The 72089-nt window shown below is 45.8% G+C and overlaps 1 protein-coding gene across 1 annotated transcript; it reads left to right on the top strand.

Moving 5' to 3' along the window:
- Positions 1 to 23202: 23202 nt before the first annotated feature.
- Positions 23203 to 56327, top strand: map3k8 (mitogen-activated protein kinase kinase kinase 8). Its single transcript, XM_033045152.1, has 7 exons — positions 23203 to 23721; positions 27310 to 27480; positions 35152 to 35413; positions 35522 to 35628; positions 41955 to 42107; positions 47910 to 48156; positions 55837 to 56327. The coding sequence occupies exons 1-7, from the start codon at positions 23323 to 23325 to the stop codon at positions 55962 to 55964; spliced, it is 1467 nt and encodes a 488-aa protein (XP_032901043.1). The 5' UTR covers positions 23203 to 23322; the 3' UTR covers positions 55965 to 56327.
- The last annotated feature ends 15762 nt before the right edge of the window (positions 56328 to 72089 follow it).

Below are 72089 nucleotides of genomic sequence, written 5' to 3'. Positions count from 1 at the left end.
GACTGCAAGTTGGGGGCTATGAGTCAGTAGATAGGGTGGTTATGGGGTAAAAGGAGCAAATTAATAATATTAATATAATATCAAGTGGGGTAATTAGCGTGAGTGCGGGGGGGGGTGGGGGGGGCGGGGGATAGTTAGTGTGTGACGCTGCATGCCGCCTCCCCCCCCCCCCCCCCCCCGCACGTTGGGGGAACAGACCCAACTTGGACTGCACTTGGACTAGTGCACACTTTTTCACACAGAGAGTTGTGAGCATGGAATTCTCTGCCTCAGTGGGTGGTGGAGGCCAGTTCTCTGGATACATTCAAAAGAGAGCTAGATAGAGCTCTGAGGGCGAGCGGAATCAAGGGATATGGGGAGATGGCAGGAACGGGGTACTGATTGTGGATGATCAGCCATGATCACATTGAATGGCAGTGCTGATTCGAAGGGTCGAATGGCCTACTCCTGCACCTATTATCTATGTATCTATGACAGATGCACCTCCTTTACCTACTTACCTACCACAAATATTAGACTCGCAGGTCAATTGTTCTCAGGCTTTTATGACAGCCCTTTAGTTTAGTTTTAAGTTTAGAGATACAGCACATAAACAGGCCCCATCGGCCCACAACGTCCATGCTGACCAGAGATCCCTGCACACTAACACTATCCTACACACACTAGGGACAATTTAAAATTTCATGAAGCCATTTAACCTGCAAACCTGTACGTCTTTGAAGTGTGGGAGGGAGCCGGAGCACCTGGAGAAAACCCATATGGTCATAGGAGGTACAAAGTCCGTACAGACAAGCATCCTTAGTCAGGATCGAACTGGGGTCCCTGGCGCTGAGAGACACACATTAGCCACACTCCAGTCACCTTGCACTTTGTTACTGTCTGACAATGATTACCTTCCCACAGTGTCCTTGGATATATCAGATTAGGCCCAGGAGAATTATTTACCTTCATTCATCCTGTAATTAATTTATTAGCCAAGTATGTAAACATACAAGGAATTTGATTTACCAACAGTCATACAAAAAGGCAAGAAGATACATAACCACATAAAAATTTAAAAATCAAAAAGAAGAGACAGGCTGTTTGCGGGGCAGCCATGTATGACACCACCTGAGCCTAGCACCTCGTCGACCACAATACAGACAGACCTGAAGACATCTCCATTAACTATCCCAAGTTCCCTCGCCTTCATGCTTTTCTCCAGAAAAACAGAAATACTCTTTCCAGAACTTGCTCAGCTCCTGACTTGGTTTCTGAGGGGGGCTTATTCTCTCTCTCGCTACCTTAATGTACAGAGATTCTCTTTGGATTATCCTTAATATTTTTATGCCAGGGCAAAACCTGCACATTGGACCTCGTCGTTGGACCTTGGCCTCTTATCTGACTGATAGTTGTGCAATAGTCATTCCATCTTAAAACAATTCACGCACAGGCAACATTTGTTCCTTGGATAGACACAAAATGCTGGAGTAACTAAGCGGGGACAGGCAGCATCTCCGGAGAGAAGGAATGGGTGACGTTTCGGGTCACCCGAAACGTCACTGTGATGGATGTTCATGTTAAAATGTGTTTTTGAGTGATCTGTTGCTTTTAATTGTATGACTGACCTGGCCAATGAAATTCCTCGTATGTTGCAAAACATACTTGGTGAATAAAGTGCGATTCTGACTATGATTCTGATTCTGAAGCTCAGAATGATCTCTGCCTAACGCCTCCATGTCTGAAGTTGCGATAAGTATCTTTCTAGAGGTGGTAGGTGGTTGGTGGTAGGTGGCCAAAGCAGATTGCAGCAACATCAAAGAGACATTTAGGTAGGCACTTGAACAGGTAGGGAATAAGGGATACAGACCACGTGCAGGCAGATGGGATGAGGTTCATTGGGCATCATGAAGTGCAGTGAGATAGCTGGCCAAAGGGCCTATTGCTGCGCTACATCTTGATTCGCTTTCTGAGCAAAACAGGAGGAAAGAAGATCATCAGCTCAAATTAGATTTCTTCAACTCCTGTGCATGAAAAGTTGGAGTAAGGACCAGTTACATTGGGATGTTGTGGTGTAACCAGATGGAAAGGCTGGTTACCCACATAACCTGATCCAACAATAAGTATTCAGTTTGATGATATTACATGCTCCAGTATAATCATTGTACTATCTTTGATCGGACTTCACTAGCTTTAGCTTGTACCAAACGTTATTCCCTTATCGTGCATCTGTACACTGTGAATTGTCTTTCCGCTGACTGGTTAGCACGCGACAAAAGCTTTTCACTGTACCTCGCTACACGTTACAATAAACTACAACTGAACAATTTAAGAACCCTCTTTTGGATTCTGCTTTCTGAATGCACCCAGTATCTGATGAGCAAGAATCGACAACAAAAGTGCATTTGTAGATTCAACAGAATGGCTAAGATCAGGAGAGGAATTGATAGAATAAAAGCGGAACCGAGAACCAGTGGACATAGGGTTTAGATAAGGGAGGGAGGACGTAATAGGAACCCGAGGGGAAGCCTTTTTACACAGGTACTGTCACAACATTTAAAAAATATTTGGACACTTACATTGATAGGGCAGGTTTGGAGGGATATGGGCCAAACACAGGCAGGTTGGACTAGTGTAGATGAGGCATGTTGGTCGCGTGGGCAAGTTTCCACACTCTATGACTCCATGACTCTAACAGAATGGCTAATGTCAGAAATTCTATTCCTATGTAGTTAAGTTTAGTTTTTTTTTAGTTTAGAGTCCGAGGCCGCACTGACCAGCGATCCTCGCGCATTAACGCCATCCTAAACACTCTAGGGACAATTTACACATACACCAAGCCAATTAACCTACATACCTGAACGTCTTTGGAGTGTGGGAGGAAACCGAAGATCTCGGAGAAAGCCCATGGGGTCATGGGGAGGATGTACAAACGCCATACAGACAGCACCCGTAGTCAGGATCGAACCCGGGTCTCTGGCGCTGTAAGGCAGCAACTCTACCGCTGCGCCATCGTGGCCAAGTAACTGGACATGAATCTGCATTTAGTCTTGATATTTCCGACTAGGAGTGAAATGTACCATGGCTTAGATTTTCCACTCCTGAGGTTTCATTTTGACCGTGTACTCGAACGTGAAACATACGATCGTGAAGCCACAGCCTTTCCTATGTCACTTCTGTTTTATTTTTCCATTGACCAAGCAAAAAGCTGCGTGCTTGAATCTATATAATACCACGTATTACAGAAGATCACAGTTGGAATTTCTCATGTTATTTTTCGTGACAGCGAGGGCACCATAAAGGTCATCGAGTCTACTTGGAAAACGTCACGGCAGTACCACACTGCCTTGCACACTGACAGAGGGAGGGGGAGGATATACCAATGGCTAAACAGTTTGTCTTTACAATATAGAGTGACACATAGAGAATGCTAATTTGAGGAGTGAGTAAGTGTTGAGTTTTTGTTTTGTTTAGTTTAGAGATACAGCGCGGAAACAGGCCCTTCAGCCCACCGAGTTCTTGCCGACCAGCGATCCCCGCTCACTAAAGGGCCTGTCCCACTGTACGAACTAATTCAAGAGCTCTCCCGAGTTTAAAAAAAATCAAACTCGTGGTGAGCACGTAGAATGTACGTTGCAGTACATCGGAGCTCGGGACGACTCTTAGCGGCTCGTAACGCTAACAGCAGGTACTCGGGAAACGCGGTGATCTCGTGAAGGCTCGTGAAGATTTTTCAACATGTTGAAAAATGTCCACGAGAGCCCCGAGTACCTACGAGCGGCCATTACCAAAGCCAATTAACCTATCAATTTGTATGTCTCTGGAGTGTGGGAGGAAACCGGAGATCCCAGAGAAAACCCACGCAAGTCATGTGGAGAACGTACAAACTCCGTACTTATACCGCCCATAGCCAGGATCGAACCCGGGACTCCGGCGCTGATAGATCGAATAGAACAGTCAGCAAGAATCAAATAAACAGACAAGGAAAAAAATGAAGGATAAAATTATGTTTATTTAAATGTTTAAGAAAGAACTGCAGATGCTGGAAAAATCGAAGGTAGACAAGGTAGACCTTCAGGCTCTGGGACATCAAGGTAGTCAAGGTAGATCGAAGGTAGACCTTCAGGGTCTGAAGAAGGGTCTCGACCCGAAACGTCGCCTTCTCTCCTTCTCTCCATAGATGCTGCCTCACCTGCTGAGTTACTCCAGCTTTTTTGTCTACCTTTTATTTAAATGTGAAAGTTTGGTATTATTTTAGAGGTTACTTCTGTTGTGCTTTTACGCATTTAAAAAATCTACACTATCGTGAGGTTTATATTAGATGAAATTATGGTACGACAATGAGTGTTTGTAATTGCTAAATTAGTATAAAAATCATAAATAAAGTCCCAGTTTGTGTTGCGATACCAGCAAGTCTAGGACTACTGTGTATTTGTCATCAAACGCCAAATCTTAGATTTACTAACAAATAGTGCTTGAGAATATCCCACTGCTGCACTCCTGATGGAAACTAACAGCAAACAACCACCCTACCGAGAGTCCCCGTGGTTACACGTGGGGCTGGGTCATTTTCCGGAGACATTAGGACTTGAAGGAGAACTGGGAAGGGGGAGGGGAAGGAGGGAGAAAGCAAAGGGCGATCTGAAATTAATAGAAGTCAATGTTCATACCGCTGGGGTGTAAACTACCCCTATGAACATTGACCTCTAATTTCAGGTAGCCCTTATCCACCCCCTCCCCCCCCCCCCCTCTCCCCCCCCCCCCCCCCCCCCCCCCCCCCCCCGATCTCAACCCGAAACGTGACCCATTCCTTCTCTCCATAGATGCTGCCTCACACACTGAGTTTCTCCAGCATTTTGTGTCTACCTTAGGTTTAAGGTGAGATGGGCAAGACTATAATAGTCACCAGCAGAGGGCACCTCTTCACCCAGAAGAACTGCCTGAGGAAGTAACTGAGGCAGGTACTATAACAACATTAAAGACACTTGGACAAGTACATAGACTGGAAAGGATTAGAGAGATATAGGCCGAACACAGACAAATAGTACAAGCTGAGATGGGACATCTTATTTGGCATGAATGAACTGGGTTGAAGTGCCTGTTTCCCTGCTACAGGCCTATATGACTCCATATGTGAACACATACACCCACATACATAGTGCACATGGAGGTATGGCAACAGCTCTGACCACGTTGCAAGAGATTATAGAAAGTCATGACTGCAGCCCAGTCCATCACACAAATCATGCCTCCCCTCCCCTCCCCAAACCCCATTGACTCCATTCACATTTAATGCTGCGTCAGCAAATTAGCTGACATTATCAAGCGCCTGTTGCACTTAGAATATTGGGCAGTCCAGCACAGGAACAGGCCCATGGGCCCGCAAAGTCCATGCCAAACACGATGCCATCTCACACTAATCTCCTGTGTCTGCAAGTGATCCATATCCCTCCATTCTCTGAATTATTAAAGCTTTATTACAGACACAGGTCCATATAACACATCAAACAGAAAAAAAAAAAAAAAAGATACAAAAATACATTTAAAAAATTGCATATTAGCCTATAAAATATACAAGCTATTGCACCAATGCAGTTTTTTTTTAGTTTAGAGTCCGAGGCCGCACTGACCAGCGATCCTCGCGCATTAACGCCATCCTAAACACTCTAGGGACAATTCACACGCCTAGAAGTGAATCTATAGCAGCTTTTCAGAGGGCTGACTAGGGCTTCAATTATATGGTTCCCTGACTTGTCCAGTCGACACATAAAACTAAACATCAGCTGTCTTAAGAGTGCCTCACAGGTTGGCACTCTAGTGGACACGAACAATTGACTGGCACTATGCCACCTAGGGACACAAAGCAGCATCCTCATTGCATCATTGTATGCTACCTTGAGTCTTTGCATACTCTTTTTCTTATACTTCGACCACAATTGGGCTGTATACAACGGTGTGATGTAGGTTCTGAACAGGGAACACTTCACAGAGTCAGAGCACATATAAAACTTCCTTATAAGCATGTTCGCTTGAAGATAAATTTTACAGCGCTGTCGGTAGAGGTCTTTGTCATCCGTCCAGTCATCGGATATGACATGACCTAAGTATTTAATTTCCTCACACACAGCAAGAGGACCATCTGACAACTAAAAGGTCGGAAAAGTTGATTCCCTGTCCTCAGCGCTCCTAACTACCATTATGCGGCTTTTCTTAGCGTTGTACTTAATGTCATAATCAAGGCCACACTGAGAGCACACCTTCAGCATCTGCTGCATCCCAGCACTATATGGACAGAGCAGGACCAGGTCGTCTGCATACATAAGATGGTTAACAATAGTGTTGCCCACAAGACAGCCAGTTTTTAACCTATTTATCTGATTTGACAGTTCGTCCATATAAACATTAAATAAAATAGGAGACAAAATTCCTCCTTGCCGCACTCCGTTACTAACACAGAATGGAGTAGATACAACATTGTCCCATTTAACCTGAAACGTTTGATGGGCATACCATTTTTTGTCTATTTGTAGTCTTGTAGGTCTGTGTCCAAGATGGCTGCCGTGAAGAGAGAGTGGACGCTGGCACGATTTGGTTGCCGCTGCTCCCTCTTCACACTGTGTTTTTGATTTTCTGTTTTTGGATTGAATCCTGTTTTTAATTTGTGTCTCTGTGATGTCTTTATTGTTATATTCCGATTATATGTTATTCCGATATACTATGTAAGGTGTCCTTGAGATGTTTGAAAGGCGCCCATTAAATAAAATTTATTATTATTATTATTATACCAGAATACTAAAATTCTCACTAATAATTTAGGGGCACCTCTATCTAGCAATTTTACAAACAAGTGTTCATGATTAATTCTATCAAATGCCTTGGACGCATCAATAAAACATAGAAATACAGATGAATTCAGGCTTGTGTACCTGAACACAATCTCTTTAAGAGCATAGATACACAGGTCAGTTCCATGTTTCCTTTCGACAAGCCTCTTAAGTGCCCCTATTGTTTCTGCCTTCACCGCCACTCCTGGAAGTGCATACCAGGCATCCAGCACTCTCTCTGCAAAAAATCTTGCTCGCCACATTTCCTTTCAACTATGGCCCTCTCAGCCTGAAGCCATGCCCTGTCTGTCGTCTTTCTCATTTCCACCCTTGGAAAAAAATTCTAACGGTCTGCGCCATCCATGTTTCTCACACTTGTGTACACATCTATCAGGGCTCCCCTCAGCCTCTAGAGGTTTGTAGAGAAAACAGTCCCTGTAGGGCAACACAGTGGTGCAGCAGTAGACCTGCTGCCTTACAGCGCTTTCAGCACCGGGTTCAATCCCGACTATGGCTGCTGTCTGTACGGAGTTTGTACGTTCTCCCCGAGACCACGTGGCTTTTCTCCGAGATCTTCGGTTTCCTCCCACACTCCTAAGATGTACAGGTTTGTAGGCTAATTGGCTTGGTATAAATGAAAATTGTCCCTAGAATGTGTAGGATAGTGTACGTGTGCAGGGATCGCTGGTCGGTGCGGACTCAGTGGGCCGATGGGCCTGTTTCCGTGTTGTATCTCTAAACTAAACTAAAACTAAACTAGAGTCCAACCCCTTATTGAAAAACCCTCTAAGCAAGTCAGTTATGCAGATAAATTCAAACCATCACTTTTTTGAAAGTGGTCATTACAATTCAAGAAATAGTTAGGAGGTTAATTGCAATAATTAATCGGCATTCCCTTTACTAAATGTGACGCTAAAGATTGCGGCAAATAAGGATAAAACTGGAATTAACAAATGGAAACAAATGACATTTATAGAGTGCTATTGTGCAAATCGCAAACACTAAAATCATTCATTTTGGGTAAACCTTTTCTGCAAACCATTCCAAAGTCTACACATCCTTCCTCTAATGGGGAAACCAGAACTGTTCATTATACCACAAATGCGGCCTAACCAATGTCTTATGAAGCTGTCCTAACATGACTTCCTGATTCTTACATTCATTGCCCCACTGATGATGCCCTCCATATGCCCTCTTTACCATGGTGTCTATTTGTGTTGCCACTTTCAGAGAGCGATGGTCTTGGACTCTAAGATCTCTGTCGATCAATGGTGTTAAGCAACTTGCCATTGCCTCTATACTTGCCTCTTACATTCAACCTCCCAAAGGAGGATTGTTCCCACTTGCATGGATTAAACTCCATTTGCCATTTCTCTGGCCACTTCTGCAGATGATTTATATCCCTCTGTATACATTGACAGTCTTCTCACAGTCTTCATCACTTCCAATTCTGGTGTCAACTGCAAACTTACTAACCGTCCATCTGAAGTAGACACAAAATGTCGAGACCCTTCTTCACACCATCTACATTTACATCCAAGTGATCTATATAAGTTGGCACTCCACTGGGTCATGGACCTCCATGCAGAATAACATCCTTTCAACACAACCCTCCATCTCCTATGAGAAAGCCCAATCTGATTCCAAACCACCAAGTTCCAGTGGATCCTATGCATCTTACTCCTCTGCATCAGCCTACAATGAAGCACTTCATCAAACCCCTTACTATAATCAATGATTTGGATGAGAACGTTCAGGGCAAGATTAGCAAGATTGCAGATGATACAAAATTGGGTGGTATTCATGCAAATAGTGAAGATGGTTGTCAAAAATTGCAGCAGGATCTTGATCGGTTGGCCAGGTGGGCTGATGGAATTTAATAGAGATATGTGAGGTGTTGCATTTTGAGAAGTCTAGCATGGGCAGGTCCTACACAATGAATGGTAGGGCTCTGGGGAGTGTTGTAGAGCAGAGGGATCTAGGAGTGCAGGCACATAGTTCCTTGAAGGTGGCACCTCAGATAGATGGTGTGGTCAAAAAGTCTTTTGGCACATTGGCGTTCTTCAGTCAGAGTATTGAGTATGGAAGTTGGGAGGTCATGTTGCAATTATATAATACATTGGTGAGCCTGCATTTAGAGTATTGTGTTCAGTTCTAGGCACCGTGTTATAGAAAATATGTTGTCAAGTAGAAAGGGTGCAGAGAACATTGACAAGGATGTAGCCAGGACTAGAGGGTCTGAGCTACAGGGAGAGATTGATTTGGCTGGGCCTCTATTCCTTGGAGCTCAGGAGGATGAGGGGTGATCTTATAGAGGTGTATAAAATCATGAGAGAAATACATCGGGTAGATGCACAGAGACTCTTGCTAAGAGTCGGGGAATCAAGAACCAGAGGGCATCGGTTTAAGGTGAAAGTGGACAGAGTTTTGGGGAATCTGAGGGGTAACTTTTTCACACAAGGGGTGGTGGGTGTATGGAACGAGCTTCCAGAGGAGGTAGTTGAGGCAGGGACTATCCCAATGTTTAAGAAGCAATTAGACAAGTACATGGATAGGACAGGTTTAGGGCAATGGGCAATGAAGGCAAGTGGGACGAGTGTAGATCGGACAGAAAATAGGTGTAGGAGTAGGCCATTCGGCCCTTTGAGCCAGCACCACCATTCAACATGATCATGGATAATCATCCAAAATCAGTTCCCCATTCCTGCTTTTCCCCATATCCCTTGATTCCTTTAGCCCCAAGAGCTAAATCTAACTCTCTCTTGAACACATCCAGTGAATTGGCCTCCACTGCCTTCTGTGGCAGAGAATTCCACAGATTCACAACTCTTTGCGTGAAAAAGTCTTTCTTCATCTCAGTCCTAAATTGCCTACCCCTTATTCTTAAACTGTGACCCCTGGTTCTCGACTCCCCCAACATTTGGAACATTTTTCCTGCATCTTCCCTGTCCAATCCTCAAAGAATTTTATGTTTCTATAAGATCTCCTCTCATCCTTCTAAATTACAGTGAATACAAGCCCAGTCGACCCATTCTTTCATCATACGTCAGGCCGGCCATCCCGGGAATTAACCGGGTGAATCTACGACATTAGCAATAATGTCCTTCCTCAAATTAGGAGACCAAAACTACACACAATACTCCAGGTGTGGTCTCACCAGGGCCCTCTAAAACTGCAGTAGGACCCCCTTGCTCCAAAACTCAAATCCTCTCACAATGAAGCTTTCTTCACTGCCTGCTGTACCTACATGCTTACTTTCAGTGACTGATGTACAAGGACACCTATATCTCATTGTACCTTCCTTCTCCTAATCTGACACCATTCAGATAATCATCTGCCTTCCTGTTCTAGCCACCAAAGTGGATAACCTCACATTCATCCACATTATACTGACCTGGGGATTTATCTGCCTTCAATCCCAACAGTTTACCTAGCACCAATTTTTAACTAATGTGGATTCCCTTCAGTTCCTCCCTCCCACTAGATCTTCGGTCCCCTAGTATTTCCGGGAGATAGTTTGTGTTTTCCTTAGTGAAGACAGAACCAAAGTACTCGTTGAACTGTTCTGCCATTTCCTTATTTCCCAATATAAATTCACCTGTCTCTGGCTGTAAGGAACCTACATTCGTCTTCACTAATCCATTCCTTTTTACATACCTTAAAGAAGCTTTTAAAGTCAGTTTTTATATTCCCCGCAAGCTTTCTTTCGTGCTCTTTTCCCCCCCACTTAGTTAACCCCTTTGTCCTCTGTTCTGTTCTAAATTTCTCCCAGTCCTCTAGTGTGCTGTTTCGTCTGGCCAATTTATATGCCTCTTCCTTGACTTTAACATTATAATTGACATCCCTCGTCAGCCACGGTTGAGCCGCCTTCCCAGTTTTATTTTTTCGCCAGACAGGGAAGAACAATTTCTGGAGTTCATCCATGCGGTCTTTAAATCTTCGCTGTTGGTCGGTGTGGGCAGGTTGGGCCGGATGGCCTGTGTTCACACTGTATGACTCTATTTCTCTATAACACAATAACCCTATCCTCATCGATCATCTTTGTCACCTCCTCAAAAACTGGGTTAAGTTCAAAAGACAAAGCCATGCTGACTGTCCTTAATAATCCTATTCTCTTCCAAATGCAAGTAAATCCTATCCTGAAGAATCCTCTCGTGCAGCTTGGTAAGGCTCACCGGCCTATAATTTCCTGGATTGTCTCTATGTCGCTTCTTAGAAAAAAGGAACAACATTGGCTACTTTCCAGTCGTCCAAGACAACGCCCGTGGCTAGTAAAGATGTAGAGATCTTCATCAATACCCCTGCGATCTCCTCTCTTGCCATTCTTAGGATCGAATAACTTTGAATAACTTCGGATCGATCCCATCAGGACTTGGGGATTTCTGCACAAGAGCCCAAACTCCACAACTTTCTTCTTCTCAAATTGCTTTAGCATATTAGTATCCCCCACACTGATCTCACGCTCCCCCGTGACCTTCTCCTTGGTGAATAAGGATGTAAAGTAGATCGACACAAAACTCTGGAGTAACTCAGCGGGACAGGCAGAAACGCTGGAGAGAAGGAGTGGGTGACGTTTCGGGCCGAGACCCTTCTTCAGTCCGTCTCGACCCGAAATGTCACCCACTGAGTTTCTCCAGCATTTTGTGTCTATCTTCAGTGTAAAGCAGCAACTACAGTTTCTTCCTACACATGATGTAAAGGACTTGGTCAGTTCTTGAGGCATATTCTCTGGCTCCAAGCACAAATTCCCTCCTTTGTCCTTCAGCAGTGCTTCCTTCTTTTCATTTACAAATAACAAAGGTTTGTGATTTCCTTTAAACCTACTCACCATCAGGCTATTAAACACTACAACTTCCGTTAAGCTCTGAATTACAGGGACCATTATTGTTATTATTGCACTATTATTGTTTGTTTTTGTGCATATGTGTGCATATGTGTGTGAGTGTGTGTGTATGTGTGAGTATGTGCATATAAACACACAAAGAACTTTTATCTCTCGTTTATTATACTGTTTACAATGTACTATGTTTACATATTCTGTTGTGCTGTTGCAAGTAAGAATTTAATTCTTCTCTCTGGGACATAGTCATAGTGTCCTAGAGTGAAAGAGCGTGGAAACAGGCCCTTCAGTACAACTTCCCCACATATATATCCCAGCTACACCAGTCCCACCTGCCCACGTTTTATCCATATCCCTCCAAACCTGTCCCATCCATGTACCTGTCAAACTGTTTCTTAAATGTTGGGAGAGTCCCTGCCTCAACTACCTCTTCTGGCAGCTTGTTCCATACACCCACCACCCTTTGTGTGAAAAAGTTACCCCTCAGATTCCTAATAAATAATTTCCCACTTCACCTTAAACCTATGCCCTCTTGCCCTCGATTCACCTACTCTGGGCAAGAGACTCTGTGCATCTAATATGACAGATGACAATAAAACACTCTTGACCATAGCCTGGTCATTCTCTATTCTCTCCTCCTTTTGAACAGAAGACACAAAATCTAGAAACAACATAGCACCTGATTCTTCCCTGCCAACACTGTATTGCAATCTACCTTGTTGCATCCCTGCACTTTTTTTTTAACCATAGCTATATTCTGCATTATATTTATTTTCTCTTTTGCGTGCTCATGTATAGTATGATCTGTCCGGGTCAGACGCAAAATAAAGTTTATCTCTGTACCTTTGCACACATGACAATAGTAAATCAGTACCAATACCAATGTAACCACACCATCTTGACCTTCGCCACCTCTCCCTCACAACTAGTTGCCAACTTTCTCACGCCCAAATAAGGGACAAAAGGTCAAAATACGGGACAAATTCCCGACAGCAATTCGTTGACCGACTCGGCCGTGGCTGGGTGAATGATGAGTTGGCCCGGGTGCTGGACTGCACACAAAGCCCAGCCAGGCAGGCCAGCTGAGGAGTTTTGGCCCGGGTCGCGCGCAAAGTCCGGCACCCGATCCAACTCATGAACCGATGATCGGCCATGAGAAGGGGTGGTGGTGTCGGCGGTAAGCGAAGGACGGGACCACGGGCGAGGTGCTGCTGCTGCTGCACTCCATGGGTTGCACTACGTCGGGACGGGTGAGGCGGGGCCAGACGCTGCGCTCCGACCGGACAGTCCCCTCGACCCGAGTAGTAGCAGTCAAATACGGGACAAGGGCGGTCCCGTATTGGACAAACCAATTTGGCACAATATACGGGATGTCCCGGCTAATACGGGACAGTTGGCAACCCTACTCACAACTCCTCTGTCCTGGGCCTCCTGCACTGTTAGAGTGAAGCTAATCGCAAATTGGAGGAACAGCATCTCTTATTTCGCTAGGGCAGCTTACAACCCAGTGGTATGAATATTGATTTCTCTAACCCTGCATTCCCTCTCTCTCCATCCCTCCCCCGCCCAAGTCGCAGCAGGTTCCCATTCCCATCTAGCAAACAGCTAACAATGGCCTGTTTCCTTTAACATCATTACTTCTTTGCAAATCTTTAATTCATTTGTTCTGTAGCTCTCTATATCGCCGTCTATATCTCTCGTTTATCTTACCCTGACTCTCAGTCTGAAGAAGGGTCTCGACCCGAAACGTCACCCACTCTTCCTATCCACAGATGCTGCCTGTCCCACTGAGTTACGACAGCATTTTGTGTCTGTCTTCCGTCCTGATTCTCCTCCCTGCTTCATTATGATCTCCCTGCCTCTGGCCACCGTTTAGGACTGAACCGTGGGGTGGAATCGCTTATGAAGGTGGCGATGAATGATTGGAATTCCCTCTGCCAAGCCTCCGAATACAGATGCAATCTTTATTGATGCTTGAAAAACATTCACAACAGAAGCAATGATTCATTTTCGAATGTCTCATTGAAAACCCGCAAGGGATTAGGTTAAAGAGCATCAACTTCAGCAGAAGTGAAACTGGGACTTCCCCTTTTTATGCTGAACGGAGTAATTACACAGGAAGGATCTGAACCGTTCAGCCTCACCAGACGCCCTACATTTAGCTGGGACAATTGGTTTAATGCATGCCCTGTACTTTGAAGCTAAGAACCAGCTAGTAATTCCCTGTTATACTAATGCTCCCTGCATAGATTCCTTCAGAATTATAAAATGGCCATGCGTATACATCCTGCCAAAAAAAGACACAAAATGTTAGAGTAACTCAGTGGTCTGAAGAAGAGTCCCGATACAAAACGTCGCCAATCCATGTTCTACATAGATGCTGTCTGTCCCACTGAGTTACTCCAGCATTTTGTGTCTATCTCCGTAGATGCTGCCTGTCTCGCTGAGTTACTCCAGCATTCTGTGTCAATCTACATAGATGCTGCCTGTCCCGCTGAGTTACTCCAACACCTTGTCTTTCCTATTTGTAAACCAGCATCTGTGGTTCTTTGTTTCCACATGACTTTCTCCAACCCGCTTTACATGGCGACGCCAGCAACAAAAAAAATAAAAATTCTGAGTACAGTAGACACAAAAAGCTGAAGTAACTCAGCGGGACAGGCAGCATCTCTGGAGAGAAGGAATGGGTGACGTTTCGGGTCGAGACCCTTCTTCAGACTGGTCTGCGATGCGCCGGCACCAGCAGGCCCTCGCTGTGACGCTCCAGCAGCTCCGAGCCTCACTCACTCATACGACGATCCAGTTGGAGGTGGCCAAAATGTCGGAGGATTATGTGCTGTGTGCGACGGCTGATGCGGTGAAAGGTGAGGATTAGGGGGACTCTGCCCCTGTTGTGACTCGGAGGAGGGGGAGCCTCGAGGGCCTCGTCTGTGATGGAAGAGGGGAACCCCTGTTCCAAGATGTCCTCGTTCTTTAGAGGGCGGGAGAGAGAGGGGTGAGCCCATGCAGGAATTTAAACAGCATCCATGGTGAGATAAATTTAGTTTAGTGTAGTTTAGTTTAGAGATACAATACGGCCCTTCAGCCCACCGAGTCCACACCAACCAGCGATCCCCGCTGACAATATCCAACACACACTAGGGACAATTTACAATTATACCAAGCCAATTAACCTACACAATGGCGCTGCGGTAGAGTTGCTGCTTTACAGCACCAGGGACTCGCGTTCGATCCTGACTACGGGTGCTGTCTGTACGGAGTTTGCACGTTCTCCCTGTGACCCGGGGTTTTCTCCGGGATCTCCGGTTTCCTCCCACACTCCGAAGACATACAGGTTTGTATGCTAATTGGTTTAATATAATTGTAACATTTTCTCTAGTGTGTGTAGGATTGTGTTAATCTGCGGGGATCGCTGGTCGGTGTGGACTTGGTGGGCCAAAGGGCCTGTTTCCACGCTGTATCTAAAACTAAAAAATTATGTGAGTATGGGCCAATCCAACTTAGGCAATTTTTTTGGGCGTCTACAGGCGACTGCCACAAAATTTTCAACATGTTGAAAATTTTTTCGGCGACAGTGGCGACAATTTTTGCTGTCGTAGGTTGACGTAGGTGTGGTCGTAGGTTGTCGCCAGGTGTCGTAGGTGAATTCCATTAAAATTAATCCCTGGCAGTCACTTAAAGAGTCACCTAAGTGGGACAGGCCCATTAGGATCTTGAAAGCAGGGTTTCAAATGACTTCATTACGATTGAAGGAGGGGAACCAGGAGAACATAATAACCCTCAAGTAGCACAATAAAGATGAATGGATGAATTTTCAGCTGCAGATGAAATGAAGCTAGTCCAGAATCTCGCTGCTTTATGGAGATGGAAACACACAGCCTCAGTGTTAAGTTGAATCTGAAGTCCAAAGCTCAAGGGCCAATCTGTTACTGAAATTTATTTTCAGTAAGTTGATAGGGAACGGAATGCAATCAATGCAGTAAATCGAGTTTGTGAAAGGGATTAAAATTGTTGGCTGCAGTCTTCCTTTCTAATATGGATCCAAGGCTGGCTTAGTAGCAGATGGCAATGGTAGAGGGTTGCTTTCTCAATTGGAAGCCTATGAATGGTGTTATACAATAGGGGTCAATACCCTTTCTGTTTCTTATATATGTTAAAGATGCAGTTGTATGGTTAGATAGACACAAAATGCTGGAGTAACTCAGCGGGCCAGGCAGCATCTCTGGAGAGAATGAATAGGTGACGTTTCGGGTCGAGACCCTTCTTCAGACTTGAATGGTTGTATAGTGAGTTGTTTGCAGATGACATGAAAATGGTGAAGTTGTTGGCAGCGAGAAGTTTAAGCTACAGATCACTTAGATAGAGCAAATGTAGATGGGATTTGATTTCAATAAATGTGATGTGGTTTATTTTTGGAGATCTAATAACAAGATGGCATCCACTAGGACTCTAGGGAATGTTTGGGAAAAGATGAGCCTTGATGCTCAAGTCCTTAGATAGTCTAACAGGACAGCATAGGGAGATAAGTTGGTGAAGAAGACATACTGGATGCTGGCCTTCATTTAGCTACGGCTAGAATATAATAACAGGGAAGTTAATTGTATAATGTTTTGAAACTTTAATATGGAAACAACTGTAATACTGTGTATTGTTCTGGTCACTTCTCTATATGAGGATGTGATTGTACTATTAAGTTTGCAGAAGAGATTTACCAGAAGATAGACACAAAGTGCTGGAGTAATTCAGCGGGACAGGCAGCGTCTCTGGAGAGGAATGGGTGACGTTTCGGGTCAAGCATCAGAAAGTTGCCTGAGATTAAACCTTTCAGCAATAATGAGAGGTTATATCGGCTGGGCTTGTTTTCTTTGAGGAGTTGATGAAACTGAGGGAGGATTTGATGGAGGTAACCAAAACAGTGAAGGACATAGATAGGTCGGACTCATTTCCCCACAGCAATCGTGTGTATCACCAGAGAACTTGGCTTTTAGAGTATGGGGTAAAGGATTTAAAGGGGATTTGAAGAATAATTTCATCCAGTTAGCCATCTGGAACACACACAGTGAACAGATGCTGAAGGCATGTACACTCACAGCATTTAAGAAATACCCAGATGAGGACTTCAATTGTCACGATACAAAAGATTAAAGATTAATGATCAGTCTGAAGAAGGGTCTCGACCCGAAACGTCGCCTAGTCCTTCACTCCATAGATGCTGCCTCACCCGCTGAGTTTCTCCAGCATTTGTTTGTCTACCTTTGATTTTTCCAGTATCTGCAGTTCTTTCTTAAAGATTAAGGACCAAGTGCACAGTTTGTTCCTTTCACTGCCTTGTACAATTTACATGCAATTTATGCATAATTTATGCCTGATGTCTGCATCTATGTGCCGCCGCAGCAAGCGAGATTTTCATTGAAGGTAGATACAAAAAAAGCTGGAGTAACTCAGCGGGTCAGACAGCATCTCAGGAGAAAAGTAATAGGTGATGTTTCGGGTCGAGACCCTTCTTCAGAGTACCGAAACGTCACCTATTCCTTTTCTCCGGAGATGCTGTCTGACCCGCTGAGTTACTCCAGCTTTTTGTGTCTGCTTGACATTAAGGGAATTAGTATATATGGGTATTTCATGGCATGGATATGGTAGACTGAAGGGCCTGTTTCTATGCTGGATGTCTCTCTATTATGTATTGAAGAAAATCTCTTCTCAGCTGGTCCTGGGTATTAAGGGCACAACCCACGTCCAACACCCCAGATTTCTACCCACAGAAACTATTCCTTATCATCTAAACGCAATCTATTTATTCCCTTGCCCACCTCAGTCCACCAACCTTTGTTTACAGTGTATCAATACTACAGCATGTTTACATATTCTGTTGTACTGCAGCATGTAAGAATTTCAAGTAATTCAAGGAAGAACATCGGCGAGATCACACATAAACTGGGCGATCGTTTCACTGAACACCTTCGCTCAGTCCGCCCGGACCTACCTGATCTCCCGGTTGCCAAACACTTTAATTCCCCTTCCCATTCCCACACTGACCATTCTATCCTGGGCCTCCTCCATTGTCAGAGTGAGGCCCAGCGCAAATTGTAGGAACAGCACCTCATATTTTGCTTGGGCAGCTTACACCCCAGCGGTATGAATATTGACTTCTCCCACTTCAAGTAGCCCTTGCTTTCCCCTCTCTCTCTCCATCTCTCCCCCACCCAAGTCGTACCAGCTTCAAAGTTGTCTTGTTGAGTCTCATTGTCTGTAACTCATTTTCACCCAGCGCACAGCTAACAATGGCCTGTCTCCTTTATCATTGTTACTTTTTTGCATATCTTTCATTCATTTGTTCTATATCTTTGCATTGTCTACAGTATATCTCTCGTTTTCCTTTCCCCTGACTCTCGGTCTGAAGAAGGGTCTCGACCTGAAACGTCACCTATTCCTTCTCTCCAGAGATGCTGCCTGTCCCACTGAGTTACTCCAGCTTTTTATGATTATCTCCGGTTTAAACCACCATCTGCCCTCCCTTCCTACGCATGCTACGCTAACATATTCTGTTGTGCTGCTGCAAGTAAGAAATCTATTGTTCTATCTGGGACATGTGACAATATAACACTCTGGACTCTCGTGACATTTTGCGTTCAGCATCTCCATCATTATATTGCTGCCAAACACAGTTGGCTTCAACGTTATCCAATCCGCAGATATCATTGCCTCCACGCAAATGCTCCATTCTCCCGTCACCCCCATTCTCCTTCCATTCCAGGCAGATCAAAGCCAATCCTGTAGCCCCCGCTGGACCCAGAGCACGAATACTCATCCCAGATTGCAGCAGTTAGTTTTCTCGGTTCTCTTCTTCATCGGTGGTGCACAGTTTAGGGGCAAACAAACGCAGGGCTGGTTATTTTTTTTAACTCATTCAATCTCCAGACGTGGCAATGAGGTTCCACTCACAACGTCATAAGGTCATAAGTGATAGGAGCAGAATTAGGCCATTTGGCCCATCAAGTCTGCTCCGCCATTCAAACATGGCTAATCTACCTCTCCCTCCTAACCCCATTCTCCTGCCCTCTCCCCATAACCTCTGACACCCATATTAATCAACGATCTATCTATCTCTGCCTTAAAAATATCTACTGACTTGGCCTCCACAGCCTTCTGTGCCAAATAATTCCACAGATTCACCACCCTCTGACTAAAGAAATTCCTCCTCATCTCCTTCCTGAAGGAACGTCCTTTAATTCTGAGGCCATGGCCTCTAGTCCTAGACTCTCCCACTAGTGGAAACATCCTCTCCACATCCACTCGATCCAAGCCTTTCACTTCCACCAGTTACTTCCACCAGTTGAACATTAGCTTCAGACCAAGCGTGACACTGAACTGCCAAAGACGCTGCTTTAGACAGCGATTAGTTAGTGAGAGGGTAGAACTTCCATGGAGCTACTGTATAGAAAGAATGGTGAGGGGGGTGGGTGGTGGGAGAGGTTTACCACTCTCTCTCTCAAACTTTTTCTCAACAACAATACAAACAACAACCAATGGATCGAAGATAGAAACAAAATGCTGGAGTAACTCAGTGGGTCAGACAGCATCTCTGGAGAGAAGGGATGGGTGACGTTTCGGGTCGAGACCCCGCTTCAGACCTTCGTCGATGAATGGATCGATGTCTCTTTACAATTCGTGAGATCTTCCTAAATGTATTCTTGATTACATAATCTACATTAATTCAGTCTGTGACGTGCTTGCAGTCACTGGTGAGACTGGAAGGCATTTTGTGGAGACAAGTACATCTTCTGTCCACTCTTCTTCCCACACGTCCTCATTGCAAACAGATTCACTTGTGAGTAATGATGCCTGTAATACTAAACAACACCGAATGAGACATCCTCAAATACAAAGAAGAACCGTGAATGCTTCTGGTTGTAATTGATTGATCAATTGTGATGTGCAGGAAGGAGCTGGTTTAAACCGAAGATAGACACAAAATGCTGGAGTAACTCAGCGGGACAGGCAGCATCTCTAGGGAGAAGGAATGGGTGACGTTTTCCGGTCGAGACCCTTCTTCAGACTCAACTTCAGACAGATAATTCAGTCTATTCACCCTTCTACCCAGAGATGCTGCCTGTCCCACGGAGTTACTCCAGAATTTTGTGTATGATCGATTGTAGTCATGTATTGTCTTTCTGGTGACTGGATAGCACGCAACAAAAGCTTTCCACTTCTTCTTCTTGCATATGGCGTGCACAGCCTAAAGGGCCTGTCCCACTTGGGAGTTATTTGCGCGTCTGTTACGCGACATCATTTACGCGTGACGCGCGCATGGTGCGTGGTGAGACGTGGCGGCGTAGGCAGTGACGCGCGGCTGCGCGCGACGCCCCAGGATTTTGGGATTCACAAAATCTTTGCGCGCTACCTGCGTGACGCGCAAATGATGCCCGTGGGACAGGCCCTTAAAGTTGTAAGACAACTTGTTCTGTTTGATCTTCTGTTTGTGCAGCCAGGTTACATTGATCGTCGTGGACCACGTGAAGGTTGCAATCTCCCACCCCAGCTTTTCACTGTACCTCGGTACACGTGACAATAAAACTAAACTAAATTATACTAATGCCGAAGTATTTCTGTCTCTGAAATTTTCTCCACATATTTCCATGCAGCAATGTCTTTGACTCGGTGCAAGCGGGCCATTATAAAGATTTAGTGGGAGAACTCAGCGCTTCCTTTTTACTCAATGCTCCAGCATCTCCAGTCTCCTGTGTCTCCTCCGTCTGGTCATCTGAGGTTTGGGGAAAGGGAGAGGAGAGGTTAAAGCTGTGCGTGCTATGGACGTAGACTGGGGCAGCCGCGCCTTGCACGTAAAAAGGGGCTTATGTGAATGTGTGTGAAAGAAAACAGGAAACGAGTCGCTGCCCATGGGAAACAGTTTAAAAATGCCCGTCGTCCAGGGGAAATTAAATGACAACGAAACCATCCATTGCACCCGGTAGCAAAGACGGCTCCAAAGCTGCCTGGTGTATTTCCCTCATTTCCTTGGTCATTTGAATCGTTTGGATCACATGAACACTGAAAACCAAAGTTGGACACAAAGAGTTGGAGTAACCCAGCGGGTCAGGCAGTATCTCTAGAGAGAAGAAATAGGGGATGTTTCAGGTCGGGACCCTCAGTCTGAAGAACCGTCACCTATTCCTTCTCTCCAGAGATGCTGCCTGTCCCGCTGTCCAGTTCTTTGTGTCTATCTTCGGTTTAAACCAGCATCTGCAGTTCCTCACTGAACAAAATAAAGAGCCACTTGCATTATTACATGAAGGGGTTTCCAGAGGCGATTTATATATTGGCCACTTACTTAGCTCTCACCTGCAGGTTGAAGTCAGCGTTTATTAAGTTGTTATTAGAGAGTTGCAACAATGTTGGCCAACCAGATGCACACTCAATGTTTCGTGGCTGTGACAACGGCGCCACAATTACATCAGCTCCAATGTTTGTTGCGCCGCTGAGGTCACGGAGTTAGAGGCGGACGTGAGCGCTGTCAGAGAATGATCGCCTGACTTTCTCTGCCTTTATAGTGGCTTTTCGGTGTTTAGGGGGGGGGGGGGGGGCTGTTCTGGCGAGTGACAGGGAGTGAGGAGGTTGGCAGATGTCCTTCATTTGCGAACACTTTGTGGCGCAGTTCTATTTCCTTTTAACTCTTTCCACACTCCGTTCGTTCATGACTGTATTTCAAAATAAATGAGCGGCACCCCCCCCCCCCCCCCCCCCCCCCCCCCCCCCCCCCCCCACCTTAAACCTATGTCCTCTGCTTCCCGATTCACCTAATCTGGACAAGAGACTCTCTACGTCTACCCGATCTTTTCCTCTCATGATTTTGTACACCTCTATAAGATCACCTCTCATCCTCCTGCGCTCCAAAGAATAGAGACCCAGCCTACTCAACCTCCCCCTATAGCTCAGGCCCTTGAGTCCTGGCAACATCTTCTCTGTGCTCTTTCCAGTTTGACAACATCTTTCCTATAACATGGTGCCCAGAACTGAACACAATACGCTAAATGCGACCTCACCCAACATCTTCTAAAATTGCAACATAACCTCCCAACTTCTATACTCAATACTCTGACTGATGAAGGCCAATGTGCCAAAAGCCTTCTTGATCAACCAATGCCACTTTCAAGGAACCATGCACCTGCACTCCTAGATCTGCTCGCCAACACTCCCCAAAGCTCTACCATTCACTGTATAGGTCCTGCCCTTGGAAGACTTTCCAAGATGCAACACCTCACATTTCTCTGTATTAAATTCCATCAACCATTCCTCAGCCCACCCGGCCAATCGATCAAGATCCTGCTGCATTTTTATTGACAGCCATCTTCACTATCTGCCAAATTACCCACTTTTGTGTCATCTGCAAACTTGCTAATCTTGCCATGTAGGTTCTCATCTAAATCATTGATATAGATAACAAACAGTAATGGGCCCAGCACCACACCACTAGTCACAGGCCTCCAGTCCGAAAAGCAACCTCTACCATCACCCTCTGCTTCCTTCCATGAAGCTAATTTTCTATCCATTCAGCTATGGGTTCAATTGCAGCAGAGTGGCACAGCGGTAGAGTTGCTGCAGAGATCCTGGTTCGATCCTGACTACGATGCTGTCTGTGCAGAGTTTACACGTTCTCCACGTGACCTGCATGGGTTTTCTCCGGGTGCTCAGGTTTCCTCCCACACTTCAAAAATGTACAGGATTGTAGGCTAATTGGCTTTGGTAAAATTGTAAATTGTCCCTAGTGTGTGGGGATAGTATATGTATGCGGGGATTGCTGGTCGGCATAGACCAGAATAATGAAAGGCATAGATAGAGTGGATGTGGAAATAGATGTTTCCAATGGTGGGAGAGTCTAGGACCAGAGGTCATAGCCTCAGAAAAGCTGAGGAGGAACTTCTTCAGACAGTGGGTAGTTAATCTGTGGAACCCATTGCCACAGAGGGCTGTGAAGGCCTAGACTAGACAGTGGATATTTTTTTTAAGGCAGAGATAAACAAGTTCTTGTCAATGGTTATGGGGAGAAGGCAGGACATCGGATTAGGAGGCAGAGATCAGCCATGATTGAAAGGCGGAGCAGACTCGATGGGCCCAACGGCCTAATTCTACTATAACTTGTCTCGGTGGGCCGAATGGCCTGTTTACGCGCTGTATCTCTAAATGAAACTAAACTAACCGAAAGTCTGAAGAAGGGTCTCGACCCGAAATGTCACCCATTCCTTGTCTCCAGAGATGCTGCCTGTCCCACTTGAGTTACTCCAGCTTTTTACGTCTATCTCCGGTTTAAACTATCTGTCATTGTATCCCATGTGATCTAACTTTCAGAGTAGGAAATGTGCTTTAAAAACAATTGTTTAATCGTTGACGGCAGACCCCCCCAAAAAAGCTAGAGTAACTCAGCGGTGTCAGGCAGCATCCCTGGAGAGAAGGAATGGGTGGAGACCCAAATATTGATGAATAACGTTGTGATATTTCCGTGCCTATCAGATCTGGGGGAATCCCTATTCTCCGCCCCCAGTTAAAGTGTTCACGTAATGAAACCAGCCTGGCAGCGCCGCCCAGCTTGACTGAGAGCCGAGGGATCCCAGCTCGTCACGAAGTACAGTCTCACTCACTCGCCCCGGGGGGAACCAGGGAGGATGGTTTCAGACGCCGTGATGAATGCAGCCTCACCGAGCCGATGGTGACTGCCGCCCCTTACGGTCCCGCACAGACCCCGCGGTGCGAGAGGAGGCGATGGATTCCCTGCTGAGCGAGAGCACCGAGGAGGCGAGCTTGGAGCTGCTGCTGGAGCGGATGGGCGACATGATGGCCTCGCTGGAGGTGTTGTACCCGCTGGGGGACGAGACGGCTCTGTACGGCCACAGCACTGAAGAGCCGCCGCCGCCACCACCACCGCCGCCGCAGGAGAGAGACGTGTCCCGCCGGCAGCCCAGCTTGCTCGCCACCGTCACATACGGCTCGGTGGACGATTTACTCAACTTCGCCAACCAGGTCTCCAGCACTTCCCACAGATTCACGCCGGACACGGACTACGAGGCAGGAGTCATACTAAATAAGGTGACGAATCTTCAAACTCCCCTTGACTCTCAGTCTGAAGAAAGGTCTCGACCCAATCCTTCTCTGCCTGTCCCGCTGAGTTACTCCAGCTTTTTGTCTCTATCTTCGGTTTAAACCAGCGTCTGCGGTTCCTTCACACGCATTCTTAACTCGAGAACATCGTTTTCAAATATGTGTAGGAAGGAACTGCAGGTGCTGGTTTACGCCGAAGTTAGGCGCAACATGCTGGAGTAACTAATTTGAGGAAGGACATTCTTGCAGCTTCAGTACACCAGGTTAATTCCCGGGATGAAGGGACTGTCATATGATGAAATAATGGAGCGACTGGGCTTGTATTCACTGGAATTTAGAAGGGATCTTATAGAAACATATAAAATGATTATAGTATTGGACAGGGTAGATGCAGGAACATGTTCCCGATGTTGGGGGAGTCCAGAACCAGGGGCACAGTTTAAGAATCAGGGGTAGGCCATTTAGAACTGAGATGAGGAAAAACTTTTTCACGCGAGAGCTGTGAAGTTGTGGAATTCTCTGCCTCAGAAGGCAGTGGAGGCCAATTCACTGGATGCATTCAAAAGAGAGTTGGATCGAGGTCTTAGGGCTAGAGGAATCAAGGAATATGGGGAGAAGGCAGGAACAGGATACTGATTGTGGATGATCAGCCATGATCACATTGAATGACGGTGCTAGCTCGAAGGGCCGAAGGGCCACTCTTGCACCTATTGTGTATGTGTCTATGTAACTCAGCAGGACAGGCAACATCTCTGGAGTAAAGGAATTGGTCTATCTTCATTTTCAAATATTATACATTTTTATATGTTAAAGAACTACTTACTAAGTGACCTTTAGTAACCCATAAAGGTGGAAGTCCTAATTAAATGGTTTTTAATATAGTGTTAAATAACACTAATATAGTGTTAATATATTTTAAGAAAGTGCTTTCCAATGCACTTTGTAGCCCACTATGTAGGAAGGAACTGCAGATGCTGATTTAAACTGAACATAGACACAAAAAACTGGAGTAACTCAGCGGGTCAGACAGTATCTCTGGAGAGATGGAATGGGTGACGTTTTGGGTCGAGACCCTTCTTCAGACTGAGAGCCAGGGGAAAGGGAAACGAGAGACATAGACGGTGATGTGGGGAGATATAGAACAAATGAATGAAAGCCATATGCAAAAAAAGTAACAATGATAAAGCAGGGGGAGTCCAGAACCAGGGGCCACAGTTTAAGAATAAGGGGTAAGCCATTTAGAACGGAGATGAGGAAACACTTTTTCTCACATAGAGTGGTGAGTCTGTGGAATTCTCTGCCTCAGAGGGCGGTGGAGGCAGGTTCTCTGGATGCTTTCAAGAAAGAGCTAGATAGGGCTCATAAAAATAACGGAGTCAGGGGATATGGGGAGAAGGCTGATTGGGGATGATCAGCCATGAGCTGGCTCGAAGGGCCGAATGGCCTCCTGCACCTATTGTCTATTGTCAAACAGGCCATTGTTAGCTGTGTGCTAGGTGAAAACGAGTTACAGACAATGAGACTCAACAAGACGACTTTGAAGCTAGTACGGGGGGGTGGGGGGGTAACGGAGAGAGAGGGGATGCAAGGGTTACTTGAATTTAGAGAAATCAATATTGATACCACTGGATTGTGAGCTGCCCAAGCAAAATTGCACAAGCCAAGTACGTATTTTTTGAAGGGTGGTTATTATTGTGACATCGTGGCAACTTTGCACAGATGCCAGAGTCTAAATCACCCAGATGATCTGTTTTCTAAATCAGTAGTTTAGGCCCATGTGGTAGTTTGGTTGTAGTTTAGTACATTTAGTTTAGATATGTTCTCACGGGGATTACTTGTTTTCGTGGGGAAATTCCTTGCACTGATGCTGACAGTACTCTAGGGGCTTTCACCCCCATCTGAAGAGTTTCAGTTTAGTTTATTGTCATATGGGTGCAGTGAAAAGCCTATGTTGCCTGCCAACCAGTCGGCTGAAAGATAACAGAAGACAGACACAAAAAGCTGGAGTAACTCAGCGGGTCAGGCAGCATCTCTGGAGAAAAAGAATAGGTGATGTTTTGGGTCAAGACCCTTCTTCAGATTCCAACTCCGACTCTGGTTCCAGTCGTCCAAGTTTGGACCCAACCCGGATTACAGATACCACTCCCTATAGTAGAAAGACAGTGCATGATTACAATCATGCCATCCACAGCAAAGATCCTATAGCGGAGCAAGATAGACCACTTCTGCTAAATGCAATGGGTTGACATGTAGTACGCAACGGAGCGGAACGTGGGCCTTTTTATCATCCATTTCAGTAACCCGAACCGACCCGACTCGCAGTGTAATCAACGTTGCGGAGGAACAGTCTGTGTTAATAAATTATAATTCTGAAAATGAGGAGAAGATTTTTTTACCACATAACTTTTATTTTTACGAGGATGTTTCCGTAACCGGCTTCCGTCTCCGCACTAGTATCTTTGCTCCGCTGTGGGATCTTTGGTGCGGAGACGGAAGCCGGTTACGAAAATGGGGCCTAAAGTTACCCATGAATCTGCCCATGACCGTACTACGTCTTTTTTGTCGAGTGATCTATCTTGCTCGCTATAGGATCTTTGATCCACAGTGCACATGATAATGAGAATAATGTGAATAACGTTTGGTGCAAGATAAAGTCCATTAAAGATAGTCCGAGGGCCTCCAATGAGGTAGACAGTTGGCTGAAGAAGGGTTTCGGCCCGAAACGTCACCAGTTCCTTCTATCCAGAGATGTTGCCGGTCCCGCTGAGTTACTCCAGCATTTTGTATCTATCTTCGAGGTAGATAGTAGTTCAGACTACTTGCTCTCTAGTTGTCGTAGGGTGGCCTGCTGGGAAGAAACTGTCCCTGAATCCGGAGGTGTGCATTTTCACATTTCTCCACCTTTTGTCCGATGGGAGAGGGGGACGGAGTCATACAGCTCAGAAACCGGCCGTTCGCCCCACCCTATCCTTGCCGACCATCAAGTACTATTCTAGCCATGGCAATTCAAGTGTTGGCCTGGATATTAATTAGATATTGTGAGATGTTTTGTCTCATCTCGAAAATGGCACCTCGACTAGTGGATCATTGCTCTATCAAACACTGTCACTGTTTCAGAGACAAGAGAAAATATTTTGTGTCGTAAAGTAATTTTGAATACATTCTAAACACACTGATGTGCTAATGAATGGTGAATGCATTGTATCCATTTAATAATGGGATAGACACAAAAAGCTGGAGTAACTCAGTGGGACAGGCAGCATCTCTGGAGGGAAGGAATGGGTGACGTGTCGGGTCGAGACCCTTCTTCAGACATTAAGTAATGGGTTGTTGACATTAAGCTGAATTATTTTTCTTAGTGTCCTTTTTTGATTGTTATCAAAAGAAACAAAGATGTGCATTTGTATGTTATTTTATTTAACATCCCTTTCATGTAAAAGTCTTTAACAACGGAAGTACAATCAGTGTAGCAAAGTGAGGAACTCTGCAGCTGATTTTCACACAGCACGTCCCCACTAACAGCAAAATGAGAATGGCCATCTGCAGTGTTGACTTATCTGTTCTTCTGTTGAACAGAGTGATATAATTATCAACAATGGACATTATGGAGTCAACGCCGAATTCTCCTTGTTTCCCTGGAAATTTGCCCATAGAAATATCGGGCCTGGCTACATTCCTCGAGGTACTTTTGGAAAGTGCCACCTTGCACAGGATAAGATGACAAAAAAACGAATGGCGTGCAAACTGGTAAGTAGCGCACATCTTCGTTTACGGAAATGCACTTACTTCAAAAAATGTAACTTTTTAACACTAAGTATTTATACAAACTACAATAGTATGGCGCAGCAGTAGAGTTGCTGCCTTACAGCGCCAGAGGCGCGGGTTCGATCCCGACTACGGGTGCTGTCTGTATGGAGTTTGTACGTTCTCCCCGTGACCGCGTGGGTTTTCTCCGAGATCTTTTGTTTTCTCCCACACTCCAAAGACGTACAGGTTTGTAGGTTAATTGGCTTGGAATAAATGTAAATTGTCCCTAGTGTGTGTAGGATAGTGTTAATGTGGGGATTGTCGGTCGGTGCGGACTCGGTGGGCCGAAGGGCCTGTTTCTGCGCTGTATCTCTAAACTAAACTGGACTAAATTAAACTAGTGCACAAGTAAATTGGTAATTTACGGCCAATTCAACTTTGCTTAGTCTCAACATCAGTAAGAATATCATAGAAAATAGGTGCAGGAGGAGGCCATTCGGCCCTTCGAGCCAGCACCGCATGATATCATTGTTCTATCTGGGACATATGACAATAAAACACTCTGGACATCATCTGTTCAGCTCATCATCATATCTCACAATCCCTCTTCTTGGTAAAAAGAAACAAGCGGGATTCTCCTAAATCATTTGTGTTGTTCATTTTAGTCGCCTGTTCCTGGAATTTGCATCATGGCTCTTTGTGTAGAAATAATTCCATGTGACTTCCCTTTGTTCCTCTTTACTGTTGCATTTAAATGTGAACCCTCTCGCCAGGGTTAACATTCAGCCTGTGTCAGATTTTGTTCATTCTCTTCATTATCTTTAAAGTTGCAATGCGTTTGAAAGCTATTTGGCATCAAAGAAGCTTTCGCAGAAGGTCTGCGTTCCTCTCAGGCTTCTGACATTTGTGTGCACCCGCAATCCAATACATCAGGCACAAACGTATTAAAGTCACCCTGTGTTCCTGTTTGATTCGGTGAAGGAATACAGAAGTGTTTCTTACAAAGTGGACTCGGTCTCTATTTTCTATAGTTTATAAACTCTTATTAACCTCCTCTTGAAGTATTATATAATTCATACAGGACTCAAATGGGAGGGATACAGGGAGGACGTCTCTTTGAATGAGAGGTTTACAACCAGGAAATAGTCTAAGAACAAGGGGTAAGCCATTTAAGGCTGACGCAAGGAGAAATATTTTCATGCAGAGCATGATGCAAAGGTAAAATTCTCTACCCCAAAGACTCAGTGCATTCTGTGCATTTAAAACCGAGATTTATACATTTCTGGGAATCGAGGGTTAGAGTGACAGAATCAGAGCTATACAACATAAAACAGGACAGCACAAGAATAGGGGCAGCACAGTGGTAGAGTTGCTGCTTTACAGTGCCAGAGACCTGGGTTCCATCCTGACTATGGCTGTACGGAGTTTGTACGTTCTCCGAGTGCTCCGGTTCCACATCCCAAGGACGTACAAGTTTGTAGGTTAATTGTCTTCTTTAAATTGTCCCAAATGTATAAGATAGCACCAGTTGTACTAATAAACTTGGACAAGTGATTGCAAGTTGGTGTGGACTCGGTGGGCCGAAGGGCCTGTTTCCTCGTTGTATCTCTAAACATGCCCTTCACCTCACAATGTCTGTGCCAAAACATGATGCAAGAACACATACACGATACAGAGGCAGAAACAAAATGGAAACATGCCCTTCAGCCTAGCTTGTCCACGTCGAGAATGGTCACAAAATGTTGGAGTAACTCAGCGGGTCAGACAGCATCTCTGTAGGTCTGAAGAAGGGTGTCGACCCATAGCATCACCCATTCCTTCTCTCCAGAGATGTTGCCTGCCCCGCTGAGTTACTCCAGCATTTTGTGTCCAGTATCTCTGGAGAAAAGGGATAGGTGACGTTTTGGGTCGTGACCCTTCTTTCTTGTCCATGTCGAGACTACGTTGGCATTCTGAGCTATTCCATTTGCCAGCATTTGATCCATATTCCTGTAAATGTTTCCGGCCTGATGATAGGAATACCACAAAATGACAGAGCATCAGCTGTTGTTGAATTTTGGAGCAGGTACTGCGACTCAAAGACCTACTCCTACTCCTAATTCTTGTGTATTTATATTATAAAACCTATCTGAAGATCGGTGGCTCAGCACTTCAACTCCCCCTCCCATTCCGAATCCGACCTTTCTGTCCTCGGCCTCCTCCACGGCCAGAGTGAGGACCACCGCAAATTGGAGGAGCAGCACCTCGTATTTCGCTTGGGCAGTCTGCACCCCAGCGGTATGAACATTGACTTCTCTAATTTCAGGTAGTCCCTGGTTTCTCCTCCCCTTATCAGCTCTCCCTCAGCCCACTGGCTCCACCTCTTCCTTTCTTCTTCCCGCCCCCCACCCTCACATCAGTCTGAAGAAGGGTTTCGGTCCAAAACGTCGCCTATTTCCTTCATTCCATAAATGCTGCCTCACCCGCTGAGTTTCTCCAGCATTCTTGTCTACCTGCCAGCATCTGCAGTTCTTTCTTAAACCTGAAGACCGAAATGTTGAGTTTAGTTTAGTTTAGTTTAGTTTAGAGATACAGCGCGGAAACATGCCCTTCTGATCACCGAGTCCGTGCCGACCAGCGATCCCCGCACATTAACACTATCCTACACACTAGGGACAATTTACATTTATACCAAGCCAATTAACCTACAAACCTGTACGTCTTTGGAGTGTGGGAGGAAACCGGGGATAACCCACGCAGATCACGGGAAGAACGTACTAACTCCGTACAGACAGTATCCCTAGTCAGGATCGATTCTGGGTCTCTGGAACTGTAAGGCAGCAACTCTACCGCTGCACCACTGTGCCGCCCTACACCAAAGTGTGTTATATATCGTTAAACCACCTGTGACCTGTAGGATATGAATCATCCAGGATAACTGTACAGTGCGAATTACCTAAGCATACTTGCAGTGGAGTATTCACTTCCTGCACACTCGGGGCACATTACTGAGGCCAATTAACCTACCAATCTTTGGGATGTGGGAGGAAACCGGAGCACGTGGATGATACCCATGTGATCAGAGGAAGAACGTGCAAACTCCATACCCGAGGCCAGGATCAAACCGGGTCTCTGGCGCTGTAATGGGCCTGACCCACTTATGCGACTGCAGGAGACTATGCAGTCGCCACATGGTCGCCACATGTTCGCGGGTGGTTGCCGGGGAGTCGCCTTCATGGTCGTGAGGAGTTCCCACATTCTGGGAACTAGTCGTGGCCTCATTATGGTCGCCGCGAATTTTGCAACATGTTAAACATGTTGAAAAATTAGCGGTGACTAGAATGAAGCCGCCATGGAGAGTAGCGAGAATTCTCGAGCCGTAGTTGGGCCGCCAGGAGGTCCTAGTGGGTCGCCAGGAGGTCGAAGGTTCTCGTAGGTTGTAGCCGGTGCTGACCTGTGAATTTCATTGGCTCATTGGGGGGAAAAAAACGGTAAACAGTAGTTTTCAGAACCAAGGATAACCGACCGGTAATGTTAAATGTCCGCCGAGCTTCACAGACGTGTATCTCTGGCTTCATAAAAGTTGTCTCCACTCCTTCTCCCCCCTGCTCCCCCCCCTCTCTTTTAAAGGACTTACCGTACACTGTGCTTTCACCGTCTTAATTACAGCGCCAACCTTCCTGTTCATCGCGGTGTGTGTCTGTATCACATTGGCTTTGCACCGTGTGGATTTCACTCAGACAGCGCTCCCCCCCGCTTGCCCTGTCCTCCGCCTGCATAATGGGCTGGTGAAGGAAGCGATGTGTGTGTGTTCCAACTTGACAGTCGCCTGAAAAATCACCTAAGTGGGACAGGCCCATAAGGCAGTAGCTCCACTAGCTGCGCCACCGTGCCACCCTGATGGCGCTAAACTCATCTCCTCTGCCTGCACATGTTCCAAATCCCCCCGTTCCCTCCGCATCCATGTGCCTACCTAAAAGCCTCTTAAACACCACCATCGTATCCACCTCCAACCCTGGCAGTGCATTCCAGGCACCCACCACCCTCCGTGTAACAACCCTCACCGCACATCGCCTTCAAACGTCGCCGCTCTCACCTTAATGCTGAGCCCTCTGGTCCTTGACATCGCCATCCTGGGGGGATAAGTTCAGAGTGTCTACCCTAGCCATGCCTCTGTACTGTGTGTGATTATGGTGCTGGCGAGGGGTTGATAGAGGCCAGGACACCGCATATTTTTTGGGACGTCATTTAGTAACTTGGTTTAGTAACTTAATAATAATAATAATACATTTTATTTATGGGCGCCTTTCAAGAGTCTCAAGGACACCTTACAAAAATTTAGCAGATAGAGGAAAAACATGTAAGGGGAATGAAATAAATAGTAGAGACATGACTAGTACACAAAGTAAAGACAGAATACAATTCAAAACACAATACGAGGCAATTAATGCACAGATGAAACTTGTCAGTTTCTTTGTTGAACTAAATTAAGGCGCAGTGTGGAAACAGGCTCTTCGGCCCAACTTGCCCACGCTGGCCAACATGTCCCAGCTGCACTAGTGCCTCCTGCCTGCATGTGGCCCATATCCCTCTTAACCAATCCTATCCATGTACCTGTCCATATAGAGGCATAGTGATATAGCATGGAACCAAGCCCTTTGGCCCAACTTGACCACACCGGCCAACATGTCCCAGCTACACTAGTCCCACCTCCCCGTGCTTGGCCCATATCCCTTCAAACCTGTCCTATCCATGTACCTGTCTAATTGTTTCTTAAACGCTGGGAGAGTCCCAGCCTCAACTACCTCCTCTGGCAGCTCATTCCATACACCCACCACCCTTTGTGTGAAAAGGTACCCCTCGGATTCCTTTTAAATTGCTTCCCCTTCACCTTAAACCTAGGTCCTCTAGTCCTCGACTCACCTACTCTGGGCAAGAGACTCTGTGCATCGACCCAACCTGTTCCTCTTATTAGGGATGTGTAGGAAGGAACTGCAGATGCTGGTTTTAACCAGATAGACACAGAAAACTGAAGTAACTCAGCGGGTCAGACAGCATCTCTGGAGAAAAGGAATGGGTGACGTTTTGTGTCGAGACCCTTCTTCAGAGTGATAGTCCACAAGGGTTTGTGCGTGGGAGATTGGGTCTCATGAATTTGATTGAGCTTTTTGAAGTAGTAACAAGAAGATTGAGGACAGGACCATAGAAATCGTCTCCATGGACTTCAGCAAGGTCTTTGATAAAGTTCCGTGTTGTAGGCTGCTCTGGGAGGTGAGATGAGATCTCATGATCCAGGAAGAACTAAAGGGCCTGTCCCACTTGGGCGACATTTTCGGCGACAGCCTAAAAAGAGGTTGTTATTGGTCCTTAGATTTATTGTAGATACGTTCATTTCCAGTGTGATTATTATACTTCGTTGTAACCTTCTTGTGTTGTGAAGGCGGGAGACGGGGAGTGTCGTAGCTTGACGTGTCGGTGACGCGGAGTGTCGTACAATTTGACGGTTTTTAGGGCAACTACAGGCGTCAGTCGCTGACGTTTGCAGTCGCCGAAAAAATCGCAAAGTGGAACAGGCCCTTAACTAACTCCTGGTAGGAACCAGATTGTGATAGTGGAAGTTTGTTTTTCACACTCGAAATCTGTCTCTCAGGGAGGTTGGTGCTGGGCCCAATGGTGTTCGATACTTACAGTATATCAATGATTTGGATGAGAATGTACGAAGCATGATTAGTAAATGTGCAGAGGACACTAAAAGTAGGTGGTATTGTAGACAAAGAAGATGGCTAACAGAAATTGCAATGTGACTTGACCAGCTGGGCAAGGGTGGGCGAAGAATAGCTAATGGATAGCTAATTCAGATAAATGTGAGGTGTTCCATTTTGGGAAGTTGAGTCAGAGTTGAACAATCACAGTGAACGGTTGGGCTCTGGGAAGTACTGTAGAACAAAGGGGTTTATGAGTACTAATGCATAGTTCCCTGAATGTGGTCTTGTAGGTTGGTAATGATGGAGAGGAAGGCTTTTTAGCATGCTGGCTTTCATCAGTCAGAGAATCGACAACAGGAGTCTGGGCATTATATTACAGGTGTACAAGGTTAACATGGCCTCATTTCGAGTATTGTGCTCATCTTTGGTCGCGCTGCGGTAGGAAAGATGCCATTAAGCGGGAAAGGGTGTAGAGAAGATTTACAAGGATGTTGCCAGGACTTGAGGGCCTGAGCTATAGATAGGAACAGATTGGGCAGGCCAGGACTTTATTCCTTGGCATGTAGGAAACTGACGGGTGATCCGATAGAGGTGTATAAGGTCATGAGGAGAATAGATAGGGTGAATGCACAGTCTTTTTCACAGAGTAGAGGGCATGAACTACAGGGTACAGGTTTAAAGTGAGAGAGAACAATGTTTTCACACAGAAGGCAATGTGTGTATGAAATGAGCTGTCAGATGAGTTGGGCAGTCCTTTCGGGTTAGGCAGAGGTTCACTTGCACCTCCTCCAACCTCATCTACTGTATCCATTGTTCAAGGTGTGGACTCTTACACATCGGCGAGACCAAACGTAGACTGGGCGATCGTTTCGCTGAACACCTTCGCTCAGTCCACCAGGACCTACCTGATCTCCCGGTTGCCAAACACTTTCATTCCCCTTCCCATTCCCACGCTGACCTTTCTGTCCTGGGCCTCCTCCCTTGTCAGAGTGAGGCCAAATGCAAATTGGAGGAACAGCACCTCATATTTTGCTTGAGCAACTTACACCCCAGTGGTATGAATGTTGATTTCTCTAACTTCAAGTAACCCTTGCATCCCCTCTCTCTCCATCCGTCCCCCACCCAAGTCTTACCAATTTCAGTCACCTTGTTGAGTCTCATTGTCTGTAACCCGTTTTCATCTAGCCCACAGCTAACAATGGCCTATGTCATTTATCATTGTTACGTTCGTGCATATCTTTCATTCATTTGTTCTATATTTCTCTCTACATCACCATCTATATCTCTCGTTTCCCTTTCCCCTGACTCTCAGTCTGAAGAAGGGTCTCGCCCCGAAACGTTACCTACTCATTTTTTTTCCAGCGATGCTGTCTGACCCGCTGAATGACTCCAGCATTTTGTGTCTGTCTTGAGAAGGTGAAGTAGTTGAGGCAGGTACAATAAAAACAAAATACATTTGGACAGGTAGGCATATGGATGGGAAAAGTTTAGTTGGATATGGGCCAAACCCAGGCAAAAGGGGCTAGTTGGGCTGAAGAACGTGTTTCTGTGCTGTACGACACTATGAAATTCTTAAGGGGTTGGACAGGCTAGATTGTTCCCGATGTTGGGGCCAGGACAAGGGGTCACAATTTAAGGATAAGGGGGAAATCCTTTAGGACCGAGATGAGAAAAACATTTTTCACACAGAGAGTGGTGAATCTGTGGAACTCTCTGCCACAGAAGGTAGTTGAGGCCAGTTCATTGGCTATATTTAAGTGGGAGTTAGATGTGGCCCTTAGATGTGGCTAAAGGGATCAGGGGGTATGGAAAGAAAGCAGGTACAGGATACAGAGTTGGATGATCAGCCATGATCATATTGAATGGCAGTGCAGGCTCGAAGGGCCGAATGGCCTACTCCTGCACCTATTTTCTATGTTTCTATGAATCTTACACGTGCAAATCTAATTTCATGAATTATATGATGCGTTCTCTTTTCAATTCAAAGATACCAGTGGAATACTTTAAGCCTGCCGACATTAAAATTCAAGCACGATTCCGTCACGAGAACATTGCAGAATTGTACGGTGCCTTACTCTGGAACAACACCATACACCTCTTCATGGAAGCTGGAGAGGGAGGCTCGGTCTTGGAAAAATTGGAAAGCTGTGGGCCAATGAAGGAATACGAAATCATATGGTTGACCAAGCATGTCCTCAAAGCCCTTGACTTCCTGCATTCCAAAAAAGTCATCCATCATGACATTAAACGTAAGCCTTTCATTTAATTACGATTTTTTGAATAGCGGCAAATCTTTAAAGCTGTTGGTCCATGAAAGGAATGATGGAATGATTTCCAGTTTGGCCATTTTCTCACAGCCAGCAACATAGTTCTCATGTCAACGAAGGCAGTGCTGGTAGATTTTGGACTCACTATCCAGATGACCGAGGAAATCTACATTCCCAAGGACATTCGAGGGACAGAGGTGAGAATGTTTTGTTTAGTTTAGTTTAGTTTAGAGATACATTTTGAAGCTAAAACTTGAATTGTGTAAACCATGTTTCTATCATGTTTCTATCATGTTTCAAATTGGATGACAGTTTTGATGTGCTCCCTGTATATATTGATGGAAAAAATAATCCATGTTCATATATTCAGATAATTTATCTAGTATGGAGGAACAGCACCTCATATTCCCAAATCACGTTGCACTTATGTGCAATGACAATAAAAGATATTATTATATTTCGCTTGGGCACTTTACACCCTAACGGTATGAATATTAACTTCAAGTAACCCTTGCTTTCCCCCTCTCTCCATCCCTCCCCTTTCCCAGTTCTCCGACCAGTCTGACAGTCCCCGGTTACATTTTATCTCTGTTCACCTTCTCCTGGCTAACAATGATCTATTCTACATGCTCCTTGGTCTTCATCTCTTTTGATGTCTCGTTTTCACACTTTACCCTTCCTTATCTCTGTCTCTCCCTCACCCCTGACTCTCAGTCTGAAGAAGGGTCTCAGTCTGAAGACCCGAAACGTCACCCATTCCTTCTCTCCAGAGATCAATCAAAGACTTTATTGTCATTCAAAAATACACCAACAAATGCAAGTTTGAACGAAATTTCGTTGCTTCTGGCTCACCATGCAACGTAAAATAACAAAAGGATAAAATAGATAAAAAGATAAAATAGATAATAGTGGCGGCACATTATATGGAATTCAAGAGTCTGATGGCTCGGGGGAAGAAGCTGTTGCAAAATCTGGCCATTCTGCTCCTTATACTGCAATACCTTTTGCCCGAGGGCAGCAGATGCTGCCTGTCCTGCTGAGTTACTCCAGCATTTTGTGTCTCTCTTCGGGTAAACCAGCATCTGCACTTCCTTCCTACAGAATATTGTTTTCTAGTTCTTTGCAAACTGCAACTGTAAACTGGCAGCAGTGTTTCTCATAAAGAAACTGTAGCAGAACCAACAGATTTGTTATTTTGTTTTTGCTTCAGATTGGAGGTTTCAATTCCTTTTAGAGGTTTCTGATTTTAAAAATAATCCGGCACGCTGGCACAGCTGGTAGAGCCGCTGCAACACAGCACCAGATCCCTGGGATTGATCCTGAACTCGGGTGCTGTCTGTGTGGAGTTTGCACGTTCTCCCTGTGACCGGGTGGGTTTCCTCTGTGTGCTCCGGTTTCCTCCCAAAGACATGGGAGTTTGTAGGTTAACTGCCCTCTGTAAATTGCCCCTAGTGTGTATGGAGAGGATGAAAAAATGTATCTGACAGAAGCAGTATGAGTGGGTGATCGATGGTTGGCATGGACTCGGCGTGGACTCGGTGGGCCGATGGGCCTATTTCTATGCAGTGTCTCTAACGAAAATAAACCAATTTGGTGGTACACTGCTTTAGCAATTTGAAGAGTTTGTATCTCTGATAATGTGTTTTTATAATAGTGAGACATGTTTACTGAGATATTGCAACAGAATCTCTCCATCTTTGGTGGCTGCTTTATGTTTGAATAAACCATTCCATGCTTGGAAACACATCTAAATTGTGGTTTGTGATGGAGATGGCTGATAACAGGAAGTGTTAGAGAGCGGAGAAAAAAAGCAAAACTACTGGAGGAACTGCAGGTCAGTGGTAAAGAAAATGTGGGCTGCCACAAGGCTCATTGCTGGAACCCCAGTTATTTACAATATACACTAACGATTTAGACAAAGGAATTAAATGTAGCATCTCCAAGTTTGTGGATGACACAACGCTGGGTGGCAGTGCGAGCTGCGAGGAGGATGCTATGAGGCTGCAGGGTGACTTGGATAGGTTGAGTGGATGGGCAGATGCATGGCAGATGCAGTGTAACGTGGATAAATGTGAGGTTTGATGGCAAGAACAGGAAGGTAGATTAATATCTGAATTGTGTCAGATTAGGAAAAGGAGGGAGATCATTTGAGTATTGGAGGTCCTTCCGCAGTTGTACAGGGCCTCTTAGGGCTAATGGAATCAAGGGATATGGGGAATAAGCAGGAATGGGGTACTGATTCTAGATGATCAGCCATGATCATATTGAATGGCGGTGCTGGCTCGAGGGGCCGAATGGCCTACTCCTGCACCTATTTTCTATGTTTCTAAAATGTTAAAATACACCGCAAAGATTAGTCAAGGCAATCTTTATTTAAGAGCGTCAAATACAGCGATCGCTGGGAACAGTCTAGCAGATTGCTCAGTGAACAAAGATCCATCTGGCCCTTAGCGGCAGAATCTCCCATTGATGTGTTGTTTACTGCTGCACCCACTTAAGCATTTTTTTCCTTCTTCAGAACGGTCTTATAACAATTACAAATCATGCACCTCCAAAAGACAGATTAATAAACATAGCTCAGCCCCACCGCCATTGCAGATAAACAGATGCACTGTCACCCTTTCAACTTCATTTTATTGTTTTACGATTGCCATTTGTCCTTCTCAGTCAGTCAGCATCCATAGAGTGAAATGGACGGACCGTTTCAAGTCGTAGCGTTCCGACATGGCATGACCCCAATTTTAAGATGCTGAAGATACCAGCATCTGCAGTCTCATGTGTCTCCAGAGTTCAGAGTGAAGGGTCCCGCCCCGAACCGTCACCCATTCCTTCTCTCCAGAGATGCTGCCTGTCCCGCTGAGTTAAGGGCCTGTCCCACCTGGGCGTCATTTGCGCGTCACGCAGGTGGCGCGCGAGGATTTTGAGAATCCCAAAACCCTGGGGCGCCGCACGCTACCGCGCATTACTGCCTACGCCACCACATCTCGCCATGCGCTGGTAATGCACCCGTCACGACTTGTGCGTCATGACGCGTAAATGATGTCACGTAAATGACCGTGCAAATAACGCCCAAGTGGGACAAGCCCTTTACTCCAGCATTTTGTGTCTCTCTTCTGGTGAAGCCAAATAGAGAAGGTGTAGAAAAAATATTAGAACAGCAGAAATTTGAATTCAAATACCCCTAGTTTCCGGCAAACATTTGTACCAGATAATCCTGTTATGTGATTTGTAGCAAGGTTTGTTTTCTGCAAATGTTTTCTAACAGATTATTGTAATCTAAAATTAGATAAGGCATAAAGATTTAGAGAAAAGTAAAGAAACGGATCTGGGCAAAAAGGCATGATAGCATATAAAACAAGAATGTTGTTGCAGTTTCTGCCTCGACCACCTCCTCTGGCAGCTCATTCCACACACCCACCACGTTCTGTATGGAAAAAGTTGCCCCTCAGATTATTATTAAATCTTTCCCCTCTTTCCCTACATACCCGCAGGTTCTTGATTCCTCGACTTTGGGTAAAAGACTCTGTACATCTACCCTATGTACTCCACTCATGATCTTATTTACATCGATCAAATCTGTTTCATAAATGAGGAATAAATGATACATTTCTCATGTATAAAAAAATAATAATTCTAAGTAAAGGGCCTGTCCCACTTAGGCTATTTTTTAGGCGATTAGGCTGTTGCCACATGGTCACCAGGGTATCGCCTGTATGGTCGTGAGTCGTCTCCTCAGTCGCCCAAAGAGTCGTAGCGTCTTACTGGCACCGCTGGATTTTCAGCATGTTCACAGCGACAGTCGGCGACAGTGGGTTTGACGCCAATGAGCGTAGCTTGACTTCTCCTGACGTAGGTGCTGCCGTAGGTTGTCGCCAGGTGACGTAGGTTGTCGCCGGGTGCTGACTTCGGTGAATTCCATTGGCGACTACCTACGTCAACCGGCGACAGGTACCGGTGACTGAATTGTCTTCAGTTGTCGCCGACAGGGTTGTTGCTTGTTGTAGCTTGTCGCGGGTGGACGTACGTGTGGTCGTAGGTGTGGTCGTAGGTGCACGTCCTAATGGTGTAGTTGCCGGTTGTCGGTAGCTTGCCGTAGCTTGACGTCGACTAGGTGGTAGGTTGTTGTAGACATTGTCGTAGGGGGAGTCCAGTCGCAGATTTTTCGGCAACCTGCTACGACTATGACAGTCGCCTGCAGTCGCCTAAAAATCGCTTAAGGCTCTTAAAAGATATTGGATGGAATATTACTGAACACAACTTGCCAGTTTTCTGTAAGTTACAGTATGGAAAGATAAGATTTGTTTTGATTCGTTGCCTTTATTCATTGTGTTTGTTGCGCACTTCGGACAAATCAATAAGCGCTCTACCACTATGTGCCTTGCATATTGAATAAACACAGGATCAACAAAACTGATTTCACCATCATGGATTTTAAATTCTGTTAAAAAGTAACATGTTAATTTCTATGTACGTAGCAATTTTGGGCCCCATATCTGAGGAAGGATGTGCTGCTGCTGGAGATGGTCCAGAGAAGGGTTACGGGAATAATCCCATCGAAATTACTGGGTTAACATATGATGAGCTTTTGACGGCACTGGGCCTGTACTCGCTGGAGTTTAGAAGGATGAGGGGGGGAACTCATTGAAACTTAACGAATAGTGAAAGGCCCGGATAGAGTGGATGTGGAGAGGATGTTTCCACTAGTGGGAGAGATTATAAGTAGAGGTCATAGCCTCAAAATTGAAGGACGTTGAGGAGAAATTTCTTTAGTCAGTGGGTGGTGAATCTGTGGAATTCGTTGCCATGTGAAAGCTTTTGGCCATCACCTTTCGGAGATAAAAGTGATAAGGCTGAGCAGGAATGATTTCACATTTAAAGCACTTCATTTTGAGGTTATTGGACGTATTGCCACAAGTGTGTATTCTGTGGATGGAAAGTAAAAGCATGTATGTCCTCGGTGGTTCTGTAGTGGTTAGGCGGGAAAACACTTTGTCAGTTCTGGGCACTACCCTCCGTAACTCCCTGGTCAATTCGTCCCTTCCCACCCGAACCAATCCCCTGTCCGGGCACTTCCCTTGCAACCGCAAGAAATGCTACACTTGTCGCTTTAACTCCCCCCTTGACTCCATCCAAGGACCCAAGCAGTCGTTCCAGGTGAGGCAGAGGTTCACCTGCACCTCCTCCATCTATTGCATCCGCTGCTCTAGGTGTCAGCTGCTCTACATCGGTGAGACCAAGCGTAGGCTTGGCGATCGCTTCGCTGAACACCTCCTATCAGTTCGCAATAACCAACCTGGTCTCCCGGTGGCTCAGCACTTCAACTCCCCCTCCCATTCTGAATCCGACCTTTCTGCCCTGGGCCTCCTCCATAGCCAGAGTGAGGACCACCGTAAATTGGAGGAGCAGCACCTCATATTTCGCTTGGGCAGTTTGCATCCCCAGCAGTATGAACATTGACTTCTCTAATTTCAGGTAGTCCTTACTTTCTCCTCCCCTTTTCAGTTCTCCCTCAGCCCATTGGCTCCACCTCTTCCTTTCTCCCCCCCGACCCACCCTCACATCAGTCTGAAGAGGGGTTTCGTTGCCTATTTCCTTCGCTCCATAGAGGCTGCCTCACCCGCTGAGTTTCTCCAGCATTTTTGTCTACCCATCTATGGGTACAGCCTACCCATTGTCCTGTAAATTGTTAGTTTCCACACCAGGACATCTGAATCAAAAGGAGGGATTGTGTCCAGTTCTGGGCACCATGTTATGGGAAAGATATTGTCAAGCTCGAAAGGGTTCAGAGAAGATTTACGAGGATGTTGCCAGGACTAGAGGGTGTGAGCTATGGGGAGAGGTTGAGTAGGCTAGGTCTCTAATTCTTGGAGCGCAGGAGGATGAGGAGTGATCTTAGAGAGGTGTATAAAATCATGAGAGGAATAGATCGGGAAGATGCACAAAGTCTCATGCCCAGAGTAGGGGAATCGAGGACCAGAGGACATAGGTTTAGGTGAAGGGGGAAAGATTTAATAGGAATCTGAGGAGTAACTTTTTCACACAAAGGGTGGTGGGTGCACGGAACAAGCTGCCAGTGGAGGTAGTTGAGGCTAGGACTATCCCAAAGTTTAAGAAACAGACAGGTACATGGATAGTAGATAAAAATGCTGGAGAAACTCAGCGGGTGTGGCAGCGTCTATGGAACGAAGGAAATGGGCAACGTTTTGGGCCGAAACCCTTCTTCGGCCCAAAACGTTGCCTATTTCCTTCGTTCCATAGATGCTGCCGCACCCGCTGAGTTTCTCCAGCATGTTTATCTACCTTCGATTTTACAGCATCTGTAGTTCCTTCTTAAGCAAGTACATGGATAGGACAAGTTTAGAGGGATATGGACCAAGCGCAGGCAGGTGGGACTAATGTAGCTGGGACATGATGGCCGGTGTGGACAAGTTGGGCCGAAGGGTCTGTTTGCACACTGTATCACTCTATGACTTTGAGATTATAAACCATGACTTAACCTTCAATTATATTTTTTTAATTTTAGTTTTATATGAGTCCAGAAGTTATTACCTGCAGAGGACATTCAACCAAATCAGATATCTACAGTCTTGGCTCTACCATCATCCACATGCAGACTGGGAATCCACCTTGGGTGAAGAGGTATCCTCGGACAGCCTACCCATCGTATCTGTACATTGTAAGTTTCCACTAAACAGGGCATTTCAATCAAAAGCAGGGATTGTTTCAAGGTGGAACACCTATCTAATTGAAGAAATGCAATGTTCTTAAGGTCATCTACACGATGTGTGTGTTCTTGTTTTATTGTACCGCTGCTGGCAAATTCATTTCACTGCACTTTATGCGCAAGTGACGAATAAAACTTGGCTTGACTTGATGAAACGAAACGAAGAAATTCATCGTTTTATTTGCATTGTTAAGATTGGTCCCTGTCGTTGAGGCTAAAATGTAGATTCTTGTTTTAAACTGAGAAATCTGGGCGTGTGGCCAAGGTACGTGTGACTGGAAATCAATAGCTGGGCAGGTGAGATGAATCAAAGAGTTGGTGAGATTGAGAAGTGTTAATTTTGAAGAGTTTATGCATCCTCGTGCATAAGCTAGTGAAACATAATATTCAGATGTATTGGGCACTTTGTATGACAAATGGTAAGTTGGGCCTAATGGGCCTGTCCCACTTGCCGATTTTTTTTAGGCAACTGCCGGCGACTGTCATAGTCGTAGCAGGTGGCCGAAAAACTGGCGACAACCTGCGTCATCCTGGCGACAACCTACCACAGCACCTACGTCAAGCTACGCTCATTGGCGTCAAACCCACTGTCGCCGAAAATTTTTCAACATGTTGAAAATTTAGCGGCGACCAGAAAGACGTTACGACTTTTTGCGCGACTGAGGAGACTACTCACGGTGACCACCGGCGAACATGTGGCCTGTAGTTGCCTACATAATCACATGTGGGACAGGCCCATTACTGAAAGAGTATTTTAATACAAGTCGGAATGTCTTATTCCATTTATATAGGGCCTTTGCGACAACATGTCAGGGATATGGATGCGAGTTTTGATCTCCCCAATTAAATCGAACGTAGTTAGTTTAGTTTAGAGATACAGCGCGGAAACAGGCCCTTTGGCCCACCGAGTCCAGATCGACTAGCAATCCCCGCAGATTATCCTACACTATCCCACACATACACACACAATAGGGACAATTTACATTATGCCAAGCCAATTAACCTACAAACTTGTGTGGGAGGAAACCGAAGATCCCAGCAATAACCCACGCAGGTCACGGAGTGAACGCACCCACTCCGTACAGACTTCACCCGTAGTCAGGATCGAACCCTGTATCTCTGGCGGTGTAAGGCAGCAACTGTACCGCTGCGCCACCGTGCCGCCCATTGAATGTACTTTGTAGATTAAATTATAACGAGAGGTTAACAGGCTGGTACCAGTGATAGGAGGTTTATTGTAGGAGAAATTGAGTCGACCCTGCGTCAATTCTCCACAGAATAGGACGAGAGGTGACCTCATTGACATATACAAAATTCTAGAGAGCTTGACAAAATAGATACAAGGAGCCTGTCTGCCCTGGCAAAGGGGTCTAGAACTAACGGTCGCAGGCTGAAGAGAAGGGGTATGCCATTTACATCCGAAAGGTGGAGAAATCTCTTCACTCTGAGAGTGGTATATCTGTGAATAGTAATGGATGATCGATCAGTCATCGATTGCATTCAAATCTGAAATCAATAGATTTCTGAATATTGAAATCTGAATCTGAAATCAATAGATTTCTGAATCGAGATATGGGAACAGCACAGAAAATGTTAATGTTTCTCGATGGCTTGATGTTTCTCAGCCATGATATTATTGAATGTATAGGAAAGAACAGCAGACGCTGGTTTACACCGAAGATAGGCACAAAATGCTGGAGTAGCTCAGAGGGACAGGCAGCAGTTAGGAGAGGAGGAATGGGTGACGTTTTGGGTCGAGACCCTTCTTCAGACTGAGTGTCAGGGAGGGGAACACTGGAGGTGTGGGAAGGTGCAGGACAAAGCAGAGCCTGCATCGATGACGCAGGGAAAGGTGGAGCCCACAATGGTCCCTTGTTAACTGGGGTGGAAGTGATAAGAAAGGAATACAAATGGTGTAACTAGAGAGAGGACTATGGTGGGGAAGGGACGGAGAGAGAGGGAATGCAAGGGTTAGTTGGAGTTAGGGAAATCAATATCTTGTCGTTGGGTTGGAAGCTGGCCAAGCGAAATATGAGGAGCTGGGCCTCACTCTGACAATGGTGGAGGCCCAGGACTGAAAGGTCAATATGGGAGTGGGAAGGGGAGTTAAAATGTTTTGTAACTGGGCGATCGTGTAGGCCAAGGTGGACGGAGATAAAGTGTTCAGCAAAACGGTCGTCCAGTCTGTGCTTGGTCTCACCGATATAGAGGAGCCCATATGGAGAACACGGGATACAGTAGACGAGGTTGGAGGAGATGCGGAGGGAATGGTCTCTGCAGAAAGATGAAAGGGGTGGAGATAGGAAGATGTAACCAGTGGTGGGATCCCGTTGGAGGTGGCGTAAATGTCAGAGGATTATGTGCTGTATACGACAGCTGATGGGGTGAAAGGTAAGGACTAGGGGGACTCTGTCACTGTTGTGACTGGGGGGAGGGGGAGCAAGAGCGGGGTTACGGGGTAACAAGACACACATATGAGGACCTCATCTAACGTAGAAGAGGGGAACCCCGTTCCCTAAAGAATGAGGACATCTCAGATGTACTGGTATGGAACACTTCATTTTGGGTGCAGATGCGGCGTAGACGGAGGAATTGGGAGTTGGGGATAGAGTCTTTACAGGAGACAGGGTGGGAAGAAGTATAATCCAGATAGCTGAGGGAGTAACTGGGTTTGTAATTGATGTCAATCAATGGTTTGTGATGGAGACGGTGAGATCCAGAGAGGGGAGGGAGGTGTCGGAGATGGTCCAAGTGAATTTGAGTGCAGGATGGAAATTGCTGGTGAAGTTGATGAAGTCAGTGAGTTCTGCATGGGTGCAGGAGGTCGCACCGACGCAGTCGTCAATGTAGCAGAGATAGAGTTCGGGGATAGGGCCAGTGATTGTTCAACGTACCCTACAAAGATCCAGGCATAGATGGGGCCCATGCGAGTGCCCATAGTTACGTCTTTGATTTGGAGGAATGTGGGTCCAAGTGAACTTGAGTTAACAAAGTCCATGAGTTCTGCATGTGTGCAGAGTCAAGGGACCAAATCGCCTAATTCGATTATTTTCCTTTATTTCTTAATGTTTTGATATGCCTTTTGATGCCTAGATAAAATGAGGTGAATGTTGAAATTTGCCTGCAGTTCGAGACTACATGGTCACTGTAGAATTGGTTAATTTAGCACCAATAATCAAGTCGTCAAGTCAAGAGAGTTTTTTGTCATGTGTCCCAGATAGGACAATGAAATTCTTGCTTGCTGCAGCACAACAGAGTATTGTAGGCATAAATAAATACAGAACGGTTCATTGTGTCTATATAGCATAGACCATATATGTACACATAAATAAACAGACAATGTGCAATAGGCTGTTATAGTCCAGAGTTTGTTTGATGGCGAGTTTAATAGCCTGATGGCTGTGGGGAAGAAGCTGTTCATGAACCTGGATGTACCAGATTTCAGGCTCCTGTACCTTCTACCTGATGGCAGTGGAGAGATGAGTGTGTGGCCAGGATGGTGTGGGTCTTTGATGATGTTGGCCGCCTTTTTGGGGCAGTGACTGCGGTAGATTCCTTCGATGATGGGGAGGTCAGAGCCGATGATGGACTGGGCAGTGGTCACAACTTTCTGCATTGTTTTCAAATTCAAACTCTACCCTTATTAGTTTAGTCAGAGAGTTATAAGCATGGAAACGCGTCTTTTAGCTCAATTTGTTCATGCCAACCAAGTTCTCTATCTGAGCTAGTCCCACTTACCTACATTTAGTTCCGAAACGTCACCCATTCCTTCTCTCCAGAGATGCTGCCTGGCCCGCTGAGTTACTCCAGCATTTTTGTGTCTATCTTCGGTTTAAACCAGCATCTGCAGTCACTTCCTACTACATTTAGTTTAGAAATACAACGTGGAAACAGGCCCTTCGGCCCACCGAGTCCACACCGACCAGCGATCCCCGCACATTAACGCTATCCTATACACACTAGGGACAATTTACATTTACACCAAGCCAATTAACCTGTAAACCTGTACTTCTTCAGAGTGTGGGAGGAAACCGAAGATCTCGGAGAAAACCCACGCAGGTGACGGGGAGAACGTACAAACTCCGTACAGACAGCGCCCGTAGTCAGGATGGAACCCGGGTCTCTGGCCCTGTAAGGCAGTAGCTCTACCGCTGTGCCACCGTGCCACCCATTTGGCCCATACCTCACTGAACCATTCCCAACCTTGTATCATCAGCCTTGTATATAACCTTGTATCAACCATGTATCAACTATGTTTCAACCAAGTGTCCTTTATATGTCGTCATTGGACCTTCCTCTGTATTGTAACTTCCTTTGGCAGCTCGTTCCACATACCCACTATAGTTTAGTTCAGAGATGCAGCACTGAAACAGGCCCTATGGCCCACCAAGTCCGCACCGACCATCAATCCCCGCACATTAACGCTAACCTACACACACTAGGGATAATTTATACCATGCCAATTAATCTACAAACCTGTACACCTTTGGAGTGCGGGAAGAAACCGAAGATCTCGGAGCAAACCCACGCGGTCATGGGGAGAACGTGCAAACTCAGTACAGACAAGCATGGGATGGAACCCAGGTCTCTAGCGCTGTAAGGCAACAATTCTACCGCCCAACTGCTCCACCCACGGTTCTGAAATTTGATTTCTGGCAACTGTGAGTCAGGTCACGACAACTTATGGTTCTGTAGAAAGTAGACCAGAAACTTGGCAAAGAAAATTGTATCATAAATTCCTTTCGGTTGATTGAAGCAGAACATCGAAGAAAAGCCCAGTGGTTGCGTCTATTGGCTTTCTGAGTGAATCTGAAGTATAGACGACTTGGACAGACAGAGAAAAAAAAACTGGAAGTAATAAAGGAATAAATAATTCTGAGCATCTCTGCTGAAACTCAGTGAGGCACCTTGAATGACACATAGCAGGAACTTCCCTCGCTAATTCTTCGTTTGTTTATTACTCCAATAAAGAAGGACAGATCTTGTAATTAAAATATTTTGGACATGAAAGTCACTTAGACAGGTACAAGGATAGGAATGATTTAGAGAAACATGGATTAAATGGGACCACCTTAGTTGAGTTTAGTTTATTGTCACGTGTACCGAGGTACAGTGAAAAGCTTTTGTTGCGTTCTATCCAGTCAGCAGAAAGACAATACATGATTACAATCGAGCCATTCACTGTGTACAGATTCATGATAAAGGGAATAACGTTAGTGCAAAATAAAGCTAGTAAAGTCCAATCAAAGATAGGCAAAGGAGGGATGTCTTGGGCAGCATGGCAGAGTTGGGCCAAAGGGCCTGTTTCCATGCGTTGGAAGGAACTGCAGATGCTGGTTATCACCAAAGATAGACACAAAATGCTGGAGCAACTTGGCAGAATTCGTTCAATCCTTCTATCCAGAGATGCTGTCTGTCCCGCTGAATTACTCCAGCATTTTGGGCCTGTTTCCATGCTGTGACTATGACAGATGTAACCTGATCAAAGATCCCTCGTTTACAAGGTTTTGATGACCAGTTTATTTTCCTACAGAATCCTCCGACTACCTAACCTTCTGAATACTCCTGGGATTTTCTGCTTTTAATCCTATTTGCAGAGGCAGCTAAGATGTTTGGTTTTAATGAAGCCAAATTATTGAAAGTAGAGCGAATATGAAAAGAGTGCTGCAAATATTTTAAAAATGTGTAACGTCCCCCTTCTGGTTTGTGAAATCCACGCGAACTCTTGGTAATTTCTATTCCTTTTCCCTGAAGATCCACAAACAGGCTCCGCCATTAGAAGACATTGCGGAAGGTTGCAGCTCGGTCTTGAGGCAGTTCATTGAAGCCATGTTGGAGAGAAATCCCAAGGAGCGGTGGTGTGCAGGGGAGCTGCTGAAGCACGAAGCGTTGAGCCCGCCGCCCGAAGATCAGCCCCGCTGCCAGAGCCTCGACTCGGCCCTCTTTGAGATCAGTCGCTCCTTCAGGAGGAAAGAGCTGGAATTGCCGGAGAAAATCTGTGGTACGTCCCTTACCAATGTTAAAGTGTTATTGGAAACAAGTGGAGTGGAGCATGTTAGCACCACACAGGTGGTGAAAGCTAAGGGGCTGGGTCTGGTGGTGTGTTGTATTTGGTCCGGTATTCCTCTCCTGTCGATTATTAGGATACAAAGTGAAACTGATAATGAATGAATCAATTAATTGATTAATTAATTAATTGATCCATTAATCGATTCATTAAATAATTAATCAATTAAAGGATGAGCGGATGAATGAATGAATGCTTTATTGTCACGTGTGACAAGTCACAGTGACATTTTTTGCTTGCGTACCCAAGGTATGCAAATAGTGGCTACATAAAGGGCACTGACAATGTTACAAAGTAACGCCTGATATTGCACCAATTTATCAGTTAGCCCAGGGCAAGTTGGATTAAAATTGTATGCCCACTCCACTCTCTGTTAGCTAAATGGTACTCTTCCGACAAATGGAAAACCTTTTGTACAAGGTCCAACTGCAGAAATTAGTCTGTGTTGGCGAAGGTGGGAGGTGATCGAGAGCATACCCCTGCTGGAAAATGCAGATTTGGTCATTGACCAAGAACCGCACAGTTTCCTTTGATTCATTTCCATCATCACCAACCACTGCAATGTCCCCCGACGCTCAGTCTGACGAAGGGACTCGGCCCGAAACGTTACCCATTCCTTCTCTCCAGAGATGCTGCCTGTCCCGCTGAGTTACTCCAGCATTTTGTGTCTATCCGCAGTCAATTTCCTTATAAATATCCATTGAGCAGAATTTCTCGTGATCTCACGAGTCAACATAATGGTTTATACTAAAATGGACACAAAACGCTGGAGTAACTCGGCGGGTCAGGCAGCATCTCTGGAGAAAAGGAATAGGTGATGTTTTTATGGTCGAGACCCTTCTTCATGCTGAGGGTCAGGGGAGAGGGGAACGAGAGATATAGACGATGATGTAGAGAGATACAGAACAAATGAATGAAAGATATGTAAAAAAGTAACAATGATAAAGGAAATGGTCCATTGTTAGCTGTGGGTTGGGTGAGAAGGTGTTACAGATAATGGTTTATAATAAGAGGAGCAACTTTGTGGTGATGCTAGAAACACAACCACAAATTCTGCTCGGATTCCCACAAATAGCAATCACAATGCAAATTATCTTGACTGAGATTATTTTTCCTACCATTCTTCAAGTAATATGACTAGATTTTTAACATCCCTGCAGAGAGCAGATTGGTGTTGACAAGACTCTGATTTAACATTTCATCTGAAAGTTGGCACCTCCTCCTCGGTATTCCTCAGTAAATCATTGAAGGGCTGAGAGTTAATCATTAGTTCAGTTTAGAGATGCCGCTCGGAAACAGGCCCTTCGGCCCACCGAGTCCACACCGACCAGTGATCCCCGCACACTAATGCTATCCTGCATGCCAGGGATGATTTACAATGATGCCAAGCCAATTTATCTACAAGCCTTTTGGGTGTGGGAGGAAATCGGATATCCTGGAGGAGGATGCCCACGCAGGTCATGGGAAGAACGTACAAACTCCATACAGACAGCGCCCGTAGTCGGCATTGAATCCAGGCCTCTGGCGCTATGAGGCAGCAACTCTACCGCTGCGCCTATAATTAATCATGTGCTCATATATAGTTGATCTAGCGAGACTGCATGCATCTGAGTAATAGAACCCAGTATATTGAGGATTTATGCAATGTAAGGGAATATTAATACAAACAATACAATTGAAAGGAGTTCCAGTTAAAACCATAGTTTAGAGCTTCCCAATTCAAATCCAGGATCAAATTTTAATTTATCGTATTGACTGGACTATTAGACATGCAAACAGTGCTAGAAAACACATTGACAGAAAGAATACCTTGATGACTATGGTCAGCTTCAATGCCGAGGCTCAACATTTCCACTGTTTCCATCTGTAATAAATAACATGCTTGGGATAAAATAAAATGATTAAGCTCCTTGTTTAAATAACAAACAAAGGCTTGGCATCTGAAGGCATGAATTGGTATGTTAAAAATAACACAAAATAAAGTTGTACTTAAACTGGAACACTATGACCTGGGTGGTGATATCTGTTGTCACAATATAAAACCTGGCTAAGTGCCATCTACAGCTCATGCCTGTCACATTTTTCTCGAAGTTACTGATCGGACACATGACTTTTCTGAACTGAACAATCAATTTTGCCTTTTTCACCAGTTACGTCCACACTTTCAGTGCTTCCCCATCCCAATTGTTCAGAATATTCAGTATGTTGAGAGTAATGGGCCTGTCCCACTTAAGCGACTTTTTTGGCGACTGCAGGAGACTACGCAGTCCCTACATGGTCGTGAGGAAGTCCACGCATTCTGGGAACTAGTCGCGGCCTCATTATGGTTGCCGCAAATTTTTCAACATAGAATGAAGCCGGCATGGAGAGTAGCAAGAATTCTCGAGCCGTAGGTGGGTCACCAGGAGGTCCTAGTGGGTTGCCAGGAGGTCAAAGGTTCTCGAGGGTTCTCGTAGGTTGTAGCCGGTGCTGACCGGTGAATTTCATTGGGGGAAAAAAAATGTAAGCAGTAGTTTTCAGAACCAAGGATAACCGACCGGTAATGTTGAATATCCGCCGAACTTCACAGCCGTATATCTCTGGCTTCTTAAAAGTTGGCTCCACTCCTTCTTCCCCCCCCGTCTCCCCCCCCCCCCCCTCTTTTAAAGGACTTACCGTACACTGTGCTTTCACCGTCTTAATTACAGCGCCAACCTTCCTGTTCATTGCGGTGTGTGTCTGTATCACCTTGGCTTTGCACCGTGTGAATTTCACTCAGACAGCACTCCCCCACTTTCCCTGGCCCCTGCCTGCATAACTGGCTGGTGAAGGAAGCAATGTGTGTGCGTGCGTGTGCGTGTGTTCCACTCTGACAGTCTCCGTTCCAGTTGCCGGTTTTTCAGGCGACTGCCGACAACTTGACAGTCGCCTGAAAAATCGCTTAAGTTGAGACTGTTGTCAATGAGGTGTTTTATTTATGTTAATTGTTCAGAGTGAAATGATTTGACTTCTTACATTTGCACCCTATCCTATCTAATATAATGGCAAGCAAACCTAGCTGTCACTTTGCAGGGAGAACTATCTTACCAGTGATAGACTCAAAAAGCTGGAGTAACTCAGCGGGTCAGGCGGCATCTCTGGAGAAAAGGAATAGGTGACGTTGTGATGGAGACCCTTCTTCAGACTGAGTCAGGGGAGAGGGAAACGAGAGATATAGGCGGTAATGCAGAGAGATATAGAACAAATGAATGAAAGACAGGCAAAAAAGTAACGAAGATAAAGGAAGGGGAATTAAAGTGTTTGGAAACTGGGAGATCAGGGAGGTTCAGGTGGACTGAGCGAAGGTGTTCCGCGAAACGATCGCCCAGCCTACGTTTGGTCTCGCCGATGTATAAGAGTCCACATCTTCAAACAATGAATACATCCTACAAGTGACTCTGTCACCCTGTACAGATGTATAAATTGGGGTCTGCAGAAAGAAAATAAATACAATTAGGCATTGGGCAATAATTTGGATGAAGACTTCCATCCATGTGGATGAAGGGCAGGTTGGATTCTCCATGTAGCAAACATGCAAATCTGTGTATAAATCATTGATTCTTTTCGTGAACTCTTATATCTCCTTCCTCACTCCCAGGCCCTTTACATGAACGATTAAATCAGCGAAAAAAAATGTTACTATATTTATTAAATATTTTATATATATATATATATATATATATAGTTGGTTTTGCTGAAGGTAGACACAAAATGCTGGAGTCACTCAGCGGGACAGGCAGCATCTCTGGAGAGAAGGAATGATTGACGTTTCGGGTCAAGACCCTTCTTCAGACTGGGTCTCGACCCGAAACATCACCCATTCCTTTTATCCAGAGATGCTGCCTGTCCCGCTGAGTGACTCCAGCATTTTGTGCTCCTGGGTGTGGTTGCTTTGATCTGATAGACAGCAGGCACAGGGTTAGTCCTTCACGAGTGAAATTTAAGCAACAGTCATAAGAAACCCCGAGTAAGAATATTGCCATTATTTTTCAGTAGCATTGTTGTTTGCAACTGATAATGTAATGGGTTATGCACAAGATGCTGGGGTAACTCAGCGGGACAGGCAGCATCTCTGGAGAGAAGGAATGGGTGACGTTTCGGGTCGAGACCCTTCTTCAGACGTAATGGTTTACAGGTGATTAGGCTTTTTTTGTCAGCATTCTGCTGTAAGCTCACAAAGCAAAAGACCTGACACGGATATCCCTCTAATAAAGCAAAGTGAATCAGTCCTTTGAGGGGAATAGTAAAATATTAGTAATATAACGTGAACAAAAAAATACTGAATTTAAATGTAGCAGGCAGAAACGTCCACTCTGCAGCATCTTCAGGGAAATGAGATTCGGTAAACAATTCTGTCCACTGTTATATTGTGAATATAATCGTGCCAATGTCCTTGATGGCAGCACTAAGAAGCAATGTTACCAAACCTGTTTGGCACCAGCAGCCTACACGTAGAGAATGTTATCGAACTGCGCTATGTTTATTGACCGAGAATTTGGGGCGAGAGAAGAGAGGGAGCAAACGGAATGCTGGCAAATGTGTTGGAAGGAACAGCAGATGTTGGTTTAAACTGAAGATAGACACAAAATGCTGGAGTAACTCAGCAGGACAGGCAGCATCTCTGGAGAGAAGGAATGGGTGATGTTTCGAGTCGAGACCCTTCTTCAGACTGAAGAAATGTCACCTATTCCTTTTCTCCCGGGATGCTGTCTTGACTGGCTGAGTTACTCCAGCATTTTGTGTCTATCTTCGGTTTAAACCAGCGTCTGCAGTTCCTCCCTACACAGGAAGGGCAGCAGGGGTATCTTCTCTGCATGAAAGGTCTTGCTGGAGTGAGAGACGCTGGTTCCTGCTTCCATCCTGTCTATGAATGTTCTGGGTGCATTTCTGAGGCTTTCCCAGTCTACCTTGCACACCTGCACATTACACCCACATAATTCATGCCAGATCGGTTCTGCTTCGGTCTAGACTTGCTGCTCTGCCATCCCTGTAGAGGTCACCACTGCATTGACCGGCCAACTCACCGGCCAGGAGGGGGTCGACCCGAAACGTCACCCATTCCTTCTCTCCTGTCCCCGCTGAGTTACTCCAGCATTTCGTGCCCTTTAGGAATGGGTCCCTACTGTCGACGCTGCAGCTCTGGGCTTTCCCTGGTTACTGATTGATTCCCGTTTCATCACTATTCTCTGGCACAGATCCAGGAATTCCAGAGTCACTTAGTTGATCTCAAATTTGCCTTCAAAAGTTAGATAGAGAACATGGTGCAAATAAACGAGTGAGGCACGGCAGGGAAACAGACCCTTTGCCCAATGTCCATGCTGAGCAGAATGACCCATCTAAACTCATCCCATTTACCCTGGTTTAGCGTCTATACCTCTCCACCTTTCTTATCCCTGTACCTGTTCAATGTTATTACACCTGCCTCAACTACCTCCTCTGCCTCTGTGCCTCCATATCCCCAACTTTCTGCATGAAAAGGTTGTCCCTCAGGCTCCTGATAAAACCTTCTTCACTCAACGGTATGGTGGCGCAGCGGTATAGTTGCTGCCTTACAGCGCAGGAGACCCGGGTTCGATCCCGACCACGGGTGCTGTCTGTATGGCGTTTGTACGTTCTCCCCGTGGGTCTTCTCCGAGATCTTCGGTTTCCTCCCACACTCCAAAGACGTACAGGTTTGTAGGTTAATTGGCTTGGTGTAAATGTAAAAATTGTCCTCAGTGTGTGTCGGGTAGTGTTAATGTGCGGGGATCGCTGGTCGGTGTGGACTCGGTGGGCCGAAGGGCCTGTTTCTGCGCTGTATCTCTAAAAACAAAACTTAAAACCATGCCCTCTAATTTCCACTTGGGGGAAAAAAAATCTCTGTGCATTCACCCTATCTATTTTATACACCTCTATAATACCCCTTAGACTCCTGCACTCCAAGGAATAAATTTCTAGTCCACGCAACATCTCCCTACAGCTCATGCCCTCGAGTTCTGGCAATATCCTCACAAATTATCTCCATACCCTTTCAAGCCTAATGGCATCTTTCCAATAGGGCGTGACCAAAACAAAATACAATACTCTTGGGTGTGGCCTTGCGAACGTCTTCTGTAATTGTAACACAACATCCCAACTTGTGTACTGAATTCCCTGACCGATGAAGGCCAATATGCCAACATCCCTCAACACCTTATCTAACCGTGACACAATTTTCACAGAATTATGTACTTGTACTCCTGGATCCCTCTCTTCTATAACACATACATGGGCCTTGTTGTTCACTGTGAAGGTCCAGAATTGGTTCCGAACCATAATGCAACACCTCACATTTATCTAAACTAACTTCCATTAACTATTCCTTGCCTACTTACCAGTGTAATTCTTCTGTGTCTATGATACCACCTATTTTAGTGTCATCTGCAAACGTACATGCCTTCAAATACTTCCTTCATAGATTTGAATGATGAACACCTGAGCCCTGAGGTGCACCACTAATCACAGGCCTCCAGTCCAAAAACTAACCATCCACCAACACCCTCTGCTTCCCACCACAAACCAATTCTGTATCCAGTTAGACACAAAGTGCTGGAGTAACTCAGCGGGACAGGCAGCATCTCTGGAGAGAAGGAATGGGTGACGCTTTGGTGTCGAGACCTTTCTTCAGACTCTGAATCTGCGTCTGACTCCAGGATCTGAAGAAGGGTCTCGACCTGAAACGTCACCCATTCCTTCTCTCCAGACATGCTGCCTGTCCCGCCGAATTACCCTAGCATTTTGTGTCTATCTTCGGTGTAAACCAGCATCCCATGATAGTCAGGGGAGAGGAAGATTCAGCGATGAAGAGGTGTAAGGTGTGAAAATGAGACAAAGGAGATACGGGTTAAGGAAAATGTCGAATAGATCATTGTTAGCCAAGAGAAGGTAACAACAAAGCAAACAGAGATTAAAATTAATCGACTGGTTAGAGAACTGGGAACGGGGAGAAGATGGAGAGAGAGGGAAAGCAAGGGTTACTTAAAGTTAGAGAAGTCAATATTCATACCGCTGGAGTGTAAGTTGCCCAAATGAAATATGAGTTGCTGTTCCTCCAATTTGCGCTGGGCCTCACTCTGACAATGGAGAAGGCCCAGGACAGAAAGGTCAGTGTGGGAATGGAGGGGGAGTTAAAGTGTTTAGCAACCGGGAGATCAGGCAGCTTTAGGTGGACTGAGCAAAGGTTTATCCAGTTAGCTGTTTTTTCCTGGATCACATGCGATCTAACCACCCAGAGCTGTTTACCATGTGAAATGTTACAGAAGGTAGACACAAAATGGCTGGAGTAACTCAGTGGGACAGGCAGCATCACTGGAGAGAAGGAACGGGTGTCATTTCGGGTCGAGACTAACAGAAGCTTAGTTCATGCAACTTCCTGTTCCATAAGCTATAAATATGCCAATGTTGTAACCATGACGATGGCCAGAGAAATTGCAAAATATGCCAAGCCCGACTGACGATGAAACAACAGATTCACTCGTGTTTCCTTTTAAGTGTATGAGATTGTATTTTTGTCTTTATGAAGTTTAAAAGAGATCTGCACACTATTGTTATCCTGACTTACTTTTACTTGCATTTCAGATAATTCCATATGCAGCTCGGACGAGTCAACCGTGGGAAAACGAAACCGCTCACTTTACATTGACTTTGGTGCCTTGGCTGGATATTTCAACATAATCAGGGGACCTCCAGGATCAGAATATGGCTGACTGTTGTTTTAAAGTCCCCAGAAGCCCCCTGGCCTGTCAGGCTTGGACTATGGTGCAAAGAGCCAGAGGAATTGCTCACCAGGTATAGGTGGCAGACTCAGAGGAGTTAGTTGGATGTTAGGATGCAAGGGTGGTAGGGACGGTCACAGTTTTTTTTCATCCACATTATTATAGCAGCATTAAGAAAAATGTTTTTTTTAATATAAAAATATTTTATCACAAAAGTATATTTTATTCAGTGACATCCACAGCCTTGAGTACTTAAGGGCCTGTCCCACTATACGAGTTTTCCCAAGAGCTCTTCCGAGTTAAAAAAAAATCAAACTCGTGGTAAGTACGTAGAATGTACGTAGCGGGTACGTCAGAGCTCGGGACGTCTCTTAGTGGCTCAATAGACAATAGACAATAGGTGCAGGAGTAGGCCATTCGGCCCTTCGAGCCAGCACCGCCATTCAATGTGATCATGGCTGATCATCCCCAATCAGTACCCCGTTCCTGCCTTCTCCCCATATCCCATGACTCCGCTATTTTTAAGAGCCCTATCTAGCTCTCTCTTGACAGCATCCAGAGTAACGCTAACGGCAGGTACTCGGGAAACGCGGTAAGCTCGTGAAGTTTTTTTCAACATGTTGAAAAATGTCCACGAGAGCCCCGAGTACCTACGAGCGGCTATTACCGTAATTCTCCGAGTTCGAATCGGGGGAAACTCGGGAGATCTCTTGAATTACCTCATACAGTGGGACAGCCCCTTCAGTGTGAATGGTATTGGAGCCAAGAAGACGAATTTCCCTCCGTTTTTTCCCCCTCGGTTGCAGCTGGCGGTTTGAACGATCCCCTGCTCACTTTCTTAGTTCTCAGTGATGATCGCTGGTTATTGTATTTCTCTAATGAAAAAAATTACTCGAAACGATAAGGGTTAGACTTGTCTGAATTCAAGAGTTCCTATGGAAACAAGAGCATGTATATAATGAGAGCCATTGCAGCCAACTGAATTGCACACAAAGTGTGCTGTGGGTTCCCCGTAACCCAGTAGCTCTGTAAATGTTGTGAGCCGATAGTTACTGTATACCCTATGGGAAGGGTTAGCCTATGCTTTCTTCCGCAACTCCTCAAAGAATAGTGCAAACACACAGTGTGTTAACTCCACCCATATGTATTGTTGTCACGTTTCACGAGCTGATAAAATGAACTAGTAAAAACAGCAAGATAGTTCTCTTTGTTATGAAGGGAACATATTCATGTATCTGTAACCTTGGATGTTATTTTTCATTTACTGTAATGATTATATGTGCTGATTCATAAACATAAATTTTGTGCAAATAAAAGCTCAGAGAGTTTGTGCAGCAGTGTTAAGGGCCTGTCCCACTTACGTGTCCTTGGCACTCAAATTACGCGACCTCGAGGTCGCGGTGAGGCGCACGGGCATCGCATGGCCGCACGGGGCCAGTCCCACTGAGAAGCACGGAAGGGTATGTAGTTGTGCGCGACATCGCGCGGGGCTCCGAAATTTTTGTGGCGAACGAACTCTTCGCACACCACCGGCCTGTCACGTAACTGACAGCCAAAGTGGGACAGGCCCAAGACTCTGGCGCGACACAACGTCTCACCTGCAACAGCAGCAGAAGCAGGCAAACGATCACCGAACTCGGCCTGGGGCTCACGTCCGTTGCGGATCCGGATCCGTCCCCACCTCTACTCCCAGAGCGGGGCCAAGAAAATTGAAGATCGACACAAAATGCTGGAGTAACTCAGCAGGGACCGGCAGCATCTCTGGAGAGAAGCAATGGGCGACGTTTTTGGTCAAGACCCTTCTTTCAGACTGAAGAAGACTCTCGACACGAAACATCACCCATTGCTTCTCTCCAGAGATGCTGCCGGTCCCTGCTGAGTTACTGCAGCTTTTTGTGTCCATCTTCAAATGACGTCACACGCTCCACACGTCTGTGCGGGCGCATGAAGTCGTGCGGGACTATCGCGGCTCAACCCGATCACGAGGTCGCGTAATTTGCGTGCCAACGACACGTAAGTGGGACAGGCCCTTCATGTGTTGTGCTGGTGGACACAAAGTGCTGGAGTAACTCAGCGGGTGAGACAGCATCTATGGAGAGATGGAATGGGCGACGTTTCGGGTCGAGACCCTTCTTCAGACTGATGTGATGTGCTGTTGTCTGCGGTAGTCAAGTCTATGCAAGCCTGTCGGTAAGCATTGCAATATTCTGTGTATGATTTATATGACCAGTCATTAGTTTCGTTTAGAGATTCACATGGAAACAAACCCTTCAGCCCACTAAGTCCACGCCGACCATGCACAATATTTCCACTTTCTCATCCACTCCCGACACACTCCGGGTGATTTACACGGGTCATTTAGCCGACAAACCCGCATATCTTTAGGATGCGGGAGGAAACCGGAGCACCCGGAGGAAACGCACGCAGTCACGGGGAGAACGTGCAAACTCCACACAGACAACACCCAAAGTCTGGATCAAATTTGTGTCTCTGGCACTTGTGAGGCAGCAGCTCCATTAGCTGTGCCACCAGCTGGGAGCTTGAGTAAACCCAGAGATCACCTGAGCTCAAACTTATTTAAAAGAACATAAGGATCTTGGATAGTGAATTGATTTGGACGTTGCTAGATTGCTGTAAAAACCACGCAGTTCCTGAGAGAACAAATGGCTAGATATCGGGCTTTGTTGTCCTGTGTGGTTGGAATATACGGGACTGACACCTAATTGGAACACCAAAAGAGATGAGTAGAAATGGACAAAAGTCTTTCAAAGCAGGTCTGTGGTGTTTGCCTACTGATTCATGTTTTAAGATGGGATCCTGAGTAAAATCATTACACACGTACTTAAATGTGCATGAAGGGGTCCTATTTGAAGGCCTGTTATAGAATCATAGAGTAACCCAGCATGGAAACACGCTTCTTGACCTAATCTGCTGATTAGGGTGACTACCTGAGCCAGCCCCATTTGCCTGTATTTGGTCCGTATCCCTGTAAACCATTCCATCCACGTACCTGAACACTTGTCCTTCAGATCTTGTAGTTGCACCTAACTCTGGCAGCTCGTTCCATATACCCATCACCCACTGCATGAAAAAGTTGCCTCTCGGGGAGCGGTTTGGGCGGTCACGGTGGCGCAGCGGTGGAGTTGCTGCCTTACAGCGAACGCAGCGCCCGGGACCCGCATTCGATCCCGACAACGGGTGCTGTCGGTACGGAGTTTGTACGTTCTCCCCGTGACCTGCGTGGGTTTTTCTCCGAGATCTTCGGTTTCCTCCCACACTCCAAAGACGCACAAGTTTGTAGGACATTTGGCTTGGTAAATGTTAACATTGTCCCTAGTGTGTGTAGGATGGTGTTAATTTGCTGGTTTCGCTGGTGACCTACGTGGTCACAGGGAGACTGTGCAAACTCCACACAGACAGCATCCAAGGTCAGGGCTGTCAAACAGCTGTCTCTCTCTTTTTCTTCCCCCATCGAGGCCGTCCACTCCCTGCCGCAGGGGGAGACAGCGTGTGCAGGGGGAGAGAGTGTGTGCAGGGAGGTGTGAGGGAGGGTGGGTGTAGGTTGGCAGGGAGTGGGCCAGCACCTGCACGAGAGTCAGTGTGTGGGAGTGGGAGAAGGCCAGGCTGTGAAGAATTAGAGAGACAGGGAGCTTCAGCCGATGACTCATTCATGGCTGAATTTATATCTGAGAATTCATCTTCTATTTACCATTCTGCTGTCAGTCAAATGGATCGAGCGCTATGATCTCCTTTCACTGAATTTCTTCAACAATAGAATGGTTGAACACAAATTTTAAACCGATGCTTGGGATGGGTGAGCGGGTGGGGGGGAGGGAAGGATAGTGGGACATATCTCTTTTTTTTTCTTTCTTTTTTTCTCCTTTTTTTTCTTCTGGCACTTCTCTGGCAGTTCAGAGGTCTTTTCTTCTCTCTTTTTTGTATCTTTCTTCTTTTTCTTAATTCTTTCCTTTATACTTTTTTTCCCAATTTCTGTATCAATTTATAAAATGTTAAAAATGAAGCTGTATGAAAATTGTATAATTGTTATGCCGATTGCTTTATTCTTGTATAATTGCTTCTAATAAAATTAAAAAAATTAAAAAATGGATCGAGTGCACTGTAAATGGATCAATTATACTGTAAATGGACCGATTACAATCATGCATTATCTTTCTGCTGGCTGGTTAGCGGGCAACAAAAGCTTTTCACTGTACCTCGATACACGTGACAATAAACTAAACTGAACTGATACTGTATGACATGCATTAGCAGAGAACATTGGCTGACTCCCAGTAAATGTCAACATAGTTCATTCAGTGCTTGGCAGTGTTTGCTCTTGGCAATTTCCAGTTTGTAATGCTTCTGAGATGAAACTGTGGAAATATTTTAAGACCTTATTTGAACTTCATGTACTTCCCCTTCCTGACTGTGGTCCTTTGCCTTATTCTTCTAAAGGTTATGACGTCTTGCTCGGGCATGGTTCCATGGCAATAGATTGACTGTGAGACAATGTACGGAAAATAGCCGTGGAGTAATCGATCATTTATCTTGACCTTTTGTTGATTTTGAAAGAGCAGGTAGAGCTCTGAATAATTCCTCCTCCGACAACAGGCTCAAACTTCAGCAGAAAATGGCTACGAGGTTGAATTTGTAGAGTGTTGTTCATGTGAGCTCACAACCAGTGAAATTTTTATGTTTAAGAAAGAACTGCAGATGCTGGTAAAATCGAAGGTAGACACAAAATGCTGGAGTAACTCAGCGGGTGAGGCAGCATCTATGGAGAGAAGGAATTGGCGACGTCTCGGGTCGAGACCCTTCTTCAGTCTGAAGAAGTTAGTCGCCAATTCCTTCTCATTCATTTGTTCTATATCTCTCTACATCACCGTCTATATCTCTCGTTTCCCTTTCCCCTGACTCTCAGTCTGGAGAAGGGTCTCGACCCGAAATGTTACCTATTCCTTTTCTCCACAGATGGTGTCTGACCCATTGAGTTACTCCAGCTTTTTGTGTGTAAATTCCATCCGTTGGAGACATCGTGGCTAGGGGTCACACAGCACTGAAACAGGCCCATCAGCCCAACAGCCAATATCTCTAAAATAATCCTATCCATGTACCTGTCAAAATGTATGTTAAACATTGCAATAGTACCCACCTCTTCAGATTTCTCTGGCAGCTTGTTCCATGTACGTACCCACCATCCTCTATGTGAAGGAGCTGCCCCTCAGGTCTTTTAACATCTTTTCTCACTAACCTGGCTGCAGTTCGGTAATCGGCCTACAGTTTCCACTATTCTGCTTTGCTCCCTTCTTGATTAGCGAGTAATATTTGCAATTTTCCAATCATCTGGAACCACTCCTGACTCGGGTGATTCCTTAAAGATCACAACCAAAGCCTCGACAATCTCTGAAGCCACCTCTTTCAAAACCCCAGGGAGTAGTCCATCCGGTCCAGGTGACTTTCAGATGATGATCCGCCCTTTCAGCTTCCCAAGCACTTTGCCTTAGTAATAGCCACTCCACTAACTTCCACCTCCTGACTCTCTTGAGTTTCAAGCACCTTGCTGGTGTCTTCCACTGTGAAGACTGATGCAAAAAAGTCATTTGATTCCTCCGCCATTTCTTTATTTCCCAATGTCACTTCTCCTGCATTATTTTCCAGTTGTCCAATGTTCACTCCTCTTTACTTTTTATATATCTAAAGAAACTTGCTATCCTCGTTTATATTATTGGCTAGCTTACTTTCATATTTTATCTTTTCTCCACGTATTGCTTTTTTAGTTACCTTCTGTTGTTCTTTAAAAGCTTCCCAAAAGCTTCCCAAAAGCTCTGGCTTCCCACTAATCTTTGCTATGTTATTTGCCTTCTCTTTTGGTTTTATATTGTCCTTGACTTTCCTTGTTAGCCACGGTCACCTCATGCTTCTGTTAGAATCTTTCTTCCTCTTTGGAATGAAAAGGTCCTGCGTCTTCCGAATTATTCCCAGAAATTCCTGCCATTGCTGTTCCATCGTCATCCCTGCTAGGGTCCCTTTCCAGTCAACTTTAGCCAGCTCCTCCCTCATACCTCTGTGGTCACATTTGCTCAGCTGCAATACAGCCACATCCAATTTCATCATCTCCCTCTCAAATTGCAGGTTGAATTTAAACTTCCTAATCAAATTCAGTTCATTATACAGCATTAAATCCAGAATTGCCTTTTCCCTGGTTGGCTCCACTACAAGCTGCTCTAAGAAACCATTCCATAGGCACTCTACAAATACCCTCTCTTGGGATCCTGTACCAACCTGATTTTCCCAGTCTACCTGCATATTGAAATTTCCCCTTATCCACCATAACATTGTCTTTCTTGCATGCTGATTGCATCTCCTGATGCAATTTGTACCTTATATCCTGGCTACTGTTTTGGGGGGTTGTAAATAATTACCACTAGGGTGTTCTTACCCATACTGTTTCTTAGCTCTACCCACAAGCATTCTTCATCATCTGATCCTATGTCACCCCTTGCGAAGGACTGAATTTCATTCCTAACCAACAGAGCTACCCCACCCCCTCTGCCCACATTTCTGTCTTTCCAATAGAACGTATAACCTTGATCATTCAGGTCCCAGCTCCGATCCTCTTGCAGCCACGTCTCTGTAATTCCTACAAATTCATACCAACCAGTTTTTTACTGTGCTACAAGTTCATCCACTTTGTTTCTTATACTACGTGCATTCAAATAGAAGACCTTTAATTCTGTACTCACCTCCCCTCCTCTCACACCGGTCCAGATTTTACCCGACCTTACTCTCTTATCCCTTCTTAAACTTTCCATCCTGTTACTTCTGGAGACTTCTGTAACTTTTCCTGCAATTGCTTTCCCTTTAACTCCACCCTCACACTTCCAATTTGCTGACCCCCCCCCCCCCCCCCACTGTTTAGTTTCAAGCTCTATCTCCAGCCCTGGTTATACAGTTTGCCAGGAGTCTGGTCCCAGCCGGGTTCAAGTGGAGTCCGTCCCATCGGAACCGTTCCCCCCTTCCCCAATACTGGTGCCAATGTCCCACAAACACAAACCCACTTCTCCAACACCAGTCTTTGAGCCACTCGTTCAACTCTCTAATCATCTCAACCCCGGGCCAATTTGCACGCGGTTCAGGTAGCAATCCAGAGATGATTTCCTCCTTGGTTCTGCTTTTCAACTTGGTACCTAGATGTTCAAATTCCTTTGGCAGAACCTCTTTCCTCGTTCTACCCACATCATTGGTACCCACGTTCACCACCACGACCGGATCTTTTCCCTCCCGCTCCAAGTTCCTCTGCAGGTCTGACGAGATGTGCTGAACCCGGGCACCGGGCAGGCAACAAAGGCTTCGGGACTCTCGACCCTCGCGACACAGAACAGTGTCAATGCCCCTTACAATACTATCCCCAGCGACAACTACGTTTTTCTTCCCTGTCTCCACTCGAACGGCCCCCTGAAGCACGGTGCCCTGGTCAGGTTGCTCATCCTTCCTGCAGCCCCCACTCTTGTCTGCACAGGGAGCAAGAAACTCAGACCCGCTTGACCGGCTCAAGGGCTGAGCTTCCTCTAACTCAGTCCTCACATCTGTTTCCCTGCCTGCCTCACTAGCAGTCACACACTCTACGTCACCATGGACCATGTTGGAAGCAGTTACTCTAGCAGGTGTGACAGCCTCCACAAACACAGCTTCTAGGTAATTCTCCCCGTCCCTGATTTGTTGCAGTGGTGGTAAATATATTTAATGGCTTATCCAAATGGCAGAACTCCTGAATAACAACGAGGGAGCAGAATGCTACAGCAACACACAACGTGCTCCAGACCAAAGCTGACGTGCTGTGTCGAAGGGTCTGTTCCTGTGAGAGACTGCTCTATATTTCATGTTCTATATCCCATTACAGTTGAGTTACAACCTCTCATTCTGTGTTCAAGCGTTTGGAGTGAGAATTCAAGAAAGTCGATAGTCAAGAGTGTTTAATAGTAAGATTAAACGAGAACTTACCAGTTTGAAGTTAGATCTGTATTTTATGAGGAGTTATGATGAGGGATTACGTGAAGAGCCCGCTCAGCACGCATGCGCGGCATACTTCAAAGCAGCGGTGTGGAATCACAGATAGACACAGTTATTGAAATAAACATAGTAAAGAAAAGGAGACATCAGTTATCAGTTTGACCCATATTATTGAGGGTGGGAGCAGAGGGCACGTAATTCCTCATCGTAACTCCTCATAAAATACAGTTCAAACTTCAAACTGGTAAGTTCTCGTTTAATCTTACTATTTTACTTCGGAGTCACGTGAGTGACTACGTGAAGATTTTAAAGCTCTGTGATTTCAAACCGTGTAACAGTTATTACTTCACTCACTGCCGAAGTCTTTGAGGGAGGAAGTGTGTTATCGTAATCAACCAATGAATCTGTTTGTAGAAAACACAACGGTATTTATTAACAATAACAACAAAGAAATTAAATTGCTCCCCTGGGCTTAAATTAAATAATTGCAGTCTGTAAATTTTTTTCTGCAAATAAAGCAGGTTTTGCTAGCGGCTTATTATAAAAAGTTCGGAACGTTCTTTCCCCCGACCATCCTGCTGTAGCCAGGATGTGGTCTATAGGCACATCCATTCTTTTGGCCGTCGACGTGGATGCTGCCCTGGTGGAGTGAGATTTGTACATGTTAGTGTTTATCCCAGCAGCTTTTAGCACCTGCTTGAGTCATCTCAAAATGGTTTGGCTCGTCACCCGACCATAAGGTTTTTTATGACTGACCTATAAGGCTTTTTCACTCCCTCAAATATTTTTGGTTGTGTCTAGGTAGGACAGTAGGTGGGTCATGGCACATAACCGTGGTTCTGGCGGGTAAGCCCGGAATTCCACGACTGGATTAGGTGTTCCTGGTCTGCTCTGTTTGATCAGTCCCTGGATAATTAAAGAGATCTGGGCTGGAGCTGTGATCGTGTTGTCCAGTCGCAATAGGTGTAGTGACTGGACCCTCTGTGCAGATACAAGTGCCATCAACATGAGTGTTTTGAGCATAGATTGTTCCAGGTTGAGGGATCCGGCTGGTGGCCATCCCCTGAGGTATGTCAGGACCACACTGACATCCCATATATGGGTGTACCTTGGTCTAGGGGGGTTAGAGTTGTAAATACCCTTCATTAGTTTGACCACCAGCGTGTGGGACCCCATGGCCAGTTGTCCTGGAGCTTGTTTTAAATAGACAGGCAGGGCACTTCTAGCTGTGTTGATGGCACTGTAGCTGAGTCCTTCATCGTGGTGAAGGTTTGCCAGGAATTCCAGTATGTTGGTAACTGTAGCGGTTGAGTAGGTGGTCCCTGTATCCAAGCAGTACTTCTCCCATTTTTTGATGCTGGACAAGTACTGTTTTTTAGTGGATGTTCGGTGGGATGCTGACATGGTGTTGACAGTTTTTTCTGACAATCCCAATCCCAGTAACGGTCTTTTCAAAATCTGCAACCCAAGAGTTTGATTTTTTCATGGCACGGGTGGCTTATGCCAGACACTGGGTGTTAATAATTCTGGGTCACTGGGAAATATCATCGGGATTTCAACAACCATGTCGTGGAGTAATGGGAACCATGGCTGTGTAGGCCAGTCGGGTACTATCAAAATACCTGAAGCAGAGTCCATTTGTATTTTGCGTAGTACCCGACTGATGAGGCAGAAGGGAGGAAATGCATAGAAGAAGAAATTTCCCCAATCCAGCGCGAACGCATCTACCGCTGCTGCCTCAGGGTCTGGTTCCCAAGCGACATACATAGGTACCTGGTGATTTAGCCTTGATGCGAATAGGTCGATATCTGGCGTGCCATATTGCTTAATAATTTTTGCAAACACTTTGGGGTTTAACATCCATTCGGTGAGTCATTAAATTTGCGTGACCTGGTGTCTGCCACTGTATTTAGCTTACCTGGCAGGTAAGTTGCTGATAGCCAAATATGTCTTTCGACACACCATTGCCAAATTGTGTTGACCAATTTGTCGCATGATATCGATTTTATGCCGCCCATATGGTTAATGTAGGCCACCACCGTAGTATTGTCTATTTGTAACCAAACATGCAAGTGATACATATTGGATGCATATGCTTTTAAACCATAAAAGGCACCCAACATCTCTAGATAGTTAATGCCCAGTGTAAGTAGTAATGATGACTCTAGTTTAGTCCATCTACCACCTGTGCTGGATATGGAGTTAGTCGCTCCCCAGCCTTGAGCATTGGCATCTGTTTGGATAACCAAAGTAGGGTTAATGATGATGATAGGGCTGAAACTATGCCAAACGTTTTCTGCCCACCACTGTAGTTCTGATATTGCTTCAGTGGGTAATTTCATGATACGATCATAATGACCTGCATGTCGTTTTAGTGCCTGTACCTTTGCTCTTTGTAAGTTTTGATAGTGCAAAGGTCCAAATTGTGTAGCCGGAAATGCTGCTACCATTTTCCCAATTACTCTTGCTACTTGTCGAATAGTTGGTCGCTCGTTGACCATTAAATTGTTGCATGATTGTGCCAATTCAGTTGTTTTGTCTTTTGGCAAAGTTACAGACATGTGGGCTGAGTTAATTGTGAAGCCCAAGTAGTCCATGGTTGTGGATGGCTTCAACTTAGATTTATCTGGATGTAAGACAAATCCCAAGGTTTTGAACAACAGTTTGATAGCTGACACAGCTGATATAGCCAATTCCATGGTCTTGCCTACTATTAAGATATCATCAAGATATGCCATGACAATATGTTTTTGTCTTCTTAATATTGCCAGGGCTGGTTTTAGTATCTTGGTGAATAATCTTGGGGCTGATGTTAATCCATTGTGTAATGCTTTAAACTGCCATCGCTGCCCCATCCAGGTAAATTTCAGGTATCTGCGGTGATCCTTGTGAATGGGTACTGAATAGTAAGCATCTTTGAGGTCAATGCTTGCCATGAAGTATCCTTTGGAAATCAGTTGTTTGGCAGTAACAAACGTTTCCATTTTGAAAAGTACATACTTAACAAACATATTTAGTGAAGTTAAGTCAATGATGATGCGACACCCACCATCTTTTTTAGTTTTAGTGAATATATTTGACACAAATTCCAAGGGTTCATCTTTTGTTTTTTCAATGATACCCTTAGTGATTAGTCTCACCAGTTCAGCTTGTCCCTCTCGTTTCTCTTTAACTGAGAGGGAAAAGACCCTCTGGGGTGAATGTTGAACTGGTGGCAATTTTTCTAGTATAAATTGTATTTTGTATCCACTAATGCTATTGAGTATATACTTGTCACTCGAGATAGACTCCCATGCTTCCTTAAACAGGTGTAATCTCCCCCCTGTTAGTATTGCGCCCCTACTTTCTATATGCTGGTTGGAACCAGACCTACATGGTTATGGGTGTTTCTTCTGTCTCTTCCCAGACCAGCGAGTCTTGCGCGTTGTCTGACGTGGCGGTGATGTTTGGGGGTGGCGCATTTTCCATGGGGTCCGCTCTGGGTCTTGGTCTAAAAAAGACTTCCGGTGGTGATATGCGGACCCCGACCTTTCACCAGTCCCATAGGGTAGATGTCGACTGGTGGACGCGATGGGGTGCTGCCAATTGGGTATTGTTGTTTTGGGTTTGCTCGTCCCGGGGCCTGCCCTCATGAGACCAAAAGTTTTAGAGGCCTCTTCCATATCCTTGACTTTTTTAGTGAGGTCTTTGCCAAAGAGCAGTGTGTCTGGCTCAGTGACTGGGGTTTTGCACAACCCCACGAATTTTGGATTGATGGCAGGTCTTATAATTTCTTTGCGGAGGTTATTTATCTCGAACTGCATGTTGCACAACAGTGCGAGAGTATCCTGTTGGTTTGTGGTCATTTCTGTATTGTCCACAGAACGAGCAAATGATGTGATGGCTGACGTCAGGAGCCTGAGGATCCGCTGCAGTTTCAGGTCCTGATTTCGAATATTTGTCCCCAGATTTGGCTGTTGACAGCCGGCACTTTGAGTGATTCACAATTTTCAGGAGCTGTGTATAATTCTAAGGCCTCATTAACCACCTGCTCCTGTAGGAGCCTGTTGGAAAAGGTGGTTAATGCTGGCCACTAGTTTAGGCTCTAATGGCCTTCCTGCACATGGGGCTGCCATGTAGCCGTCCACTACACCAAGCAGCTCTTCCTGTTCCTGCACCCCTGGCATACTCCCGACTTCTTCAGCCAGCATCCCCTCTTCCTGACCAGCCCAGCCCTGGTCGCCAAAGCTGCCCTCGGATGAGGGGGAAGCGATGGCCAGTGCACAAGGCACTGTGGAGGGAGTGCCTGAACTCCCCCTGCGAGACTGCTCCTCACGCAGCGAGTCTCGCTGGAGCACCTGCTCCAGGAGCCGCTCCATGCAGCTCAGGCGGCTGTCTCTCCCCCGAACGGGTGGTGAGACGTCCCCGTCCGACGAATCGGAAACCACCGGCCGGATGGTCTTCCTGGTGGCTTTGCATCCAGTCCGCTGCTCAGGCGCTAGCGGGACTGGGCTCGGCCCGGTGTCGGGGATGGCGGAGCGCCGGGTAAGCGGTCCTACCGCCTCCTGTCCCCCACTAATGGAACGCTCCTCCGTTGGAGTTGAGCGGGCAAACAGGTTTCTTCAAGAGCCTTTTCTTGTTCATATTCATGTTGTGGAAACAAAGCAGAAGGCTCTCCTTGCCAACAGTAAACCGACCTCAGAGTAACTTACCTGACGGTCCGTCTTTTAAACTGTAGCGGGAGCGCCTGACTCCCGCTGCGGCCGCTGTTGCACTGCTGAACGCAATGGCGCGCATGCGTGCTGAGCGGGCTCTTCACGTAGTCACTCACGTGACTCCGAAGTAAAATGTACTTACATTCAGAACTTCCTAAATCAATAGGTGCAGCACCATAACCGATACTTATTGTTCAGTTCTGCTTAGTTATATTTGCCCTGTGAATTCCAGACCGGTAGTTCATAATGAATGTGTGAGCAATTGCATTGCCAAGCAGAAAAGCTGTGTAATGTATTGCAGGTCGGACATTACAGTATGTCACAATTGAAAGAGAATGGGCTGGTTGGATAGTTCTTGACAACAAATACTGAGTCACATTCTTGGTTTTAGCAAATCCACATTCCAGAACTAGATGGATTATGGGCTCATTCCCACTTTAGTCACGTGAAGGGAGCTTGCGTAGCATTGTGTCTGAGAGATCGAAGGGGAAAGGCCCTTCCCACAGTCAGCCAAATTTGCGTACAAATTTCAATGAGCTGGCAATAGGCCAAACGGACTGTGAATGTCAGTTCAGCAAAAGCACCTAACAGAATCTCCCACCCTCTTCCCCAGGAGAGCTTCTGCAACACTCCATGGTCTTTATGGTGAAAAATAGTCTTCTGCACAAACATTTCTACAAGACACAGGTAACATGGGATAGTCTAAATCAGGGGTTGGCAACCTACGGCCCCCGGGCCGAATGCGGCCCGTAACCCGAAATCATCCAGCCCGCAGGTGTTTATTTTTCCGTATTTATGCGGCCCGTAGACTTCCATCATCTCCGGTACCTCCCGGGCCTGAGGCCGCGGCGCCCAGGCTCGGTGATGCAAGAAGGACTGCGCTGGAGGCCGCAATGGCAGAGTGGCGCCGGGCGCCGAGCTCTGGCTGTACCGCATCCTGTGCAAAGCCGCCGGCACGGCCGCGCACCTTCTGTGTCTGGGCTTCACTGTCGGGATCAAAGATCCACTCTATGATCTTTGGTCGGGATCGGGGTTGTCAATAGGCCGGGGACGAGCGAGTATGAGTGGCGTCCTTGAAGAGGCGGGATCCATTTGTACACGTGATAGATGTGGCCCGCCATCCGCTCACAGACATGCGTCCTGGCCCCAATGGAGGACAAGGTTGCCGACCCCTGGTCTAAATGAATGAAATGGTCATGGCAATAATACCAGGTCCATCCTTAGTAACATCAGGACGGACAGTACCTCTGAATACAGTGACACTAGTTTAGTTTAGTTTAGTCTAGAGATACAGCGCAGAAACAGGCCCTTCGACCCTTCAGCCCACCGAGTCCGTGCCGACCAGTGATCCCCGTACACTAACACTATCCTACACACTAGGGACAATTTAGGCAAGACAATTAACCTCCATACATGTACGTCTTTGGAGTGTGGGAGGAAACCGGAGCACCCGGGGAAAACCCACGTGGTCACGGGGAGAACGTACAAACTCCGCACAGACAGCACCTGTAGTCACGATCGAACCCTGGTTTCTGGTGCTATACAGCAGCAACTCTACTGATGCGCCACCGTGCTGCCACAAGGTACTGTAAATGAATGATCGGGATTTCTGCACAGCGGGATGTAGCCACACACACAATGATATTGTGTTGTTATCATCATGTTGACATTTTTCAGCGACCTGCGACGACCTATGACGGGTGCCGGCAGTCGCCGAAAAAGTCGCCTAAGTGGGACAGGCCCATTACTTCCATTCCAGTTTTGTGGATTCCGACAAAAAGCTGAGCTGTCGTTCTGAGTGTCATCCTGCAGCTTCCTGTGTACCGAAAGATGCATCCCATACATCTAAGATCAGTCTGATAAACATTGACGATTATATGTCCCCTAAATCAAAACTCAATCTCGGAAACATTGCTTTCCACGTGGCCAAGATGAGAAAGAAAAACGGTGTAGGATCTGCACATTCGTTACTGAAAGTGACTGTGCAGCAGCAAGCTGAAAATTATTCTGTTTACTAACCAAAATAGGTCAATGGCAGGAAGCGAAGTAGAACTAGATGTTTTATTGACTGGAAAGCTGCAGGGAATCCCAGTCACTAATAATCTGATCATTTTAGAAACTCATCGAGTGAGATGTGCTTACACAAAAAGCTCCAAATGCCCCTCTTCGACCAATCCATCTCTCCACCTACAATCAATGCGTCATAGACTCTGCTTTGAGAGTGCAGGGTGACTTGGACAGGTTGGGGGAGTGGGCAGATGCATGGCAGATGCAGTTTAATGTGGATAAATGTGAGGTTATCCACTTTGGTAGCAAAAACAGGAAGGCAGATTACTATCTAGATGGCGTCAAGTTGGGAAAAGGGGAAGTACAACGGGATCTAGGGGTCCTTGTTCATCAGTCTATGAAAGTAAGCATGCAGGTACAGCAGGCAGTGAAGAAAGCGAATGGCATGTTGGCCTTTATAACAAGAGGAGTCTAATATAGGAGCAAAGAGGTCCTTCTGCAGGGCCCTAGAGAGACCACACTTGGAGTATTGTGTGCAGTTTTGGTCCCCTAATTTGAGGAAGGACATTCTTGCTATTGAGGGAGTGCAGCGTAGGTTTACAAGATTAAATCCCGGGATGGCGGGACTGTCATATGCTGAGAGAATGGAGCGGCTGTGCTTGTACACTCTGGAGTTTAGAAGGATGAGAGGGTATCTCATTGAAACATATAAGATTGTTAAGGGTTTGGACACGCTAGAGGCAGGAAACATGTTCCCGATGTTGGGGGAGTCCAGAGCCAGGGGCCACAGTCTAAGAATAAGGAGTAAGCCATTTAGAACGGAGACGAGGAAACACTTTTTCTAACAGAGAGTGGTGAGTCTGTGGAATTCTCTGCCTCAGAGGATGGGGGAGGCAGGTTCTCTGGATGCTTTCAAGAGAGAACTAGATAGGGCTCTTAAAAATAGCGGAGTCAGGGGATATGGGGAGAAGGCAGGAACGGGGTACTGATTGGGGATGATCAGCCATGATCACATTAAATTCGGCTCGAAGGGCCGAATGGCCTACTCCTGCACCTATTGTCTATTGTCTATAGAGTGATACAGCGTGGAAACAGGCCTCTCAACCCCACTTGCCCACACTGATCAACATGTTCCATCTACACTGCTCCCACTTGCCTGCGTTTGGCCCAAACCCCTCAAAATCTGTCCTGTCCATGTACCTGTGTCATTGTTTTTTAAACATTGCAATAGTCCCTGCCTCAATTACCTCCTCCAGCAGCTCTTTCCCTACACCCACCGCCCTTTGCGTGAAAGAGTTACCCCTCAGGTTCCTATAAAATCTTTCCCCCTTCATCTTTAACCTATGTCCTCTGGTTTTTGATTCCCCCACTGGGCAAGAGACTTTGTGTGTCCACCTAATCTATT

The sequence above is a fragment of the Amblyraja radiata genome, chromosome 2, assembly GCF_010909765.2.
Source record: "Amblyraja radiata isolate CabotCenter1 chromosome 2, sAmbRad1.1.pri, whole genome shotgun sequence".
NCBI classification, from domain to species: Eukaryota; Metazoa; Chordata; class Chondrichthyes; order Rajiformes; family Rajidae; genus Amblyraja; species Amblyraja radiata.
This window is presented reverse-complemented; position numbering and strand designations above follow the sequence as displayed.

Coding starts and splice junctions, on each gene's coding strand:
- map3k8 (XM_033045152.1), top strand. CDS start 23,323: ATGCAGCCTCACCGAGCCGATGGTGACTGCCGCCCCTTACGGTCCCGC. Junction 35,414..35,521: donor CATCCATCATGACATTAAAC/GTAAGCCTTTCA, acceptor ATTTTCTCACAG/CCAGCAACATAGTTCTCATG. Junction 48,157..55,836: donor ATTGCCGGAGAAAATCTGTG/GTACGTCCCTTA, acceptor CTTGCATTTCAG/ATAATTCCATATGCAGCTCG.